This window comes from Rhagoletis zephyria, unplaced genomic scaffold, assembly GCF_001687245.7.
Source record: "Rhagoletis zephyria isolate East Lansing unplaced genomic scaffold, Rhagoletis_zephyria_1.1 Rzeph_scaffold_02624, whole genome shotgun sequence".
Lineage (NCBI taxonomy): Eukaryota > Metazoa > Arthropoda > Insecta > Diptera > Tephritidae > Rhagoletis > Rhagoletis zephyria.
In genome coordinates this window covers 1-53,413 of record NW_016159708.1, presented here as the reverse complement: position 1 = coordinate 53,413, position 53,413 = coordinate 1, and the positions used below count along the sequence as shown (strand labels likewise).

General features: G+C 35.7%; 3 protein-coding genes and 1 long non-coding RNA gene across 4 annotated transcripts; 1 reads left to right on the top strand and 3 right to left on the bottom strand.

Annotated features, from left to right (window-relative positions):
* Positions 1 to 1,503: 1,503 nt before the first annotated feature.
* Positions 1,504 to 3,014, bottom strand: LOC108367296 (uncharacterized). Its single transcript, XM_017621881.1, has 3 exons — positions 2,928 to 3,014; positions 2,621 to 2,866; positions 1,504 to 2,534 (listed from the first exon to the last, which is right to left on the bottom strand). Exons 1-3 carry the CDS (start codon positions 2,950 to 2,952, stop codon positions 1,504 to 1,506), a joined length of 1,302 nt encoding a protein of 433 aa, XP_017477370.1. The 5' UTR covers positions 2,953 to 3,014.
* Positions 3,015 to 7,364: 4,350 nt separating this feature from the next.
* Hs3st-B (Heparan sulfate 3-O sulfotransferase-B) lies at positions 7,365 to 12,650 on the top strand. Its single transcript, XM_017621882.1, has 3 exons — positions 7,365 to 7,767; positions 7,898 to 8,487; positions 11,366 to 12,650. The coding sequence occupies exons 1-3, from the start codon at positions 7,630 to 7,632 to the stop codon at positions 11,871 to 11,873; spliced, it is 1,236 nt and encodes a 411-aa protein (XP_017477371.1). The 5' UTR covers positions 7,365 to 7,629; the 3' UTR covers positions 11,874 to 12,650.
* Positions 12,651 to 23,290: 10,640 nt separating this feature from the next.
* Positions 23,291 to 24,739, bottom strand: LOC108367297 (uncharacterized). Its single transcript, XR_001848233.1, has 2 exons — positions 24,399 to 24,739; positions 23,291 to 23,987 (listed from the first exon to the last, which is right to left on the bottom strand). It is a non-coding gene; the product is annotated as an uncharacterized LOC108367297 (long non-coding RNA).
* Positions 24,740 to 27,571: 2,832 nt separating this feature from the next.
* On the bottom strand, positions 27,572 to 42,002 carry rictor (rapamycin-insensitive companion of Tor; the record flags this gene model as incomplete). The annotated part of the gene is made up of 18 exons (XM_017621880.1): positions 27,572 to 30,772; positions 30,999 to 31,096; positions 31,161 to 31,511; positions 31,598 to 32,168; positions 32,246 to 32,419; positions 32,772 to 32,776; positions 33,698 to 33,861; positions 33,928 to 34,222; positions 34,984 to 35,192; positions 35,594 to 35,770; positions 35,832 to 36,193; positions 36,269 to 36,472; positions 36,574 to 36,778; positions 37,904 to 38,008; positions 38,101 to 38,254; positions 38,335 to 38,693; positions 38,765 to 38,951; positions 41,774 to 42,002. Coding segments are annotated over 18 exons (6,347 nt in total), but the record flags the coding sequence as incomplete, so codon positions are not given.
* Between the last annotated feature and the right edge of the window lie 11,411 nt (positions 42,003 to 53,413).

Genomic DNA, 53,413 nt, shown 5'->3' with positions numbered 1-53,413 from the left:
TTAGTGCTTTTTCCTGCGGATGCTAGCTTTTTTGGTACACATCCGTAGGAAAAGGAAATTGTTGTGGTTTTAAGAGGATTTTCCTGTGTTCATATAGTACGGGTATTAATTACTTTGTTTTTGTTATTTTATGACCTTATAAAAATTATATTCAACAATTTTTATTGAGCTTGAGGCCATTTTTAATGAAAAACTTATTGTGGAAAAGCAACAATAATTTGAAAAAATGGTAGAAGTGATAGCTTTTTCGGAAATCACAATCACCACATTTCCTCATCAGACTTCTTTCAGTAGATTCGAACCGACGATCCCACTGACTCATCCAGTTGCCTACGCACTGTGCTAAGTTCGCCTTGTGAATTCTTGTTGCTTTTTCCACTATTTCATTTGTTAAGCCAACTACAATTAAGCGCAGCTATTCCGATGCAATAAATGAAAGTTTATGCAATTTCGATTTACAGGACAGCAGAACCGCTTACAAAGTTGTTGTGTTTTTTTTTAGTAAATTAACACCCGGTGGATTTAATAAAACTCGGAATAAACTGCAGCTACTAAAAAATACGTCTACTCTGCTGACATATCTTCTCGTCTTCCTTATTAATTAATATTAATTAATTATTAATTTATTATTTATTTATTTATTTATTTATCTATTTATTTATTTATTATTTATTTATTTATTTATTTATTATTTATTTATTTATTATTTATTATTTAATTAATTAATTAATTAATTTATACATTATTTATTTATTTACATCTAATGAAAATATTCGACCTCTTTTGAAGCATCAGTGTTATTCAACGGACTATTTTCGACTCGGATTTCGGCCAAGCACAATGCTGTGAATAGCATCCGGAACGAGCTGAAGGGATCCAAATTTTTATACCCGAGCGCACTTGTGCACAAGGGTATTATAACTTTGTTCACATAACGGTTGTTTGTAACAGGCAAAACGAATCGAGATAGATATAGACAAATGTATACATAAATGATCAGAATGAAAAGAGAAATCGATTAAGCGGTGACTGTCTGTCCGTCCGTCCGTCCGTCTGTCCCTCTGTGCTCACGATAACTCGAGTAAAAATTGAGATATCTTAACGAAACTTGGTACGTGAACTTCTTTTGGGCGTAGGACGGATGGTATTGAAAATGGGCGAAATCGGACCACGCCTACCTCCCATATAACGGTAATTTTAAGAAATACGAAAACTGCGATATTTTAGTAACTACTGAAGATAATTCACTCAAAATTGATACTTACAATGAGTTTCAGACGGAAAACATGAAAATTATAAATTTTTGGAAAATGGGCGTAGCCACGCCCACTTATGGTTACATGTGTATATCTTGGTAACCGCTGCACCAATTTCTTCCAAACTTGGCACAATTGTTGGTCCTGGTACAGCATACCAAATGGCCGAAAATTTCTAAAATCGGACAATAACTACACCCACATCCCATATAACGGTAATTTCGAGAAATACAAAATCTTCGATAAATCAGTAAATATTGAAGCTAATTGGTCCGATATGCGGCGGCGACACTGGCTTTTTCTTCTTTATACCCATCAGCTTATTCCGCATGTCGATGAGACCGCAAGAGCGTGGCATGAATATTAGCACCAGAACTATACTCACTGCAGTCAATAGTATAATGAAAATACCCATACCGAGTAGCTCATGCCATACATCATCGGTCTTCGTTTCATACTTTAGCACCTCCAGTACAAGCAACTCAATGGAGTAGCCAACAGCCAAAGCCAGTTCCGTATAAAGCAATGGCGTACATTCGAGTACAAGCTGTAGGCCTACGCTGGAATACACGCCAATACAAGTGTAATAGAAACACAAAAAGTAGAAACAATGTTCTGTCGAAGTATCCACATAAACACCCAATATCGCGGAGAGTGCAGTGATCTTAATTACGCCGAACATTAAATAAACTAATTTTGGCTGGTAACGTGCCATCAAGACACAACCTATAGCACAGCCGAACGCGTATAGCAGAAATGGACCATACAGGTGCTGGGTTACCCAGTAGGCAAAGGTTGAGCTCCAAGCTAGCTGCAGGTATGACGAAGAGTAGATGAGCGCACGCTCCAACACCAGCACCGCTGCTATACCCACAACCAGCCATTGGCGATTTCGTGTCACATAAAAGTCATCCCGGCCCACAAATAGCGCACAGATCGACTTATTCGACAGAAATACTAATTTTTCCTCATTTAGCAAGTTGAATGCAAGATCATAGGACACTTTGTAATTGTATACGCCAAAATATTGGAGCACTTCATTGACCACCACGCCAGAGAGCATAAACAATGTAATGCACAAGTAGATCCATCCGCAGTAGTTTGCCTCGAATTCATTGAATATGCTGAAACCCACCGAGACGCCGCTGAAATAGAAGGTGTTGCCCAAAGCTATGCGCGCTGGTCGAGTTCCGCGCGACGAGCTGCGTATGCTGATGTAACTATAGCAGGGAATGAGCGTGCTACCAACGCCGATGAAGCCGAAATAGAAGCAGATATCTGTATGAGAATATTCAAAGTATATATGTGCAACCGCTTGCTCTTCAATACATAAATATGTACATATGTACTTACTATGTACATACCTAAGTTATTTGTTAACATGAAGCAAGCGCTGATAACGAAGCATATCAATCCGTAGAAGATGACGTAGAAGTGATCATAACTATACTGTCGCTGCATATATTTCCTTAATGTTAGGGCGCCAGCCAAGGCCACAGCTACAATCACACCAACCATTGCATACCAATGCGTCCATAGATTGTCGTAAACGTAGGCGTATTTGCAGTAATAGCCAAAGAAGCAGCCACTGCCAAATAGACACAGGTAGACTGATCGAAAAACTACTTAGTAAGATTCGATAGAAATCAGCTACTATTTTTTAATACCTACCCAAAATATCTGGAGTGTAATGCATTTCTGCGTATGCCAGTTTTCACAACTGCTCTTACGAAAGGTTCCAAATTGATTGATTCACTTTACTATTACCAAATTCTTGCATTGATCATACAGTAATCATTTATGTAGCTACGCTTTGAGATAAAAGAATGGCATGTAGCGCACGTTATCTTTCACTGTAGAGATGATGTCATTGGTGAGCTTATGGGAGAGAGTGGCGGCCGCCGTGGTGTAGTGGTTAGCAGTGCGCGCTACCACTCCGTTGGCCCTGGGTTCAAACCCGGTTCAACCCAACTTCAAAAAATAAAAAACAAACAAAAATGTTTTTCTTATAGCAGTCGCCCCTCGGCAGGCAATGGCAAACCTCCGAGTGTATTTCTGCCACGAAAAACAGCTTCTCATAAAAATAAAATCGCTGTGGAAGCGCCAATCTATTATTATTATTACATATGTATGTGAGAGTTTTATTTTGCACAAAACAAGCACTTGCACTAGTGAAAATTTATTTTCTTCTTTTATACTTTCTGAAATGGATACCTTGCTGAATCTAAAACTACTTCTGATATTTTTGGCAAAATGTTTACTTTAAGCGAATAACAGAGCAATTCTTAGGCCTATTTCATAAACGCGACAGGGGTGACAATTGTCGATTTTTCTATAAAATTTCAGAGCCAGAATTGTTGACTACATTTTTTCTGTTTCATATACGCTTGTAGGTGACTGTGATTTTTTTCAGAAAGCAACAGTGACAATACTGGAATATTGTCGACAATGGTGCTGACAATTGTCACTCTGACAAAATTGTCACGACTAACTAAATAGCTCCGTCGGAATGTTTTCACAGGATTTGTTTATATGGTAATTGCGCACATTTCATCAGTTTTCAATAATTTGAATATTACATATGAATTACATAAAAATTTCTTATGACTGGCGACAATTTTGTCAACGACAATTTTAAAACCTGACAATGATAATTTGTCACTTTTTCAATGGAGTTTCTCATGGAATTGAAGCGGTGGTGACAATTGTTTTTATGAAGCAAAACAACCACCAAACTGTAGAATTGTCAATGACAATACGAAAAATGCCTGTCGTTACAAAATTATCCCTGCCACTTTATGAAGAAGGCCCCTGGTATTTTGTAAGACAATTGAAAGACAGGTCGCAATCGAGAGAATCATTAGGCAGTGGAATTTTTTCTTTTATTTAGATAATTTTTTTTCTATTCTTTTATTTTTTAGATTTTATTGTTTTACAAAGAAAAGTATGTGTTTTTTAATTTTTAGAAATTTATTTTATTTTTATTTTGTTATGTAATTTTTGTCCTTTTTTAATTTAATTTTCTTTTAATTTTTAAAGTTTATTGTTTTAATTAAACATTTTTAAATTATTTAATGTTATTTTATTTTTATTTTTTAGATGTTATTGTTAAAAAAATAAGGTTTTTACTTTTAGACGTTATTGGTTTAAAAAGAAAAATGTGTTTTTGTTTTTAAATTCATTTAAGTTTTACAAACTTAATTTATTTACTCTTTCTTGTTTGAATATTTTTTTTTATTAAATTTTAGTTCTAATATTTTTAAAAGAAAAAAAATATATTTTTTTACTTAATTTAATTTTTAGAAATGTTTTTGCCAAAAACAGGACCTCCACGTTAGCAGATTTTTTGAATTGGTCTTTCGAAAGACAAAAAGAGCTTTCAGAAAAATTGCCACAATTTCCCTGTAAACATCGCAATGGTACAGTTGACGCGAGGCTGAATTCTCCGTCCACTTCAAATTTAAGTTTCAAAATTTCTGCGGTTTGTTTTAAACAGAGATTGCCGCTATCAAAGAGAGAGACTCCGTTAAGTGAGATCAAGGTCACAGTAACTAGCAGCAAGCTGCATGGTTAGTGAGTTGACAAGGCTGGCTATTGTCCGAGATCTTATAGGGGTTTCTTTTAAAAGTCCGCGCCCGAAAAATAAACTTTAACAAAATCGTAAAAAAAAATTTAAAAATCCCGTTAAAATTAATCCGCTTATTTAACGGGTCGTAATAAAACGAAAATTCTTGGACTTACTGTTTCTTCCCAAGCTTTGGAAACTAGTTATAGAAAAAAATAGTAAGCAATATGATTATGTGCGTGTTGATCTTGTCACGCACATGAAGGAACCTAAAGTTCCAGGCCGCCTCCGAATGGTAAATGGCTTTATTAGAAGCGATTTCATGGCAGAAGTACACTTGGAGGATTGAAAATGCGACGACCGCGGAACGAGAGTTACGTAGAGCAATATTTCCTGGAACCTTATACAGCATCTGGATGAAAGTCTTCTTTAAATAAAATTCAAAAATTTAATGAAATGGTAAATCTTCCGGCTATTAATTTTTGAGGAAAATTATCCTTTTTGACTATTTTAAATAATCAAAAAATTAAACAAAACGAAGAAAAATTTCACATTTTAAAAGGCAGGAAAAAATTAATAATTTTTACTTAAATTTAAGCAAAGCGCCAACGCTGGTTTCAGGTACACTGAGAAAAAAATCAATCAAAAATTTGTAATAACCAAACTCAAATTTGAAGAGGAATCAAAGAGATTTGTGTTTAATATTAACAATGTCATGGTTGATATTTTTAACAATGATTTGGTAATATCAACTAAACTTTTCATTACATTAAACAAATTTTTGCATGCCGATTTTTTCGGCATAATATGCAAAATAACAAAAATTACATATCGCCTCTGACAGCATTCGAGCCCGCACTTACTGGAAACGAACGAATAACGACAAGCATCTCGGTTTATACTGACGCACGAACGGCATTAACAAAAAAACCAATTAGATAAATATTTTCAACAGATTTCCTAGCCCCACCCCTGCAAAGACTCGTACCGAGTTTGGTGAGTATTGGTGAAGCGGCTACTGAGATACACCATTTCATCATAAGTGCGCGGGGTCAAGCTCATTTTCCAAAAATTTCATAATAATATCCTTTACCACAATTCTATTCCACATACTCATTTTCAACAATTTGGATCCAATATTTACTGAAATAACGTAGTTCCTGCATTTTTCGTAAATACTGCTCTATGGGAAGTGGGCGTGGTTACAGTCCGATTTCACCCATTTTCAAGACCAATCTACCTTGGATAAGGGGCAACCTTCCTACCATTGAGATATCTCAATTTTTGCTCTAGTTATCGTGTCGCGGACAGACGGACACACAGCCAGACATGGCTTAATCGACTTCTCTATTCATTCTGAGCATGTACATATGTATGTATACATTTTCCTATAACTATCTCGATTCGTTTTGGCTGTTACAAACAACCGCTTTGTGAACAAATTTAATATACCTTTGAGCACAAGCGCGCTCGGGTATAAAAATATTGTAAATATTAGAAAAAAATTCAGCATGTGAACACTTATTTGAGTCACTGTATGTAATGAGCAAATCATCTCTCTATCTGTGAACCGACACTCAACATCGCACGCAACTCATACGCACCGTTCACCCACTGAGCCAGCATCAACACTACTTACTACCTACCTTACGCTTTTGATTTGAGCGGGATACCAACTGCGCAAGTACAAATAACTCGGCTAATATCGCGGTGATTTTCATGAATGAATTTGCCGGGCACAAGAGGGCTGCTTGTCGTTTTTCACCCTTCAATATCCGGCGCACTTGTTTATTTACCATAACAAACCGCTATAGCCGCCATTGGCGCTCAGGAAGAGAACACTTCTGAATACTTGGTATAACGACGAGTGCAAGTGACTGACTGATTGTACGAAGAATCGAAGCAATCGTCAACCGCACTGTTCGGTTATATGCAACTAGGAATAAACCATACTTACATATACATATGTATATACATATGTAGTATATGTCAAACAGTTTGTAGCATTAAGGACTTCGTCTTTCATTTTGTGTAGATACATATTTTTTTGGGGCCGACCAAACAGTCAGCTTCATCAACTTTATATGTACTACAGTCAGTTATGCTTTTTGGCTCTTGCTTTTGAGTTGGTTTTGTTGCGGCTTCTGCTTCCTTTTCAAATTCTGTTGCGTTTTGTGTTTTGGGCTGTCATTCGCCTCAAGCGTTTGGTGGGGTTGTAAGGCAAATTGTGGCAGCTTTGACGCTAGATGTGGTCGCTGATAGTATTCAATAAGAGAACTGTGTGAGGTGAAGTACGAAGAAACAACATTGCTCGCTATTTTCATGGCGGATATTTGACATCTATCGCGCCCGCAATAGCACACATACATATATATACTTGATACATATACATATACGATAAATGCTTTGCTTGATTTCATATATGTTTGTATGTATGTACGAGTATGTTTACACAAACATACATATCAATCGGCCTGATTGGCACAAACACTCAATCGCTTACTAACGGGGTAATATTACTTGTATGTAAGCAAACCAACCCTTTGCGATGGGAAATCGTTGCAGGATATTTTGGAAATTTTCCTCTTCAGCAAATCAGTGCAGTTGTGCAATTACCTTTGCAACAAGCTAGTTGAGTGCAGAAAAATAGTGAGATTGAAAAAATGTAGCTGCAAAAGTGAAGTTTTTTTTTGTAATAAGAATACCTACACATATTCGAAAAGCATTTAATATAGTCAAATTGGCAAAAAAGAAAAACGAAATTGTGCTTCTAATGTGAATTGATGGAGCAAGTCAAAGGAGGCCAGAATGTTTGTAATGAACTGGTACAACAATCTCAGTAATCGCAGCTTGGCGATAACGTTGCTCATTTGCATATCCTTAATATATGTATCATATACATTTAATTCGTGCCTATTGACGAGCATCAGTCGTACATTTCAAAAGGTGTGCACTTTTATAATAACTCCATTTTCTAAAAAAAAAACTACATTCGCATACACTTAAGTAGATATACACTTTTTGTGCTCAAACTTACTAAGAAACAAATTTTTCTACACCACTTTTTTTGTCACAGAATCCGCTACGCAGCCTATTATTTTCTGCAGATGCTTTAGCTGACGCCTCGATTGCTGCAAGCGCTGCTAAACTTCACGCGCCCAACGAGATGGGCAGCGCCACCGCAAGCGCTAATGCCAGCTTGTCAACGAAGCACACGCCGGAAGCGTTAAACTTAATAAATCGCAGCTCTTCCGCTGTGCGGCGTATTGTGCCACTAAGTGGCGCAAGCAGCAGCAGTAGTAGCAACAACAGCGCCAACAACATAGCCGGCACTGCACCGCGGGAGGCTGCTGATGGTTCGCCCAAATATCGTTTCCTACGCCAACAAGGCCTACATCCGTCGCGTCATCTACCCGACACGCTCATCATTGGCGTTAAGAAGAGCGGCACTCGCGCGCTACTCGAATTCATACGCCTACATCCGGATGTGCGCGCCGCCGGCTGTGAGGTGCACTTCTTTGACCGCCATTATCAGCGTGGATTGCGTTGGTATCGTCACCATATGCCGTACACCATTGAGGGTCAAATAACAATGGAGAAGACACCAAGCTATTTTGTGACGAAAGAAGTACCGCAGCGAGTGCATCAAATGAACGCTGCAACAAAGTGAGTAGACGAGAAAAAGGAGGGCAAAAGTAAAATATTTATGGTTTTCTAGAGGACGAGTACATTGGGTCGACTTGCTATACAAAAGTATTCGGACGGCATTCAAAAAGTTTACTTTGTTAAACAAAAGAAAAGCAACACCCTCGCCGTCCTTCAGTCGCACCTTCCACTAGACTACATTGCCCCCGCCGTTGCATTCCAAATCAATTATGTACACTTCATCAAAAGCTGGACTACATATTTACATACATACATTAATTTCATGTTGTGATATGTCAAAAATTTCCCTGGAAGTAGAATTCTTCGCACCTACACATATGGTTGTCAGCCTAGTGGATTTTGGACCTGTTTCTGTAAAACTTCAACTAACGAAGATCTTAGTTTAAAAATCTAAGACTTTTTCTATTACCGAACTCCTTTACTAGAGAAACAAATAACTTACTTATTGAGCTTATTTTTCTTAAGAATCAATTTGATCGGTTCACTCTGGGAAAGCTTCACCACACTAAGATCCAAGCACTCATGTCCAACAAGTCATACTCATTTAAACTGAGGCTTACTGGAGTGCTCTAAGAGTTCCGAATCTAAGCAGCGTGAAAAGTAGAGATTCATTCTCAACTATATTACAGGCGAAAATTTTCGCCACAATAAATCGTGTGAAGGCTAGTAGATAGTTGCCAAAGTGTACTGAATACGCTAGGAACCCGATAAAGGTTATCATGTGGTAGATTCCTTGTCATGAGGTCCGCCAGCCTTTCTGTGATCTATCCAAAGGGTACACGGCAGAACTGATAAGAAGGTGGGGTAGAGAGTTTAAGAACTATAACAGGATACCTGACATGAAAATGCAAGCTAAGGTAAAGTAAGACTTTCTGGTGGGATTAACTGCTGACTCTGTACTCGGCTGGTAGAGTAAATGGCAGAGCATATACTTTGCGATTGCCCACGTATAAGTACAGCTTGGAGAACGACTATTGCCTTCATCCAAAATCTAGAACATAACAACCTTCAAAGTACTAAACTTCGTAAGTAACCTAAGGTACCTCTTCTATGCCAACTGACGCCAATTGGAAATGCCAAGCGAAGCCAAGTCCTTCTCCTCCTGGCCTTTCCAACGCAGAGAAAGCCTTCCTGTTTTTCGTGAATACTTTCAGCTGCAGCGTCTCTGTCCATTCGTATGGCCAAGCCAACGTAGCCGCTGTATTTCAATCCGTCGTACTATTTCTATATCGTAGTAAAGCACATAAAGCTTTTTATATGCAGTGTTCTAAAAAGAATGTCTTATGTATCTTATAAAAGTTGTGGTTGACTGGCTACAATATGCTCATTCGTTTTCGATTCGAGGAGTTCCAGTACTGGCTTCCGAAAACCATGATTCTGTCTCAGTAAAAGACTTGCCCCAAATTCCTGACTCAGAACATTGGGTTGCTTTGTAGTAGCGTTGCCTGAGTATTGGCCCAGAAGCTAATTAGCGATGTAAGCACTATTTTGATATGTTTTCTCTCCTTTGATACTATCTGGTTTCAGGATTCGTTGGAATTTTCAAACCACTCTTAGTAATGCAGTATTTAGGAACTTCGTTTGTCGCACTACTTTTTTCGAGATTACAACTACTGCGCCGAAGTACAGCAGGGCATTTTAGCTACATATTCAGCAAGGGACGAGTGGCCCGTGATATCTATTCTTGAACTGTTGTAAAGCACTTCCGGTCTTGATTGTCATTGTGTGCCCATACATACATATTTCTAGCAGTTTTGTAGGTTTGGAGGTTGTTCCATCGTGATCTAGCCATTCGTGCGAATGGCAAGTTCTCTTTGATTACCCTGAGTGGAGAGTTTATTGTCTGGGCTGCGGATTTATTAAGAGATGCTCCAGCCTTAGTCAATTCGTAGCCGTGTACATTCCAAAAGCTGGGGACTCAGACACGTGGAGATGCTGGCAAACTGAGTTAGTCGGAAAGAGAGACAGACGTCCAGCATTTCAGAGAATATCGCCGCACCCACACGGCAATCCATTTTTTCCTTGATTTGTTGAGCCTAATTGCAGCGCTCGCTGCAATTTTGGTTAGGGGAGTTCTATGAGAAGTTGAAGCAGAATCAAATCAAACACATCCGTTTCCAGTGCTGACCACCATACTAACGCACCGTAAGTTAATATTAGCCTTGCAATAGCAACACACATCCATACACAGGCCAACCTTTGGCTTTAGTATCCAGTTTCTTCTGAAGATCCCTTTGCGGGTTTAATAGACTTTAAATGCTTCTGGTACGCGTCTATCGATATTTGTCTTCCACCTGAGTTTGGTGTCTAATGAAACGATCAGGTATTTCACGTCGAAAACAATGTGAGATGCGTTGATTTTAAGGAAGGGAGTCTGAATAGCGTTCTATTCGTTTTCTTCGTGAACAGCGTCAGTCCGTTTTACTCGGATTGGCACTAAGACCAGTTTTAAATGCTCACGAGTGAAACCTGAACACAGCTCCCTCTAACATTTCACTAATCGCTGAGGGTATAAAACCTGATATTGTCACCAATATTTCAGCTGCATCATCCCCTCTGTCGAGTTCTAACAAAATATCGTTCAGGCCACCAACGAAACGTAGTCTTTGTGGGGTTCAAACGAATGAGTAAAATTCTCCTATGCAGAGCGGAAACCATGACTGAACGTAACACATCATTACCACGATAAAACGAGACTGTGTTGGAGTGGCCATCTATAACATAGACCCAAATCTACATAATTTCAAGTGTCTTAATGTAAAGATGTTAGACAGGCTCCGTCCTCATTGTCCGGTTATTCAAATTGCCATACTTGTGTTCCATCTGCATTCAATCACTTTAAATTATAATTACTTTATATTGATTTTCCTCACTTCAGACTGCTCATTGTGGTGCGTGATCCTGTTACACGAGCCATATCCGACTACACGCAAGCGGCCAGCAAGAAATCGGATATGAAACGTTTTGAAGACTTAGCCTTCGTCAATGGCTCATTTGCTGTGGTTGACACCGCCTGGGGACCGGTTAAAATTGGAGTTTATTCTCGTTATCTGGAAAAATGGTTGAAATATTTTCCCCTCTCACAACTTCTATTCATCAGCGGCGAACGTCTTATCATGGATCCGGCGTACGAGATTGGACGTGTACAAGATTTTTTAGGTCTCAAACGTGTAGTGACTGAGAAACATTTTTACTTTAATGCCACCAAAGGTTTTCCATGTCTATTCAAATCGGAAGCGCGTTCAACGCCACATTGTTTGGGCAAAACGAAAGGACGCAATCATCCACATATCGAAGAAGCTGCCATTGAACGTTTACGTGAGTTTTATCGACCGTTCAACAATAAATTTTATCAAATGACTGGCATAAATTTTGCATGGCCCTAAGGGTAGTAAGTACACAAATATGTATGGATGGATGTATGAGCATAAGTAACTATTTAAGGAAATAAGAAGTTTTGTTGAAGCTTTAAAAGCTTAACAAAAAATCAAATTTACGATAATCGGAAATCTACGATATATGTATTGCATATTTATGTACTGTAACAGCTGAAGTTGTTACATATGTATATGTATGTATGTAAATGCATGGTTACAGAAGTGGTAAAGCGCTAGATTTAGCGTGCGCCTGGAAAACGCACAATTTTTTTTGCTTCGAAACTTTATAAACGAACTTTGCAATATCCTAGTTTACAATTACGATATACAAACATAAATGCATAAAGGCATATAAATAGATAAGTTACTTAATACTTAAGTGTTTGATACGCGCTGAAACATCAGTAATTTCCATATACTCGAAGATAAATACATACATACACACATGCGTAAATACATATATTAAATACTACATAACGCGCACAACTGTTGTGTATAAGGAGTTATTACTGTTATTTAGGTTCATTAACTGTACAAATATCTGCAACATGTTATTGGGGCGGTGATAAAGTAATGCAAAATAAGTAGAAGAAATCAATAGACAAATCCCGAATATTTAGAAATTAGCATGAAACTTTTATCTGTATCGTATTGCAAGTATGCATGTATGTATGTTGACCAACACGTCTGCATTCAAATCGATCTAACATTACATTTCATTCGAAATATGTACACCCCGCTTCACTTAAATAGCTCCTTTTTTCTTTAAAACCCGAGCTTATTTACAGCCGCACTTGTAGGCATCGGAGATGCCTGATTTAATCTCATTTGCTTGTTTTTTGGTTCACTAGAAATTGGTTGATGGGTATACCATAGAACTGAGCAGAAAGTATTTCTTACCAAGAAGTAACTGAACTTTGCTAAATTCAATTTAAAAAAAAAAATCGTCTTGAAAATAGCGCACGTAGACGTCGGTCGATACCAGAGGCTCTGCCTGCTTCCTTTATTTTTAAATAGGCTGATATGAAACAAAACATATTCTCTATCCAAAAATTGTTCAAAGAACTTTGAACAGCAAGCGTTTCCACAGCAGAGCTCCACGCAGGAATTCAATTATCTTGCAAGTGAATAAACCGCAAGTTTTGTCTAGAATTTTCTTAGTAGCAAATGTTGGGGTAATTGATTTATGTATGTAAGGAAGTCTTGTTTAGAGGTAAATTCAACTCCATGAAACATCATTGGAAACGACGTTGGATTGTCTTACTTTACAGGAATATATTTTAAGTGTTTACTTTGCACTGTCGATTCTGAAGGCTTACTTATATGATAATTCAAGAGCGCATCCTGAGTCTTTTGAACTTTATGTGGATACAGAATCCTCTATGATCTTATTGCTAGCTCTTTTGTCAACTTTTTGAGATGTTTTTTGGAGTTTTACCAGACAAAATTTCACAAATTTTCTTTTAAACCTTTTATTCCTTAAAAAATAAAAGCTAATCCAGCTCTATAAGTTCTGATACAAATTCGCTTCTTAAAAAATAATTCCGTCATTCAAGTGAGACGAGGTGTATGGCTGAACTGTGGTTGTATTTTAAGAACTTTATACTTTTTTCAGATACAAGAATCTGACTGCCGTTATTTAAAAACAACCCATAAATATCAATTATATAATCTTTTACATGTGATTTTTATCAAGCCTCGAGAAATATCTATCTACATTAGGGTGGTTAAAAAAAATGCAAAAAGTAAAATCGTAATTTTTATGCTCTCACCCCCTAGGATTGTTCTATACCGAAAAAATATACCCCTGTTTTTTATTTTGAAATCAAAAAATATTTGGAGGTCGCTCAAAGCGCTAAAAATTTTTCATGTATGTAGAGAATTCTTGAAAATCAATATTTTTCGATCGGAACACTCTGTTTCTCTTCAGAAGACTCCCAATAATAATACCCAATTATTTATTTAGCAATTGTTTCATAGTAACTATATTTTATAGGTCAGGCAAGACCCCTAGAAATGCCAGAAAATGCAGATCAAAAAATCTTTGGTATTAAAAAATGGTTAAATAAAAAATTGGGTATTGATTGCTATTGGAAGTCTCCTGAAGAGAGAAGTTGTTGTTTCCCCATATAAAGTACATAGAAAACTTTGAGCGCTTTGAGCGACCTCGAAATATTTTTTGATTTCAAAATAAAAAACAGGGGTATATTTTTTCGATATAGAACCATCCTAGGAGGTGAGAGCATTAAGATTCAGAATTTACATATTTCGGACCACCCTCGGGTACATACAAATGTAGATATAGTATAGGGAATTCACGAAGTGTCATAACAGTCATATTGCCATAAAGTGATAAATTTCAAAATGTTAGCCCTTTAGGATTTTTTCCTTAAATTCGTGATAAGGACCCCTGAGGTACATATTACTTTTAAGTTCAATTGTAGATCAACTGGTGAAAACTAGTGCAAGCATACATTTAAAAAAAAAAACACACACACACACAAAAGTCGCACACTTTTTAAGACAATTTTTGTGGTATAGTTTCAATCCGACAAAATAATTTAAAACGTTCGATATAAGAACAAAGATTATGTTTGTATCATTTCTGTTTCAGAGTCATGAAAATGTTATTATCATTGATTTATCTAGTCCGCTCACCAAACCTTTGAAGACAATCAGAATTCCTTTGACGACAATGACAATAATATTGCAAATACTGAATTTAAGCCTAAAGTTTAAAGTTTCGCTCGATTTAGAGCTAGATGAACATGAATTCAATGTACACAAACTTTGAAAGAAGGGTTACTCTATCCCAATCCCATGAAATCATCGTCAATGATAGTCAATCCAAAAGCATTCACGGGCTTCCGTTCTTCCTCTTTCTATCGTGCCCCGTAAGCACCAAAATACAACCTTGCGCTAAGGAGTCGTAGAAACGAGCTTTTATTATAGCGTCATGGTATGACACTATGACAATATGGCAGGTTACGATAGCTTGTGAATCACCCAATTGAATTAAAAGTATTATTCCTCTACTTAATGCACAACCAACTTACAGCCACTGAATATAAATATGTAGTATGTATTAATGAACTTTTCGCAAACAATTGTAGAAAAAAAGATATGAAAAAATATAGTATAAAACAATGTAGCTTTATTCTTGCACACTATTCATCATGCATCATAGTTCCTTTTTGCTCTCTGCATTTAAAAAAATATATACTACCGATATAGATAGCCTGTATACATACATATGCACAAACAGTACGAATAGAAACATTTGTATTAACAAAGCCATACGAAATCAACAAAGCCATTGCAATAAAGAAGACAAAACAAAGACTTTTGTAGTAAATCACACAACAGAACAGTTAATACATCGATTTTTTATGAAAATAAACTTTTGAATATTTATTATTTTGCTTGCAAAAACATTAGTTAAATCAGAGCTTGTATACACGCAAATAAATACTTATGGTGATTTCGTTTCTACCAAAAAATGTCACATTTTGATTGCCCCTTTTTCTCTTTTCGTGTTCGAATCTAAATTAAAGGCAAAGGGTGAGACAACTTTTTGTTCATTTCTTAAAATGCCACACTCTTGTAAGGCAAAAAAGTCCACCTTTTCTGCCCTTTGAAGCTTTGTCAGGGGAGATGGTTGCTTAAAACGACAATATGATGAAATGCGTGAGCTGGACAAGGACAAGAAGGGGAAAAACATGCCTTCTCAAAGGGTCGAGTGTAACATCCAAACACATTTTGCACCGAGCAAGGGCAACAACTTTTGGTAGAAACGAAATCACCATTACATACATACACACATAAATGCTAGTGATGTAACTGTTTTCGTCGAAAATATTTATTAAAACGTATTGCTTAAATATTTTTCAAAAAAGAATAAAATATTTAATTACATTAAAAAAAAATTAGATAAATCAAATGACTAAGCGATCTTCCATAATTTTACTTGCACTCTTATATAAAAAAAAGGCTGGCAAGCCTATAGATTTAAATACATATACATTTAAGACAAGCATATACAAAAAAAACTTAGAGAGACTGTAGCCAAAGTCCATTTAGAATTTATAAATATTATATTTTCTGTAAGAACAAACTTTCTCAATCTATATACTATTACAACGCACATGTACAACACTTGTCACGAGTACTATGTACACATCTACATATGTGTGTTTAGGTCTGGTAGAACTGCATATGATTTTCATAAAGAAAATACTTATATTTAAACTGAATATAAATACGTATGAATACTTATTTTATGTTATACGAAAGAACTCATTTTGATTTTTGTAAAAACAAAATAACTTTAATAACTATAGAGAAATTTAATGTAGTGAAGAGAGTAGCGGCATTTTTTGTGTCGTCTTACAAATGTATTTGATCTCATAAAAATAACTTTAATATGCATAAAGTTCTGAACACATTGAAAACGACGAGCTACAGACCACAGCTTCCAATTTGTTATCTTCATTATCTAAACGCTTTGTCGATGGCGACATGATTTCTTTGAACGCGGCAGCGACATCATGAATTTGTATGAGTTTGACATTAAAGAAGAGGAAGAACCTTATCTGTCGCCAGAAAAATAGAAATAGATCTAATCTGGCCACAACCACAGCCGTCGCGTAGCCCGGTCGTCGCCAAAATAATTATCTACATAAGAGTACGTGTTAAAATAATTTGACAGCTGTGGTTTGTAGCTCGTCGTTTTCATTGTGTTCGGGCTATAAGTAACCTTTTTTTTAAACACACAAACATGAGTTGTAAGACATGACTCATGATACACGAAAAAAAAAAATTTTGAAAAATATCGCGCATGATTTGGCAAGAAATCAGTTCAGCAAATACATATGTACGTATATGCAGCTTTTTTGAAATCTCGTTTTTTTTATTATCGAATAAACCGCATTTTTTATCGAATAAATCGGACTTTTCATTTCATTCAAATCTTAACCTCTCAAAAAAAGTTTCGAGTTTTTCGATGTTTTCAAGGTTTTTCCTGTTTAAGAGAAACCTTTAAATAGTTTTAAAATTATTATATCCTAGGTTATTTGAGGATGAACAGTATAGCATATTTGATTCCAATCAAAGAATCTTTGGTGCTTAAACGTTTTCTAAAGGTTTGGCCGACTTTCTCCTCAAGTTCGTATTCCGCTTCCTGATGTTATGATACTCCTATTCCGAAGAAGCTTTTCTATGGCAGAACTGCACTCGGAGGTCTGCCATTTTCTGCCGAGAGGCGACCGCTATTTCAAAAAAAAAAAAACAGTTTTTTGATGTTTCCGGGGCCAAAAATTTAACCCTGGACCTCTCGAGTGGCAGTAGGCATCTCTTGGCACGCGGCTGCGGCGGCAACAGCTCTATTCAAATCCGATAGAAGTCAGAAAAAATTTAATAAAGTATTAAAAAGTTAAAAAAAATAAGCCCAAATATGATTTTTTCACAAATTAAAAACTAATTTCATTTAATTTTATTCAGTTTATCGGGACCGTGCACGATTTTTTCACAACCACTTCAGAAATAGTTCGGAACTATTTCATGATTATTTCGTGATTAGTATCGAACTACCCCGACATGATCCCGAACTAGTTCCAAAATTTACCTGAACTAGTGCTGAAATATGGGAGTACTTCTGTCTTAAAAAACTTGTGAAGTCTGGAAAATAGACGGATCATTTGAATACCAGCGATTCATATAAAATCCCTGTTGCAACTCTACGTCCCATTTTGGAGCTATCGATGTACAGATTATGTATCCAGGCGGAAGTTCTCAAAATTCCCCATCTCAACGGGGAAGGATCCCGAAGGGACTGCATAATTCTATTTTAGATCGCCCGTAATCAGCGTCCAGTCTTATCTTGTACAGCAGTCGAAAGATTATACTGCTCAGGGATGCCAACTCATTTTATCTTTCTCCCCGTTGGCCACCGCGAGATTCCCCGATTTTCGGTGTAATTCCCCGCACTGGTATAATTCCATTAAAAAAATCTAATTTTTGAATTCAATTGCTTGTATTTATTAATGTATGTACATACAATATACAAACTCCCCGCAAATCTGGGAATTCCCCGCAAGTTGGCATCGCTGATACTGCTATGCACAATCTTTTCATATGTATACTCTGTTCTCTGAGTCTTACAGCAGCAAAACGGGTACACTATGTGAAAGTCTATCGGAAATGACATCCAGCACGTGCGAAGGGTTATTTAACACAAATTAATTAGATGAGCCAAAAAACTTTCATCAAACAACCTAAAAATCCCTTAATAAAAATTACAGAGAATAAGGGTTAAAGAAATTTTTCTAAAAGCATTTTTTTCTTGAGATTCTGATTTTTACCAGCGCGCAACAATATCAAAAACTTTACAAACATACATACATATGTAGGAAAGTAAAAATACTGTGCATTTCGAAACTCGTACATAAAAAGCTCAAAAACGCATATTTCTACTATTGTAGGATATGATTTTTCTAATACATTTATGTAAAAGTTAATTAGAGCACTGTAGTGAAATTTTTTTTATTATCATTAAGAAAGTGATACGATCGATCGGTAAAGTTGCATTACTGCATCAGTTATTTTGCATATTGCAAAAGCTAGAAGGTTAAATAGATTTTGTTAAGTAATTTAATCAATAAAATTGTACTGATTAAAGAAGGACACTCGCTTACGGGTAGTCCAATTATATTATAATACATATGAATAATAATTAATGATAATCGCTTATACAAAACAAAAAATTGTGTAAAGACATTGTTTCCAAAATAGTATCGTAATAAAATAAATAACTAAATAAAAATAAGAAATGCATTTATTTACTCCGAATGGCAAATGGATTTTATGTTTCGCTTTTTCGTGGCAGAAATACACTTGGAGGTTTACCATTGTCTATCGAGGCGAGCACAATTAGAAAAAAGATAATTTTATTGTTTTTTTTTTATTGTATTGCTGGACCCAAGCAGCCTTTAGTTGGCTTCAGACACATTTCCTTACCAACATTAAAAAATATAGCTAAAAATATTTTTTTTTGCATCTTCCCATTTTTCTTTACAAAGTTATTTACCCAATAGGCAAAGCAGGATCTCTATCGTGGATTTCGCAAAGTTCACTGAAATTCAAATCTGTGGTAAAGTGTGTACATTAGAGTGATCCGAAAAAAGTAAAGTAGGGGTCGCTCAAAGCTCTCAAAGTTGTCGATGTATTTTATATGAGAAAAAAATATTTTTTTGTAGAAATGTTATAGAATTCTTGACAATCAATATTTTTTGATCGGAAAACTTTATTTTTCTTCAGGAGGCTTTTTATAATACCCAATTGTTTATTTATTCGATATCAATTATTTTTATAGGTCCCTAAAAACCTCCAAAAATGCAATGGGGGGGTCCAATAAAAAAATCGGTAGTATAAAAAAAATGGTAAAATGAACAATTGGGTACTGTTACTCGAAGTCTCCTGAAGAGAATAAGAGTTTTCCGGCAGAAAAAATTTTGATTTGCAAGAACTCTAGACCATTTCCACGAAACATGATTTTTCCCCATATAAAATACATGGGAAACTTTGAGCGCTTTGTGTGACCTCTAAATATTTTTGATTTTAAAATAAAATAAAAAACAGGGGTATACTTTTTTCCGATTTAGCAATCATCAGCAAATCCACATAAATTTTTTTTTTTTAACACCCTAATGTATGTATGTACATATTCAGTTGGCATATGCGCTCAACCTGCTCTTCACTAATTTTGTTCCAACAAACCATGTTGTGATAAACGGAAGACAAGGACGTACGTAAGCTCTAAGAACCAGTCGTAGCGCAGTACATGCCACTGCAATTGTGTAGAGAATTTCTTCCTCTGCAATGTAGTGTTTTTATCTTTTTGATTTGACGCAATCAAAGTTCTTGGCGTTCAGTTGGACAAAATTTAATTTAATATACATACATATTTATTCAAGACATTTTTCTGAATCGCTTGGCATATTTTTCTGGGCCGTTCGATTTTTTGGAATGTCCACATCACGGCAGTTTGACTAGACTAAAAATTAAACACAAATTTTCTTGAATATTTCTTTGCAATTATGCTTTTTATTTTACTTATATCTACGCAATTACTTTTTTCCTTTTTTTTTTTATTTTACCGTATCATCTAAACTTTATTAAGTTTAGTTGTTAAATAATAAATAAGGATTGATTTTTTAGCGCAATGATACTTATGTATATGTTTTTCTGTATGCATTATACATACGTATACTTATGTGTTTGCTTTTATACAAATACAGTTCTACGATTTACATAGCTACATATTAGGATATCTCTGTAACATTTGTGTCAGTGCGGCCTTGCTGGCGTTCATGTTGGGCACAATATTTACATAGATATTATAGATTCATACATATATGATTTAGATTCGGTCAATCGTGTGAATTTGCGTTTTTTTTTTTAGTTTTTGTTTTTGGGTATATTCGTTTCTTTATATTTTTTTTTTTGTATTTTTTTTTGTAGAATAGTTGTGTGTATGTTCAACTAATTAAAAACGCATTGATTAAGAAAGTAGGTTTAGTATGTTTTTTTTTTTTTAATTGTGTTTTTTTACGCTTAGGCTAGAACTTAAATTACGTTAACTTAATACTACTTTCATAATCAGCTCAACATGAATCTATATTTTAAGCGAAAATATTTTTCGATTTAAAAATTTATACAAAAATCCACGTACGTAGAATAAAGAAAATGCCAGACTCTGAAACGCATTTGAGTTTCTATAAAATCGCACTTTTTTTAATATGCAAAGAACATATGCAGGCGTTGTTTGTTTTGTAATATACATATATAAGTAGGCGTATTTAGTATTTGTGTATGCAGCTAAGAGGAGAAAGAACATAACTTATCGCTTAATAGAAAAATTATCCCGCTATACAAGGCTACCTAAGAACTTAATTTACAATGTATCTTTCAATTTTAAACTAGTGTGTACGGTAATTGTATGAAAAACTCCGTGTAGACTAAGATGTGCATACATACTAACTAATAAACATACAAAAACAAAATTCGAATAATCTATATGTATTTTGCTTTCATTTAGCTATTACATAAGTAAACTATTTCAATTTGTATTTAGGTTTTGAGTTTTGTAGCTGTAATAGGAAACAAAAACGCAGTTACATTGGTTATTTATTAATTTGTATTTGTTGGTGTTTTCCTCTTCATCTTACATAAATACGTTTTATAATTTATCCCGTAAAAGGAGAAAAAATTGGATTTACATGTGTCGGTGTTTTTATATTTGTATGTGTTTTGCTGGAAGGAACTTAAATGTGAAAAAGCAAGATTTGTACATTTTCAATAACAGTCAGGGAAAAATAAAATATGTATATAAAAACAAAAATACAAAATTTGTAAGAAATAAATGTTTTTACCCTTGCGCTGCACTATTTTTAGGAGATGAGTACGAATATACGGCTCATTTCTATAATCATTTGCAAATTTTGCTTATAAAGAAGTTTAGGCAGAAGAGAAATAAAAAACATTTTTTGTTTGTCTTTTGGAAAGTACATAATTGCAAAATATTCAAAATAGCTCAAAGTGTTGCTAATATTTTAAGGTTATTCATTTTCATGATGGCAGTTATGAGTTTTTGGTGTTTACTTTTTAATTATTTCATTGTTTTATTTCACCTATGTAGGTATTTATTGTAATTTACTGTGTTCACATAAACTGTTTGGTTCAGTATACAGTGGTGGAGATATAATTAGGGACACTCACTTCTTAACAAGTTTTGAGCTTTTTTAATTTGACAAAAATATAGTTTATACCACAACGAATAAGATTTATGTATAAAAATTCGTCAAAATCCAACAAAATTTCAAACTTTTTAATCAGAACCTCTAGAAAAAATTCGGGTTTGTATGTAGTTTTTTTTAACCCATTAATATTTAGTATAATTGTGCAAAATTCAAGCAGCAAAAGAGTTCGCATTGATTTTTGAGATTCTTTTTGCTGACGGTGGTACGCACTTTCTTCCATACACAGTATGGTCGAAAATGAGCAACGTCGTCATTATTAAAATCCTATCTTTACCCGCTTGAAACTTGCATTGCATAACCGAATTTATGCTAGAAATTCTGATTAAAAAGTGTGGCATAAAATACATTTTTGTAAAAAAATTAATTAATAATAAATAAAGAAAAAACTAAATGGTCAAAACGTGTAAAGAAGTAGTATCCCTAATTACGTGGCAACAACAAATGTAATTCAGTTGATTGTAATACCATGTTAATTGTTTTATTTTTTTTCCTTTTTGTGTTTTCCCTTTATTTGCTTTTGTACCGTATCTATTTTTTGGTAGCGCAGTTTCTTTAACTGCTAGTTTAATACATTAGGGTTGTGTTCGAGCTAAGCAATAATTGCATTAATGTTACAGCCATGTTTCACATAGATAAATACACACATCAGCTGCATACTTTAAATTTTCAAATGACCCTAAAAATCTGGAATTTTGACCAAAAACCTGGTCTTGTCATAATCTCATTTTGGTTGTTGATGTGTCCGTCCGACAGGGTTTGTTTTCAAAGAAGTAAAAAAAATTTAAATTCATGCGAGTCTAGGCTATGTCTTTTGCTTTTTGATTTGTGACCACTAGGGGAAATTGAGAAAGCAAAAAAAAAACAGTTCGCTTGGAAAAATTTAAACTTGCAACAATTTGCCAGTAAGAAAAACTGGGTGCATTCCAAAACGTCAAAATGCAAAGCATCAGCCTCTTTTATTTCCAAACCGCACTAGAAAAATAAGTCTAACATGCGTGGACGCGCACATTTGGCATTACAAGCTGCTGAGGTTTTAGAAATAAAAGAGACTAATGCTTTGTAATATGACGTTTTGGAATGCAGCCACTCTTAATGGCTTGCTGCTGGGTGCAATTGACACTAATAAACGCATTGTTTGCGCGACTTTTATACCAGGTAAAAATTGATAAAATAAGTACTTTTAAGTACACTACCGGACAAAAGTATTGACACAGAGAATTTTCCGCAATTCATGGAAAGTTTTTTTACTCTAATTTCTTTTCGCAAATTTTTTATAAAAATATAGTTCATAAATACTACAAGAAAAAATATAAAAATAACTCATTCAATAAATTTGCATACTAATTTGCAACTTTTCAATGAGATTTTGTAGAAAAATACTCAGAATTCGGTTTTATAGCCCATTCAATTTCAGTACCAAATAGTGCAAGTTTCAAGTTGCTAAAAATTCGCGTTGATTTTTTGGCAATTTTTTTTAACGCAGTTTCTTCCATATTAAAATCAACGCGATTTTTTAGCCGCTTAAAACTTGCGCTTAGACTAAAATTGGATGGGCTATAAAACCACATACCCAAAAATATTCTAAAGAAAATTCGCTATTTTTTTTTTTTATATGGAGAAAATTCATTGGTAGGTCCTAGCTACATACCTCAGACTTGCACTTTATTGTACTAAAATTGAATAGGCTAAAAAAAACTGCATACCCAATATTTTTCTAAAGAGTGTAATTAAAAAGTGCAATATTTTATTTAAATTTGGCAGAACTGTCTTTAATTGTGCACAAGGTTTTAAACTCTGATTTTTGGTGTTTTTGTTTTAGAACTAAAAATTATTTATAAAGGCTTATAATGAATGGTTTATCCATAACTCATCCCAGCTTACAAAAAGTGTATTCGTGAAAGAAATGGGGATGGATTTCCAACTATGATGACGGCTTTGAACGCAACTATAAACAAACCGTCAGCTGTTGTAAAGTTTTTAGGTCTGTTCATGTAAAAATTGTCGAGTAAGTTACCAGCAAAATAATTTCCGAGAATTCGCTCTTACAGAGAAAAACATCCAGAAAAGTACGTGAACGCAAAACCCGTAACAATATGCAAGTTTCATGAACAACTGATAATTTGTTGTTTATTCGCAGAAATTACCTCATAGAATAGTATTTCATGCTGGCAAATTTTTGCAAGTTAACCCTCTACTGCCAGCAAAATAACCCAAACACGGTGTCACAAATTTGGCAATTTTTTCTCACCTAACGAGTGGCTTAAAAATATATGTGTTAAACTAATGTTAAATGCATTGAGAAGTTAAGCTGATGCCAGATAAAACTTTGTAGCTTTGCGTGACATTTATAACTTTGCCAGCAAAGCGCCAGACGCAAAAGGTATGCCACAATGAACGCCAAGAAAACAATGTTGTACCGCTTTTTTACTCATCAAAGTTGCTGTGGATTTTAATTATTTTGATTTAAAATTATCAGCAATGTAATTAAGTTTTATGTTTCTGCATGAAAACCCGAATTTGGACGAAACAAAATAAATATTAAACCGGCTGATTGTCAAAGCGCGCAAAAAGATGGGAGTTGACCATCTTTTCGCTTCGCGCTGCCGCTTCAACGATTTATGTGGCATGCTTTGTGCATTTTCATACAATTCATCTTATCTGTCAAAGCGAATCTGTCACGTAAAGCGAAGCAAAAGTTTTATGTGACATCAGCTTTAACTACGAATAACGGAACTTAATTGGTTTGCCTATGGTTAGATGGCACTTGAATATAACCCCACCTTTGTGTGCGTGGTCGAAATAGAAAATAAACGTTCTATTCGTATGCGCGGAACTCAACTGCAAAAAAGAAGAACCAATGAAAAATGCAAGTTGTTCTTGTAAAACAAAAAATATTTTCTTAATTCACACATCCTCTTTGTGCCAATCAATAATTGTTTTACCGCTATCAAACTATTTTCTATTCTTCTCATACAATTTTCCATGTCGTCACCTGAAATGCAAAAAGACGTAACAACAACGCAACAGAAATAGAAAGTCGTGACTAATACTTTTATTTTATTTTTTTATAAAATGATGTGGGGAGTTGTAATTCGATGAAATCCATCATATAAATCAAAAAGTTATAACTGCATTTCAGCGATGATGTTTGTTACGTCTTTTGCATTTCAGGTGACGATATATTTCTTTGCAAAATAAAATTTAAAATAAATGACTTGGAGAAGTTTTTTTCTCGATATAGGTTTATTAATACGGAAATAATGGTTGTTCAGAGTTAAAACTTTTTTATGCATCTCCTTCATAATTCATGCAGTAGAGGGTTAACACTTTGCGTTCACGTACTTTTTGGAAATTTTTCCCAATGACAGCAAATTCTTAGAAATTAAGTTACTGGAGAGTTGCTGGCAAGTTACTGGATAATTTTTACATGAACAAACCCAAGCACCTAACAAGAACTCCGCCAAAAGACCTTCTATGGTACATACGTCCAACAAAAGCTCTACTGGAAGCTCTTCTATGGGCAGGAAGTTTTCAAGTTGCGCTCCACTCCATAGAAAGGAGATTCTCAGGAAGACCTATAAAAAAAAAGCTTTTAGCTTCTGAAAATTCTGCATGCTCTAACCTACAAAAACCATTTTCGTGACAAAAGTCAATTTTTTGAGGGTCATTTGAAAATTCTAATAAAGATTTTTTTTTTAGTTTGCCTTAACCGACAGTTTGATGTATGTATGCCTCGCGAAAATTATATTTTTCCTGTGACATACATAGTGTAATCTGCTGAAATATTATAACAATAGCGCAGCAGAAAGAAACTAAATTTATATATCCTTTATATTCTTGTGATGAGCAAACGCACGATATTGCCTGAGTCGCCAAAAGCTTCCGGCTATGTGGAAGATTCCCTTTCATAAAAAGTAACACTGCCACAATTATTGAAACGCGAACTAACTTCTCATCTGTATTTATTTAAGAATTGCTGTGATTTGTTATATTCGGTTAGTTTTTTTGTTCTGTTGTTGTCTTTTGTCTTTTGTGGTAATAATTTCACTACGTAGTAAATTCGTATTTATAAATATTTTAACAAAATGGTAACTATCTATATATGTATTGTATGGAAATGCAATTTTCATTGAACCATAATGTTCAAGTAAAAATATTTGGGTTAAGGTCTCGTTAATGCATACTTGCATATCTGTGGATTTATGGCGAAACAATCCAATTTCATTTATGGCTTGCCAATACAAAAGACACTAAATGATAATTCGAAATTTCATAGCAGAAGCAAATTACTTGTTAAGATGCTTTCAGAACTTTAGCATTAAAAATACATAAATAAACACATATTTAAAGAAAAGATGATGATGAGAAGATTTTTGGAAATTTCAGATTACTAATTTTCGACTCTAAGCTCACTGTACGACAACGTATTTAAAAAAAAGAAGAGTTATTTACAGTTACTGGCAGGTTAATAATGTCATGCTTCAAAGAAAATATTAGGTGTTTTAGCATTTAGCACACGAAAAATGCCAAAACTCCAATTTTAACGCACGCGTGGCCAAGGATGTGTATTGTAAAGCCAAACCTCTACAGATATGCAGTCTTCTATTGCTTTGAAATATAATATTGAGGAACAACTGTTGTACAATAGAATTAAATGAGAGAAGTTAAAATTATACCTAGATTCGACTGTAGATGAATCAGTAGTTACACAAGAAAAATAAAATATGAATTGTAAGAAAACAAATTTGGTCTGAATTTTGGCAACATAAAACAAACCAATATATTAAACAAGAAAGTACACATAAAAAACAAATTATCATTTAAGTTTATATTACTTTTAAAATGTGTATAAAACAAATTTAATTTATTTCTTTTTAAGAAAATTTGTTTGTATTGCAATTTGAGCGCAGTTAGAAAATTACACATAGAGAATGAATTATAATGCCGGATTTCCATCGGGCATTAAATGACAAATTTGAGCATTAAAAGCAGTTAAAAATAGGTCATTAAGTCCGTTCCTATTTGCCATTTGTGGAAATTCGGCAGTATTTATTCCCAGTAAACAAGAAACGATTCTTGTTTCATGCTTGCATATCTTCTCTACTATCGTTAACTCTGTATCCTTCCAAACCGAGCTAATTAATAAAGTAGTTGATTTAAAATTTCGAAAAAGAGAAGGAAAGAAAAACCACATAAGGCGTGCGCACAAGAAGATTGACGTTCTTTCTTTTTACTAGAAATTTGTGGACCTCGACGGCTAAATTTTTTTCAGTTATTTTTTCCATCAAAGTATTATAGGTTCTAAATATGAACCATATCGGACCATAAATACGGGTTTTCTCAAATATTCCGACATCTGCACCACCCTACGGATTAATTAATCGTTCATGTTGCATTGTTATCGAGCTCTGAGCCATGTTTGAAGTTAAAAGTATCTAGCTCATCGTGAAGTTGTTTAAAAATTTATAGGAAGATTTTATTACACACAGGTGAAACTTAATAAAAGCTTGTAATAAAACAAAGGTAACATAATTTTTAGAAAAAAAACCTACTTTTTTCAAATAAATTTTCGTTGTGCACACTCCTTTCCCCAAATTTACGTTTGTTTAACCCTAGTATTCATTTTTACTTTAAAAGTACTTAAACATACATATTTCAAATTATTATCAAATGCGTTTCCCTGCTTTTACTTATGTTAATTGTATGTAAGTCTGGGTGAATGCAGAATACACAAAGAACAAACAAGTTTTTTGTAATCTCCGTATATCCTACGCTGGCCTGACTTTCTTTATGCGTTTTTACCCCGTGATTTAGTTTTGGGTCTCCTTTTTCATTGCTTCAAATACATTTTTTATACAAATACATATGTTTATACAAATACTATATTTTAGAATTTTGGGTTGCAACACAAGTAACAAATTGAATTAAAGTTTTTTTCTTGATATATGTATGTAGCAGCATGTTTGCCGGCAAAGCCCTATTAAAAACGCTTTCGAAGTACAAGGCGAGCAGATTGTAATTTAATGTTTTAGTTCAAATAGAACTTTAAATATTTTTTGAAAAAGGAAAAGCATGTTTTTTTAAATACATAAGGTATAATATATATAATTTTATTTGCATATTTTTATATTCAATTTTAGATAGTCTATAAAAAACTTTCAACTCAAAAGAAAATAACGCCAATCTCAAAACCTAATATTAAAAAAAAATTAAAATTTAATAGTTCAGAAGTATTTTAATAATATATGTAGACGCTTGTTTGATATTACTTACTTTCCTCCTAGCACTAACGCTAGCAGTATTTAGTTTCCCCAAAACTCGGCAACGTTCACTAAACACCTATACTAGCCCGCCTTGATAAAGAAAATTACTCTTTTTTTTATCACAGACTGTACTTACTCGCACGCTTCACAGAACTTAATTTCAATTGAAAATGACATAAACCCAAACGAATACCTATTTTATGTTATAATAAACTGACAAATAGTAAACAAATAAAAGAGTGTATACGAAAACGAAACCAAAAAAAAAAACTAAGTGTTGATTTTGGTTTAATATTCGCTACTTTTACCACGGCAATATAGAACCTAAACATTTAGGTGTCAGTTGCTTTGGTTTCCATTTTGAGAGCCTGCAATCGCTTTTCACAGTACAAACTGCCGATAGGCTTCGCCAAAGACGCCGCCAGGCTTTTTGTTATTGTTAGCGTTGTATTGCTGGTGGTTGTATTTGATGGCTGGTTACTGGTAGGAGCATTATTCTCAACCGTTACCGGGTTAAGCGCAACTTCGCTGTCAGGTATTACACCAGTATTGCTGTTATTGGCTATGGCACTGCCACAACCACTGTCATCTATGTTGGTGTATTGCATTTGTGGCATTATGCCCGCTGTATACGATTGCCGCATGATTGGCAATCTATAATGGAAGTTCGTTTTGGTGATTGCCGTCGTCGTGGATGTAGCTGTGAGTGAGTTTTCTGTTTGCCTCGAAGCTGGTCCCGTCGCTGATGCGCTTTCCGTTGGCTTCCCTCTACATCCTCCGACATCTTCCGCCCGGCCACCACGCCGCAAAAGCACACTTGTTGTTGTTGTTACGGCTGCAGATGACGCGGGCATTCTCGTAGCAGCAGCAGCAGCAGCAGCGACAGTACTTTCCGTTTGCCAATTCGTACTATTGCGGCTACGATCTGTAATGGGAAATTTATTTTTCGTACAACTCAAGTCCAATTCAAGCGTATAAAAACGTCCGCGTGTATACTTTTTGTTTTGGTTCTCTAGTATGACCGTGCCACCGGTTTTGCTGTCATCACTGCCGACTCCGCCACCGACAACGCACCCGCCCGTGCTGATGCTGCCGCTGCTCAAACTCGTGGTTATGTTCGCATTCAAGTTCGTGCTACTACTGCTGGTGTTCACATTGGCATTTGTGTTGTTGTTGTTATTTGTAGTGGTACGTTGCACGTTGATGTCCGCGAATCCACTGACCATCGTTGGCTGTCGACTTACTGTACAAATACTGCTGCGATTACTGCTGTTTGTCGTTTGTTCACTGCTGCAATTGCTGCTGCTAATCGTCGGCTGACTGGAGGCTGTGCTTGTGCATGTTGTATTGCAAGAGAAGGCTGCAGTCGTCGAGGAGGCGGGGGTAATGGAGCAACGTTGAATGGCAACGCCGTCAACTTCATCAAAGTCTTCATTCGCTAACACCAATGGTGCTGCTATCCACTGTGTGGAACGATTGGTATCTTCGTAATCGCTTTCATCACTGTCGGAGGTTATGCGCAGTTCGTTTCTAAAATCACGCCCTAACGATGAAGCAACACTCACCGACGCTGATGTGTTGCCCAGGCCTCTAGCCTTCGATCGCGCAGCTATTTTATCCGCTTGCGTATTATCACCTTTTAATTTTGATTTTGTGCTTGCATCAAGCTTTGTTGAGCCATCTTGTAATAGATTTTCACAGCTTGCCTCATAAACACTAGCTAGTGGTTGTAATTTGCCACCGAGATGCGCTACCGTCTTATGAGTAGGCAAGTAACTTAGTCCCGCTAATGCCTGCGCCGTCAATGGCTTAAACGGACCACCGCTTGCCTCACCATGTCCACATCCAACAGCGGCACCAATTCCCATTGTAGAGGACGTGCTACTCATAACCTTCACGGAACGGATACTTACGCTCTGCTCTTGTGCTCTTTCGGCTTCTATTCGTTCCGATAACGCCCCAAAGTCCTTATCCTTATTTAATAGTATATCTGCCGGTTCTACGTAAAACGAGTCGAAATTTAAATCAAGGAACAGTTCTTGTAAAAAACGACGTGCATTCATCCTATAACTGCTGCGTCCCAATGATTTGCACACCTCTGAATAGAGGCAAATATCTTGAAAAGATGCCGGGTGCTTCTGTTTCAGCTCTAATAACGCCATTTTGGACTGTTTTGCACTGACAGGATTCGCTAAACGTTGCACGTGGAATAGAATATTAGCCGTCAGACGATCTGGCATACTCTCTTCGCTGAGTATACTTTCGGGTGAGTTGAATGAGATGTCAGATAGCTGTATAGTTGAAGAGCTTTGTGCATTTTGCTGTGCTGGCTGTGACCTCTGCAATTGCTGTTGTGTGCCTGGCAATTGCTGAGCGGTTAGCGATTGTTTATTCGCCCTGCGTGCAGAGTGCGACGCCGTTGTTGCCCCAACCAACGTACCGCTGCTTGTATATAGTTCACCACCTGTCGCTAGTGCAGCTCCGGCTGCTGACGTCACTGCAGCTGCTGATATGGCTGCATCACTATCAAGACGTTGCGCATGAGTACGATTGCGTCGAACACGCGAACAATGAAGACAATTATTGCGTCCGTGTTTTGCGCCTAACCACTTTGACCGCTTACTCACAGACGAGACATCAGAGAGCGACGAAATAACTGAAGACTCGTCACCACCACATTCATTGTTGAGAGAATCATTCAGGAACTGCTGGTTTGCAGTAAGCAAATTTATACCCATTAGGTCCTGATCTTGAATGTTGCGAGAGACATAAGTACGCGCGAGGTTGCGTGTGGGGAAGAGATCGAGCAGATTTTTCGGAAGACATATACCTAAAACCAGCAATTAGAATCGTTTAAAAAGGTTTAAAATATGGTTTGTTTGGATAATATATGGATGTCTCTAAAAATATCGGCAATAAAACCAGTATTTTTTGTCGACACAAAATTTGAATATATCTTTCGTATCTATAACTATAACAGCACAGAAGCGTTCAATTGCTAGGATCATGTAGAATTTCAATCTCGTAAAATATCTATATTTTTTTGGGTACACTACCTGCATAGCAAGGACCTTTCGAGTCGTTTTGTGCTAGAAACTTTGGTGCGGCTAATGTCGGCAGTGGCACTTGTTGCAACTCTTCGAAATCCAATCTCCTGAAAAGAATGCATCAATTCAAAGTTCTTTATATACATACATATAAAAATATTAATAGCTTACGGCATGCGCAACGAAGACTGTCTATCCAAACTACGCACTTTTATACGACGCTGTGATTCACCGAAAGAAGATTTTCGAGGTCGCATCACTGATGAACCAAGTGACAAAAATTCAATACGATCGATGATATCGTAAACATCTGTCGCCGATTCGGAGACCATCGGTCGACAGTACTTTCGCAATGAACGCAGCTGTGCGTAACCCTTTATGTCAGCCGGACTGAGAGAGGTATGAAGATATGAAGCACCAACTAAGGAGGTACCACGCAATAAGAGACTTCTTTGTGGCGGCACGTCGATAACTAGATTCGACATACTCGGTATAGGACTCAAGGGGAATTGTTGAAAATCACTGCAAAATTAATTCAAATTCAATAGAGTTTTGCAATGTTAAAAGTCTTATTACGAACGCAAAACAATATGCAAACAAGTGCTCACCCCACAGGCGGTATTCGCATTGTCACCGACTCACAACTACTCACGCCCGATGTATTCGAATCGGTGCACGAGTTGTAACGTACGCGATGCGAGGGATAATGTACCCCCATCGCTCCAATGGCTGTGCCACTAATTAGGCTAATCACATCTGTAGTTTTTGATTCGGACAACGAACGCTGATGTTTACCATGACGCATATATGTACCTTCCGGTAAGGTTTTTGACTTTGCGGCAACCGCTTGCTGTTGCGGCGGTTGGTGTTGCAGTACTTTCGTTGTGCCAACATCATCCCCTGTTTTACTACTTTCCGCAGTAGTATTCGCAGCGTCTGGTGGCTCTGAGCTGGCACTAGCTGCACCGCCATCATGACCAGTTGTGCTACTGCTACTCAATAGTAAATTCCAATAGCTGCCTGTATAGGAACCATCGATTTGATCATCAATGCCCGTGTAATTGTATGGGGGCATGTCCTCGTAATGATGCCGTACCGGTGTGTAAATATTGGACATCCAATCTTCAGGTTGGTGCACTGGCCACACTGTATTGCGATCATGGCGAACACTCAACCAATCTAGATAGATTGAAAAAGAAATATTAGCGAGTAAGTGAAAGAAGAATATGACGTTGAATGGAATAAAAGCAACTTACTTAGTTTGTAAAGTATATTTGCACCATCATTTGTACCGCCAATCAAACCCAATACACTGAAACAGGTGGCACGTATAGAGTACACAACACATTTTGTTGCTAGTATTACCAATTTTTCGTAAATTCTAAAAAGAAAGGCAAAGGAAATCATAAGTACGCAAATAAATATGTATACTGCAAAACAAATACGGCGGAACAAGTTGATCTGCTTGATCTGCTTGAAAAAAATAAAATAAAAATCATCAGATAACTGCAATCGAAATTAAAGACAAATGTTAGTAAAACAGTTGGCGCTAACACTTTTGCAAAGTGCTTGGCCGAGGTGTGTGTCTTTATTTGTAAAAGAGTTTTACACCGCCATCGAACGGCAAATGGATTTTATGAGCTTTGGCAAGGCAGAAATACATACAATCGGAGATTTGCCACAGCCTACCGCGGGGCGACCGGTGTTAGAACAAACTTTTTCTAATGTATGGCATTTTCCTTTCTACCGAAGAATGTGGCCTTCTCAGTGCCCTCTACGGACAAATTCTAAGAAGAGAGCAATAGAGAGCCAACATATTTTTAGGAAAGAAAGCATCATTAGATGTTTCTCGAACCAAGGATAGAGCCCAGGTCCAGTGGTAGTACGCACCTCTAACCACTCGGCTACAGCAGCCGTCATTCACTCCAATACGGTTTTGTTTGAGAAAATATTTTTTATGGACTTTTGTTGGGAATTAAATGAAATGAACACATCAAATGTAAACATGAAAAAAGTTTTTTATTTAATCAACTTCAATAAAAATAAATGCAAAAATACGGGCTCCACATTACAGTTTGTATAGAAAAAATTCACCTCATTCGTTACGAGATAAAAAGCGGAATAAACACGAAAATAAACAAAGTAGTTACTTTCTTTCAATTTTTACCACTTTTCTTCATGATTCTACAAAAATATATTAAAAAGAGGCATCTCAGATGACAAGTGAAGATATAAGTAAAAGAAAAGAAAATGTGTCTGTTCAAGTGAACTGGGGTCTACATTGATCAGATGAAAAAAAGGTTACAAAAATATGCCGATGATCGAGCTTAAACATCAAATCCCCGACTGGCTATGTAATCTATATATATAAAAATTAAGCCGAAAAAAAGTGTGCCGTTGTCCGCGGTAATCTCAGCAACGCGTGTAAGGAACACAATGAAAGTTTCACACATTGTTGGTGTTGCTTTGGCAAAGGTTTCTGTGAAGTTTGGTTGAAATCCGATAACGCGTGTGTGTGCGGTGCGTCGGTTAAGTGAGTGTGTTTTTGCTATTTGCCGCACGTATTTTTTGTACCGCACATAGCATTCATTAGAATTGAATACATTTTGGTCGTGTGTGTCTGGGCCGATTATTATGAAATTTGGTATATATATATATTTTTCCACGGAGAAGGTTAGTATAATATGCTTATTNGTTTCCCTGCTTACCGCTTATTGTAGCCATTCTTCCAGTACTCAATCTCATCCTGTTTCCGCGATTTTATATGATTCAAACCCCGTGAAAGAGAGTAGTAACGTGCCATTAGTAAACGCCCAACATCGCCGAGTGACTTAAGATTCGGCCATGAGCTAACAATCTCTTCAAGATAATACTTGAGGAATAGAAAACACAACATTTTAACACTACGTTCTCAAAGCAACGCCTTTCGTTTAAGTACCTTTTCATGACAAGCCTCTTCGAGCACATCCAATGCTGCTAGCACCACACTACGGTCTGGATCTTTTGTTTGCTGTATTATCAACGGTATACCCCAGACTTCGAAATTGTGTAGACGTGCACGTAATAGCACCGTTAAAAATTGTGTGGCATATAAGCGACCACTACGCGTTTTTGCTGAAGTTAAAGCTTTCGCCAGCACTTTCCGTGTCACCGATTCTAAAGAGTAGTCTAGACCGGAGACGGTTAACTTCACATAGCAGACATAATCTGTGTTGCGAACTAAATTGATTAAGCTGCGAATGGGGTATTTAAAATAAAATGTCGATGTGAATATTGAAATACTCAAAATATCAACAGTTTTGGAAACTTACTGTTCAAATACAGCTGTGTCAGTTAATATTCGAATGCCCTTTTGTGCGCGACACATGCGGCCAATGTATAAAAAATACTGCTGACACATTGTATCCTTCATGTGTTGTGGACTAAATAGGCAATCGTGCACACGATTAGATGTGCTCACCGCTAGTAGTTGTTTGCTAATGTCCGAAAAATAGTCTGTGAGTATGCGTATGCTTTCCATCTGTAAATAAAAGATGGAATATTTTCAAATTTGTTTAAAATATCCAAAAACTTGTATAGGATAGCTAAACCTTAATTTAAAAAAATAAGAGTATAGGCAGATAAATGCGCTATTCATCCGCCAATAGTTTTATTGTGAATTTGTGTTATCAAATAAAAACCTTTATTGATTCTCTTTTACATTGGCATAGTATTTTATCAATTTAATCGGCACTTATTATATAAACTTTACAGTATGTAACGAACAAGGAAAGATGCAAAAGCAGTTTCACTGCCGTAATGTGGACCTGGCGCATTCATTTTTTAACTTTGAATTCCGATTAGAGCTCTAACTGGAAATTCCTTTGGTTTTCATCTCACAAAACTTTCGATGTATAAGGATTTTTTTTTATTATAACATACCATCNTACTTACTGCTCAAATACAGCTGTGTCAGTTAATATTCGAATGCCCTTTTGTGCGCGACANAACTTACTGTTCAAATACAGCTGTGTCAGTTAATATTCGAATGCCCTTTTGTGCGCGACACATGCGGCCAATGTATAAAAAATACTGCTGACACATTGTATCCTTCATGTGTTGTGGACTAAATAGGCAATCGTGCACACGATTAGATGTGCTCACCGCTAGTAGTTGTTTGCTAATGTCCGAAAAATAGTCTGTGAGTATGCGTATGCTTTCCATCTGTAAATAAAAGATGGAATATTTTCAAATTTGTTTAAAATATCCAAAAACTTGTATAGGATAGCTAAACCTTAATTTAAAAAAATAAGAGTATAGGCAGATAAATGCGCTATTCATCCGCCAATAGTTTTATTGTGAATTTGTGTTATCAAATAAAAGCCTTTATTGATTCTCTTTTACATTGGCATAGTATTTTATCAATTCAATCGGCACGTATTATATAAACTTTACAGTATGTAACGAACAAGGAAAGATGCAAAAGCAGTTTCACTGCCGTAATGTGGACCTGGCGCATTCATTTTTTAACTTTGAATTCCGATTAGAGCTCTAACTGGAAATTCCTTTGGTTTTCATCTCACAAAACTTTCGATGTATAAGGATTTTTTTTTATTATAACATACCATCGGGCTGGCCAAAAGCCAATCAATGAAATCCAGTCCCGCCACCACGAATGCTGGTATTGATCTTCCATGTACCAAATGCTGATGTGAAAAACGGTTTTTGCTCGGTTTGTAATAGTCCAAAAGAGATTTCAAAAAATTATTGACCGTGTCATCAACGCGACGCATTAAATTTGACTGTAAAAGATTAAGTATTAATGTAGAATCTCATTTTACCAATAATTTAGTAGCTACTTACGCGCAATATAGTGATCACAATTTCCCAATCCCAACCATTGCCATCAGGCGAGGCCAATACATTCGAGTCGCGTATTAATTTTGCCACCCGCTGGTTTTCAAAGAAAGGTAACAGTTTTCGCTTAAACCGAAAGCTTGAACGTCGCGATGAAGATGGCTGCGTGTTCGACTCATCACTCGAAGACACCGAGTCCAGGCGCTGTCGATCGACTGTGAAGAGACCACCGCCAGCAGCGATGCCCAGTGTACCACCGCTGGTAAGTTGACCGGGCAGTGCAGATGATTGTAATGCATTGCCACTGAACGAACGCGCATGATCTTGCGCGTTGATTTCACGGCGAAACAGTCGGGTCTGTATTAACGCTAAAATTGAGAATGGATATGTTGCATTAGATTGTAATCCTAATGTGTATCATCAGATTATGATGGTCGACTTACAGCCCCCTTGTATAATACTATCCAAAAATAAACTACATGAAGCAGGACGATTACGTAGCATTTTTTGGTAATTTTGTAAAGCTGATATTGCGGCGGTTGCATTTTGATTACCCTGAGTTGCATGTGAAATTAGTGTAGGTAATGCCGGGCTGGTACTACAAATATCAGCCGGCAAATGTGTATGCATTAAATGCAAAATTTTACCTACAAACAATTGAAGGAAAGTGTAATTAGATGGTAGACAAGGAAAACGATACTACTATTTTCAAAGCGGATGTATACATACAACAACAACAACAACATACCAATTAAAACAGTTGCTCGCACTGACAGATGTGTATCGCTCGACCTAATCACCTCGACGAGGGCATTTAACAGTCCAGTCTCTAGAAAACAGTATAGCAATAAAGACAAATGTTGTTCGCAAACATTTGGCGCACGTGATGCTAAACTTGGAAGTATAAAACGGCCCTCCATGGCAACAAATCCATTTTCAAGCAACCATGCATCCTGAAAATGAGAAAATTTTATAAGTTTATATGTGTGTATGTACGTAAATAAAAATCATTCTACACATTTACGCTTGGAATAAAATCGCCTGAAAAGGTTGGACCCATTCGGTTGATTCTTTTTTTATTGTAATTATGAGGAAAGGTTTTCAGGATCCGATTTAATTGGTATTCAAAAACGGAAGATAAACATTTTATAAACGAATTTACCTGGCAGGTGTCGCTTATATCGAATTATTTACCTTTCGATAAAAAGTACACAGTTTAGAGCGGGCGGTAATCGGAGAAAAAGTTTTCTCACCTGAACTGCCACTAATGAATTCTATTCGGCAGCAAGAAGTCTCGATCAAAGATCAGCCAGGCAGCTCTTAAAGCTTTACCCTCACAAAAACAAATAAAAAATCTGAGGGTAATTGCGAAACTGCAATTGCAAGGAAAGGAGATATGAACGGAGAACTATGCCCTTAAGTGTAAACAGAAATGAAGAAGAGGCTAGGTGTGGGAAGAAAATGTGCCACTGACCAGATTTAAGTAGAAGACGATTACGCATACATGCAAACAATTTTTGCAAACCTTTGCAGACATCTGAAGTAAGGAAATAATAGCATCGGCAAGGTTCAAAGGGTAAACAAATTGATAATGAGATCATCCAAAGAAATTGGGGTACCTTTAGATGGTAACACAACTGGCCTTTTTTGACCTACACACGTGTGGAGGGGCGTTCGCTCTCCAATGAATTCAACCTAGCCTTAGGCTATTTACTTTACAAAACTTTTTGGCTTTTCAACGCCATTTCAAATGCTTAAGAAGCGTCGCTAAGCACGTTGGGTATTTGCTAGTTATACATATCTATGTTCGTATGTAAAAGTAGCTTATGTCGGGAAGCTGGCTTTAGTATAATGCACCATTCCCTTTATTCTTAAAACGGCGACAAGGAATTTTTTGATGAGACTTATTAAGAATATTGACTGGCTAGTATCGGAACTGTTTCTTGCATGTTGCACAAAAGTTTTTCAACGGCTCGGCGCCAGTGAGTCATTCGCAAGTGTAAAGCCAGCCTTCAGACATAAGCTACTATTCCATACGAAGACAGATATATGTAAGTATTTTCTCATTTATGGATTACCTGAAAATTGGATGGATCGACAGTTTGCAGCGCTATCGTATAATCATCCGTCCAGGGTAGTTGTGGAACATTTAAAAGCTCATAAAGCAAGTCCATTATTGCTTTCTGAAAAGTAAATAAAACCACACATTAAATTGCATGACAGAAATCACAATTAAAAACTAACTAGTACGTAAATATCAGAATGTTGTACTTACTCTAACTTCTGTTTGATTCAGATACAACGTATCCACTATTGCTTTCAAACCTGACGGCTTGCTGGGATTACAGAACTCAATAGTACCTGTCCAGCTACGCAGTACCGACAACAGCGCTAGCCGGCAACTGGTATAACGCAGCTCGCGGGCATCTCTAGAGAAGCGAAATAACAAAAGGAAATAATTAGTGAACACTTTTGTTCTAACTTATGTAAACCAAGCTATTATGCTTACTTATTTTTATCCATGATACCCAAACGGTATGTAAAATCGCAATATGGAGCCGCGAGGCAATCCAGACGCACACCCGATATATTGCGCGTCTGTGGCCATTCCAGCAAGTAGAGTAGAACGCCACACAAACTCTCGGCAATACGTGGATTGTGGCATTCCAGAACATTGCGCGTGATAGCTGTGACGCCGCCGCAAACGATCAGTAAAGTAGGATTCAGCACCGCAAATTCGCATAGAGTTGCCAAACAGGCGCGCAACATATTATCACCATCTTCGATGCCGCTATCGGCGAGTGACACCAAACAACGCACCAGCACCGGATTGATATCAGCCGGAGAAATGGCAAGCATTTTGCGAATCTATGAGAATTGGATGGAAAGATTAAAAAAAAACAATCAAATTTGTCTGCTTTTCTAGCATTTTTACTTACCAATTTTAATGCTTGCACACGTTCATCGTCATTTTTCAGTAGCACATCGATAGAGCGGCATATCAGATGTTGCAGTTGCATCGAATTAAAGATTTTAACATCGCGCGGTGTCACCAGCGCATAACGAATGGCGCGCAAAGCGGCAGCGCGCACTTGCGTAAATGTGTGAATTAGTGAGGCGCTCAGTCTTAAAAATTTTAGAAAAAATGTTAATGTATCAATTGTTAAGGATTGGAATAAAGAAAAATATTTATGCATTAACACGATTGGGATACGATTTGCACCAAATTTTAGGCAAATGCCCAATCGTGTGACACTGCTTTTAGGTTGAATGTAAATAAATTAAAGTGAAACAAAGAACTAAGTTCGATAAAGATTTATTTAATTAGAAGAAGGAATCATTTATTTCTTCAGGTAGTCCTAAAAAACGATCTAAAAGTTTTTAATGCCGCGAAGTCTTATAGCATAGACAGACTTAATTCGGATTAACGGAGCAGGTGATCTGATCAAAATAGTACCCTGAGAGTATTGCGGATTAAGCGTGCCGCGATGTCGTGAGTTCGAATCCCACGATGAAAAATTTTTTCAATAATTTTTTTAGATCCTTCAATTATTACTTTTAATTTCTTTAAATGTAATTAAAGTTGTTTTTTTTTAATAAATAATAATAAAATCAAATAAAAAAAATAGTTTGTTCTGCTACCACGGACAGCAAACTCGCGTGCTTTGCTTGCTTACATGTATGCCCAGAGGGCGTAGAATACAGGGAACATGCAAAACTAGCCTGGACATCTACATATGTAGTATCTACGTCGTCGTCGGCAAGCACACACCATACTAATTCAAATAAGTTCTTATTCAATTTCAATTGAATTCAAGTCTGAATTAGTATGGTGACAGCATTTAGCCCAGTCAAGTTGGCTCAATGAATAGGGGTAAGCTTACACAATAATTCGGTATGAGTATTGCGAACACCATTATGAATGAAATGTCAAAAGTCCCCATCGATCCCACGTCTGCAAAAAAATGTATGCAAGGTTAAAGGTTACATAAATTGCTTTTTTGCATTTTTCAGCCAAATGGTACGGTTTATCATAAAAATAGGTGAGACGAAAGTGTAGATCATACAATTGTCTATAAAAAGTGTTATAGCATTTTCCTTGCTAAGGATTACCATTTCTGAGATATAGCGCTTAAAAATTATAGTAAAAGGTGTATACTCCATAATATGCAAATCATAAATTTGTATAGAAACTTTTTGTATGTATATCCACTTAAGTGCTCATAACTGCTACATTTATTATTCAATTTCGATTAGCAGGGTCTTATTGTATTTATGAAAGATCATGCTTCACTATTTTAGATTCGAAAGCTATAAAAAAAAATTATATGCAATTAAGTGAGTCCACTCTTTTACATCTCAAAAAACCAAAACTTGGGTATATTTCAAAAACTATTATAGTTTACGATATTTTGCCTTCATATTTAGATTCAGTGCAATTTACAATTAGATGAATNTTATATGCAATTAAGTGAGTCCACTCTTTTACATCTCAAAAAACCAAAACTTGGGTATATTTCAAAAACTATTGTAGTTTATGATATTTTGCCTTCATATTTAGATTCAGTGCAATTTACAATTAGATGAATAGTTTTCTCTAATTATTTTTAATTCATATGGCTTTCATCACTTCCAGTGGTACTATTTTTATTGCATGCAATATTATTTAGTTAAACAGTCGTGGAGTAGGCCTACCGGGGAAGAAACGCTAAAAAAAAACACCACTTAAAACACTACCCCACAAGTACAGTGAAAATTGCGCATATTATGGAGAACACCATTTTTTGAATCGCTATATCTCAGGAATGGTAATACTTAGGAAGAAAAATGTTACAACAGTTTTTATAGATAATTGCACAATCTACACTTTTGTCTATGCTATACGGGTAAGGATGGTGTATATCTTAAGTAATGGATGAGCAAAATGATGGTTTGCCAATAATTGCATACAGTTCGCTGGTTTATTGGAAAGCCATGGAGACTAACTTTGACCATACAACGTTTTCCAGAGTACAAAGATCAGCCTGCATTGCAATTATAATGTAGAACGGAAGCCTTAAACATCAGCCATCATATGCTACTGGTTGAGTTATTTGTTAATCATTCTAGTACTTTTGTAGAGTGCCTGAGGTTGAGGGAACACGGTTTATGGAAAGACCTTACGTACGAGCACGGACAAAAATTGAATATCTCCACATCGAAAAATCGATTCGACCACCTAATTTGGTCAGTAGTTTTTCTGGCTGAAGGCTTTACTATCAGGGAGTCGTGTGAAACAGTTCTAGTCTCAAAACAAACCAGAACAAGCATTGTATCACCTCTAGCCTAACAACACAGACGCCTGTCTGGCTGACTCAAGAGCTCAAATATTGCTAAATATTATTGAGGAATTAAAGGCTTTTAAGGTCGTAAAAATAAGTTAGGTGCTTCCAGATCTGGGTGACGGTGCCGCATCTCTCAGCACTGGGAAAATATGACAGACGTTTTCTTGGCCTACCGTTAGGAGTTTGACGACAACGATTTATAGACGATAAGAAGTGTAGTTGGTGACCCACCTACTGCGTAAGACCGACTTCAGTGTTATTATCAAATTGGACATGGATTTGTCTCCAGCAAATCCCGTTTCATCAGCACACTGGGCGTATTTTGAGCGATATCCCGATAGTTATTTGGGAGCCTCTTCGACGGTTAGACGCAACCGACAAAGCAGACAGAAATTAAATTAAATGGTTCTTTATATTTTGCTTACGGCACTACTAAGAATCCAACCAAAGGTGACAAATAAAAAAAAAAATTATATTAATAGCCAAACAAGAATAGCCTAACAAGCGTTGGCGTGTCCAAAATATATTTTGCTAAACTTTACGTTATTTATTTTAAATAATTTGATCCAACTACAATGCAAGGTAAAAGGCAATAAAAAAAGGAAAAGGCAATAAAAAACTTACCCATAAAGCAACTCTTCCGTGTTAAACCCTAAATTGCTTTTCGCAGTCTGCTGCTCCGATTGGTGGTGCTGCTGCTGCTGCTGGCAAAGTGTGGCCAACCTATTAAGCAAAACGAGGCGCTTCGTGTCGCGTGTGTCACGGCAACATAGCGCCGTATAGATATCATAGGCATTCTCTGCATTGGATTTCTTTGGATCCAGCCGATAATCATCGTCGGGATCTTGTGGATCTGCAAAGGGAAAGAAATAAGAAAGAAATATGGCATTAGAAATATAATTTATTCTTCATGCGGCGCTACAAGTTTGTAGTGAACCTTAAAATCATGTACACTCATAAATTTATAGTAATTAAAAATACAAATAATAAAATATGAATGGAAATTACGGGAAATGCTCTTAATAAAAAGTAAACCATAAAATAGATTAAAAAATTGCATATAAAATATAAAATAATGGCCAATCGAATTTGTAAGAAAAACTAAATTAAATTAGTTTTCTTTTATCCAATTCTTTCCGCGGGAATCTTTTGTCAATAAGTGTAGTGCTACAGCCTTGTAAAAATAAAGCTGGAATGCCAGACAAATTTTTGGCGGATTCAGCAAAACACAAATAGAAACTTTTCCCATAACAAAATAAACTTTTTCCATAACAAAAGTTTATGGAAAATATAAGTAGTTTAACTTAGCTTGGCAAGAGACCACTCAGTGGTCACCACTGAACTGAAGAAGTGTGATGTTTTCTAATTTCAATAAAAAATAAAAAATAAAAATAAATAAAATCAATTGAAGAACATTGTTGGTAAAGTTTAAGACAGTTTCGGGGCTTTTTTTGTTTAATAGCATAGGTTAGATTAGGCTGGCTCCACAGAGATCATTAAAATTTTGACCAATTTTCAAAAGCTATTCTCTGGAAACCGGTTGCAATTTTGACGAATATCGTAGTGGAGCACTTGTTGTATCCTATTTTGGCAGCTGCCTCAAGAGACTAATCTGTAATCTGCTAAAGGTCCGACACTGTGCCTGCTGGTTCTGTGCAGATCATGCTTCCGGTTGATTGCATGAGTCTGTCGGCCTCCCCGTTGCCCGTAATGCCAGTAGGATGGACGCGTTATTATTTGTGCTTTAAGCACAGCAGCAGTTTTGAGCGCTATATGTATTTTTGGCCGATAGGTTCGCCGTTTTTCTGCTTCACAGCTGCCTACCAAACCAGTAGCCCAGGGAACAATATTGTCCTGCCAATCGCCGTGAAGGGAGCATCCGAAGAAATAATCCTACTCGGCCAAATTCGACGGCGAAATATCCAATACATGTTCGGGTCGTGAACGCTACTCTAACGACCTCAACCACCTCTTTACTTTTTTTAAGCGGTGGTAAGGTTTGCCTGGCCACAAGTGTACATATGTATGTACATATTTCCAAGCAGTAAAAAAAATCTAAGATATTGAATGACCACAAAAGTGTTGGGAATCCAAAAGCACTTCGAGGTGTGAAAGTTAATAAAAACAAAGAAATAACTTAACTTAAATTTCATTGGGGCATTGAACGTACATAGAAATTTAATACGGCACTAACCTACGACACAGATGACGCCCTTCCTTACCACATTCTATGTATGTATGTATGTATGTATGTATGAATACTGTATAAGGCTTGAGTTAAGCACAAGCGTTCAATACAAATGTACATAAATGCATGTACGCATCAAGAAGGGTTGGAAAGAAGTGCGTCCCTTCAACGCTCACGCATTTCCCGGCAACGACAATGCTTAACTTAACACGCACAAACACAGATAGCGCAAAAAATGCATTCATGGCAGCTTGTATGTATGCATGTAGGTGTGTGTGTGTGTGTGTGTGTGTGAAGAATGCATCCATTTATGTAGGTTGATTGTCTGAACCCAGACAGCAATTTATTCAAGAAATACGCACTGCAATACGGTTTGTCTACGCACTTGCTTGCTATACAAAAGCAGAAAGGCAACAAAAAAATTGCTGCATTTTTATACTTAATACACCGGAGAAATAGTGTGAATCCATATTGAGGACAACTGAAGTTGAGAAGGCGCACATGTCTACCGCATGCCTTTAATTCAATACTTGAGCTCTTAAATAGCGGTTGAGTATAAAATTTCATTTTCTGAATGGATATCGAGGATGTCACTGAAATGCGAGAAGGATATACATATGTATGTACATATGCACGAACATGTACCCCAATATATACATAAGTCTTTATTCATGGTATGGCCATAAACATAAACCACATACAATAATGGATTGATGAACGCTTAAGTTTAATTAACAGCTATGCCTCAAGTGTTGATGAAATAATTTCACACCTATGCACAGGAGTACAAAAACAATACGTACTAAGTTACAAAGTTTAATAAAAATGTGGTTCGTAGATCGTTAAGGGAGCTCATGAAATAGGCGAGCTTTTAAAAAATTCGCTCTCGAAAAGGCTTTCAGAGGCATTTAAATAATTGCCTCTATCGCAGAAGTCAATAATTCGGTACGACATTTCCGTGTACAGTTGTACACAAAACAATAGGAGTGCGATATTTAGTTATACAACAAACACCATATAAATTCAGATTTCAAACTTTGTACAAGAATTAAAAACATTTTGCAAATTTTCACCAAATTTCAAACTTTTTAATCAGAATCTTTAGAAAAAATTTTGGTATGTAGTTTTGTAGCACATTTAATGCTCTCTTCTAATGAAGTGCAAGTTTCAAATTGCTAAAAAATTCCGTTGATTTTTGGCAATTTTTTTTTTTGCTGGCAGTGTGCTCCATATAAACGAAAATTGTCGAACATACCTTGTATGGAAAAAACGTAAAACACCTTCAACCAGAAAAATTCTCAAAAATCAAGGGGATTTTTTTATCAACTTGAAACTTGCACTTTATTTACTAGAATTATTTAAATGGGCTACAAAACTGTTCACCACAATTTTTGCTAAGGATTCTGATTAAAAAGTTTGAAATTTTTATAATTTTTGTACAAAGTTTAAAATCTGAATGTAAATATATGGTGTTCGTTGTATAGCCAGATAGACTTTTATAAAAATATAATAATAAACAAAATATACTTATCACTTTTACTATTTTCTTGGCAACTGTATATTATCGCCGATGATATCGCTATTTTCACCAAGGCGTCACGTCACGTCTTTATGATACGAAAGTGATATTGCAATCGGAAGCAATTTCGATAGGAATGAAAGGAACTTGTACGATAAAGTCGGAAGCGCTAAACAAAAATTCATCGGAACGTTAAATATTTGATGAAACATAATGGGGGAAATTTTGGGATATCATCGAGCCGCAAAGTTACTTACACCATTTTCATTATTCTCTTTTCGGCATAGATTACAAGAATTTAAGAATTTATAGTAATAGCATATTTCCACCAAAAGCTTAACTGCAGTTAAGAGGTCAGGAAGGTTGCAACAATTTTCACATGGTGTGATCGGGAGGGTTTCATTCTTAATTTTTGCTTTTTTGCATGTTATTCGAAAATTATTGCTGGCACATTAATTGAAATGGCCAACAAACTGAGAAAATAATATAAATATTTTACTTGAAAGAACTTCCAAGATGTGCTTTGTTAATTTTCAAATCCTCAAAAAGTAAAAATCGTGCGAAAACTTGTTAAGAAAATAGAAAAGCGAAACCATTTCCTTTTTTTAGGGTTGTGAGAGCAGCTACTATTCGCTTATTAATTTCCAATAGCCAAAGTAGTGGCACCGTGGCGATAGACGAGAAAATTTTCATCCAATCGCTGGCAGGATTCAAATACAAGTATGCATAATATATGCAAGGTTAACAGACAATTGGGCCACCGGTACTTTGAAATTTCTTAGGTATTTTATAGCAAGAAAATGCAGTTTTTTTGTAGAAATGATATAAAATCGTTAAAAAAAAAATATAAATATTTTTTTATCGAATAATATTTCCCTTCAGAAATCTTATAAAAATAATATTTTGGTGCATATTAAAAAAGTACAATAAAATAAAAAATAAACATCGCCATTGAGCTGTTCGTGTGTGATGTGGTTACGAATACGTAAGATACTTAACAATTTTTTTTTTTATAAAGATGTAAGATTATCGGTTATTTATTGTGAAAGTAATATTCTTATTTGACCAAAAATATTTATTTTTTTTTTACAATTTAATAGCAATTCTACGAAAAATGTATTTTCCCCATGTAAAACACATAGAAAACTTCTTCCAAAACCCTTTTTTTTCATTTTCAATACATCTGTGTTGGGCGGCAGAAAAATTCCAAAACACAGAAATATTTTTTGTCCGTTTTTTTGGATCACCCTAATGTATAAGTATGCACCTCTAGCTTAATACGATTAGATCACAAAAGTGTGAAATTGGAGGTGTAAAATGTGGTAGCAAAAGATGAAATGAAAGCAGATCCAACCAAAAAATAAAGCAATTAAGATCGCCACAGCTGAACCGAGTACGTGTGCAATGAAACCACAATGCAGCTACTACATACATATGTTTGTATGTATGCATGTACATTATATAAACATATGCCCCACATAAATATGTACATATATATGTATGTAGAACGGCTTTTATAATTCCCCGATTATTCGACTGTTCGGTTAACCGATTAATCCATGTAGGTACTAGTTCTCGTGTGCAAGCTATTGACAGATGTGACAACGAAATTTAAAAGAAACTACAAAAAATTTAACAAATATTTTTGATTATTTAACCACACACATTTTGGAGTGCTTTGAAGCTCTGGTGTAATGTGGACAGTTAGCCGAATGATCGACAGCATTTGAGTCCTCGAATAGCGTCAACTAATTAATAGTAGTCGAATAATCAGCCTCATTGTGTAAGTCGCAAATTAGGCTAAATTGTACGACTCGACAACATTGGCATTGTCTACTGTCGTGCTGAAATAAATAAACGACGAAAATTGTCGAAAATTGTACAGTGCTGCCAAGTTTTTCCGTTTTTATACACTAGTCGAGTGGAAATTTTAGGCAATGACGTGAAATTTTCGATACGATTCGACTCTCGAAAAACGACTTGCATTCGACACGACTCGCGCAATGAGGGTGAATGTCAGCGGAATAACTCGTTTATCCATGTATGTGGGTATCAATTTCGTATTTTTTTAAACGCTAATGTCATTCTTACACTTATTGATATTTTTAATAACAATGTTTTAATTGTTGTTGAACTCGGTCCAATAGCATAGACAGACGGCAACGTTAACGTGGTTTAACGGTGCAGTTGTTCCGATCAAAATTGTAAGACCAGCGGACGCCAAACTCCAAATAATCTATGGACCTCGTTGTTCAGGCAATTCTTTTCCAAAATGGCGCCCAGGTGGCCACGAGGAAGTCAGTCGGGAATTTGACTCTACTGAAGAAACTGGCGTGTTGAATATTTGTATAATTCATATGGCTACATGCATATGAATACAAATTTTTTACACTTAGCAAACATACGTAAAATGCCGATATATTCTCGTTTTGAGAGAGCAGTTTCTTTCGCAATTCAACAGCTTAGTAAACTCTCTGGGCTAAAATGTTGAAGAACAAACTTAAAGAGAAACGAACAAGTAAACAAATTTTGAAAATTGAGTATCAAAGGGGTGGCTGGCATCACATTACTACACAGCAGAGTACAAAAAGGCTAAAAAGGATAAATGTGTGCATTAACAAAGAAAGGCATTGCAGCCGCCAATTGAGACGCGCATACGTATGTATGTATGTTTTGTTTTGAATGCAGCAAGAACGATAGTTGTGCGCATGCATTGAAGTGCCATGTATGCACTTATGTATCGATATATATATATATGCATACATATATCCCTGATCATACACAACGGCGGACACACAAATTTTCGCACATCGACACAAAAATGCAGGGCAAAACTGCAAGCACTTTCAGCAAAACCATAAGGACAAGCAGCTAAAGCAGAAGCATTCGGATTTGTTTGTATACGGAAAAAACAACGAGTATCGGCGAACAAGGCGTATGCACAAGAAAAAAACTGTTGAGGCAGGACCAGCAGCTGCCGCCGTTGCCGTAGTTGCTTAGCGGCCGTTGTTGCATCATAGGAAATTGAAATAAAAATTGGCCATAGCAAGCTTATCAAACATTCATACATATGTAGGTACATATTTAGTTCTGTTGGTCGCAAATTTTCAAAATTTAGGGTAAAGGATAATCGATGCCGCTGATTGAATCTGAATGAATGCCGTTCTAGATTATTTTCTTAATGAACTTGTTTAAAATTAAATACAGTATTTATATGTATTTAATGCGAAGGGATTTTTGTCCCAGTTATCAGATCCGCACTAAGGTTTTACTTTTTCGGAAGTAGTGGCAAACTTTTAGAAAAATTAGTACAAATTTTTTAAAAAGTGAAATGAATTATCACAATATGGACATCAATCGAAACCGTTTTGAAAAGGCGTTATTTTTTAACTATCTGTACATATGTAGGTAATTGAAATATATGTAAGTATATCATAATATGGGTGTCAGACGAATGAAGTTTAGAGGGTTTAATTTAAAGATAATTAGATGAGGGTTGCCACCTGTTTGAAAAGTCGAATTTAACTTGAATCGCGGCAATTAGGTAATTGAAATATGTACCATATGTATGGATGCCAAACGAAAGAGCTTAAGATTAAGAAGGCAGTAGTTTGAAAATATTTTGAAGAGGGCTGCCACCCCTTTGCAAATTCGAATTCAATTTAATTCTACCCATGTTATGTATATGAAATATTTAGCCTTATCCAAAGTTTCGCCCAAAAACAAAATCGACCGAAAATTTCATCAGACGATCGTAGTGAATAAACATAAGCGAAAAGCGAAAAGTGAATGATTTCGGGCGAAAATTAAACTCATGGTAAAGCTGCCAAACAAAAGAGTTTTAAGAAATCTTTAGTTTGAACATTTAGAGTATTTTTGAGATGTTTGGACGCCGGTTAAAGAAGTTAAATTCAAATTATTTAATAAGTTAAATTAATTATTAAAAGATGGGTATTATAGTTCTGAAGTATATTTAGGAGGGTTGCCACGTGTTTAAAAAATCAAATTCAATTCAGTTAATCAGTTAATTGAAATATGTAAGTAACCCAATGCCACACGAAAGAGATTTAAGAAAATTTGTTTGTAGTTTGAAAATAATTTTGAAGAACTTCAAACTATTTAAGAAGTTAAATTAATTATTAAAAGGTGCCTATCGAAATGGGTCTTGAAAAGAATTAATTCTGACTAGAAAATTGCATTCAAATTCATTAATCATCCGTTAATTGTATCATAATTCCAAAAGGATTTTTGTTGAAAAATACTTTTAAAAAGGCTTATCACCGGTTTGAAAAATAGAATTTATTTGACTTACGTGTACACAAGTTACATAAATGAACTATTAAAATCTGAGAGTCAAACGAAAGAGTTTTAAGAACACTTTATTTGAAAGTAGATATTTTTTGATTAGGGTTGCCACCTACAGTGTGATTATAAATTTGATGTGCTTAGAAAAAAAAACACCATGCCCGACCTCTCTTCACTCAGAAACGGCTGGCCGGGGAAGTGGGTTAATGTTAGCTAGCATATTTTATTAGGCGTCACCGGATATCTTCTACAGGTTAAATACTCTTCTCGTAGAAACTACAACTGCCACACATTCGGATATGAAAATCTTTTGTAGATTAAGCAATTTTTTTCTCAGAACATTTGAACCCTTTGACCCCTACGATAAAAGCTCTTTTTGACCTTGTTTGTGAAGAAATGGCCGTTAAAAGGCTAAAAAGACAAAAATGTATGCCTATGCACTTCTCAATTGCCATATAATAAAACTTTTTTAAGTTATAATTTGATGACAATTCAAAGTATGCTCGGCATGGTCTGATGTGGACTTTACGTGGCATGCAACCATGTAGAGGTGTATCTGATGCTTAGCATTGTTCCCGTTTTTTTTTTAGAAATATTTTTTTATATAAATACATGCAAATATCCTCGTCTCCCCTCTCACTGAGTTACTCACAAGTTCTTCTTCAACTGGCCTTTCCATCTGTATGGAGGCCTCCATCTTCCTCTGATACGATCTGTGGGAAGTCGAATATAGTTGTTGAATTTAGTGGTCTCAACCTATCGATGGTCGACACTATTGATGGTAAGCGATTTAAGCATCGATATTACGATAGCAATCGATAATTATCGATAGTCTTTTAAACTTACAATTTCTTACAAAACAATTTTTATTGATCGCTTTGCTTCTATAGCCAACGTGGAAAACCACGTACGAGTCAGCCGTAAGTCGGCATAAAAAAAATTCCAGCGATTTAGTTCCGCAGCTCTACTTATCCTTTCCAACGTCAGATTAAAGAAATCACATGAAAGGGAGTCACGCTCTCTGAAACCTAGTTTCGCTCAAACGGCTCGGAGAGGTCTTCCCAACTTTCACGGAGCTGGTGGTATTGCTCTCGGTGGTCTATGGCGGATATACATACATACATAGGAGAACTAGAGCCACGCTGATAAGGCGCAATATGCTCGATAAGACCTTATAGCTTAGGTACGCACCAGTCGCTTCTTGATTCGCAAATTGCAGACTAACGTCATGTCGCAATCTACCACTCAACTGTTCCTAGCAGCCATACTTGAAAAGCTTAGTTCCAGCTTTGCTGTTTTTCTGACGTGAAATTCCTAAGCGTATCTCCTCATAGAAAAGCTAATATTCCAAGAAAATCAGAGAAAATAAATTAAAAACAAAAACTGTATATACTGGGGAAGAAGTGAGGCCCAGTACAGGTCGAGTCCCGGCGCTAGAATGGATACAGTCCAATTTACCGTAAGCAAACATATTTTTGTAAAGCCATACATATGTATGTATGTATACAAACCAATTTAATGACAATTTTTCTTAGCTTAATGCACATGTATCTATAAAACCCAACTTTGTCATTAAAATTTTTGTACATTTAATGCCTAGTGGGAATCTGGCATTATTAGAAAAATTATTACGTTTAAGCAAATCTGAACTTTCGCGTTGAGCCGATAACAAGATCCATTTACGTACATATGTATCTACATACATAGTATGTATGTATGACTATGTAGTATATGTATGTACTTAAATACAAAAAATATTCATTCATGTGAATGAAACAAAATATATGAATGAAATTAAGCTAATTTAATATGCGATTGTTGTTGATAATTTTTTACACAAACAAATGCCGGCGGCGAACTCATGCCGAACGGTGAAGTGCATATCGTAGGCAATCTGCAAAACTGTACTAACTTAAAATTCTTTAATTTTGATATTATTTAATGAAAATATTCACAATTCATAGATTGAGCGTCTAGCAAAAACAGGAGCAATATTTGGTTTTAAATCGCTTACTTAAAAAAAAAAATCACCCGTAAAATCTCTCTTCTTCTCGTACGATGAGCACATGGTCAGAAATAGTTTATTTGCGATTTCTGATAAATTGGAAAGTTTCGCGTTAATACACTTTTGAATAACGTATGCGCTATGATTGTATGTGCATAAAAAAAGGTTGATTGATTTAAGAAGCTTTTTTTGAAAATGAAAACGAGAAAACACTATTGGCACCGTGCAGTGAATGCAATATACCATACATGCTATGTATGTAAGTATATAAGCACTAACATATTCACATACATGCAGTAAAAAATAAATGACGTGTTCTCATGCGACGAAAAACGTGCGCGATCACATAACCACTTACAACGCAAAGCAAAATATGCTTAAAGAATATCGCTTTTGACAAGTAAAGGAGTAGAAGTTCTGGCGCGTACTAAAATCGGGTTTCGGCTTTTTGAAATTTGTCGTTATACGGTAAACAGGATATGATTAACATGTGCTACGAAATATTTGATTTTTACGCGAATTTGTTTGACTTGAGACTGGCGATGTGTAGATATATGTATGTACATACATTAGACTGCATCACTCCCCATAAAAAAAAAAATCGGTACTGTTTTTCCATCGGAATTATAAAATCTATTATATTTTAAGACCTTCACCGAAATATTTCGAAAAAATTTTAAGATTTACGTGAGCTGGACCGATTTTAAAATACCTCCTAAAATTAAGTTTTTTGTGAATAGATACAGCTTTTAAAGTATTTTTTCAAAAACCACGCTAGATGGTAAACCAGTTTAAGCTTAAAATATTTGTCATAAAAATATTTAAAAAAAATTTCAACGGAATCACAATAATCAGATTTTTGATGCTGTTTTTGAACTTTTTTCAAAGACTGGTTTAAAAAAACTTGAACAACTCAACCTAAACTTTACCGATTCAGATTTGCTATTTGGAAAGGAATTTCCACCCTTTTTATTTCTTTGCAAATAGGCCCATTCAAAGCATTAAAGAGAAGGTTAACAAAAAACGAGCCTCATTCCAGGCTGAATTAAGATGTGTTGGTATTTGATAATGAAAAAATTGGGACGTGAATGAGCTTTTTTGCAAAGAAATACAAAGGGTGAGAAATACTTAACCTATCCTCTGAAGTCTATATCGATATAGTTTTGGCGCAGTAATTCAAGTTTTTCTTAAACAAATCTTTGAAAAAACTTAAAAAAAAACAGCAAAAATCTCATTATTATGATTCCGTTGAAAATTGTTGAATATTTTTATGTACATTTTTAGCGCTTGAACTACTGTGTCATCTGAGGGGATTTTTTACAAACAAACAAATTTTAACAAATTTTAAACAAAGGAAAAATAGGCAAAATTTGTCCTGTCCCTATCTATTTCTCTACAACAGTATGTACATTTTTGATAATATACATATTTTACAAAAATTCAATAAAAAACGTCACATTATTTTACGATGAAAAAATGGCGCTGTTGCTTATTTTCATGCGCATAACATAAATAGCATGTAAGTACTTCATATATAGCAAAACAAATAGCACTCAGGAAATCACACTAATATTTACGAGAATAAATGCCAGTGTATTCATTCATAAAGCGGGCCAATGATGGAAATCGCTAAACTATTGAAANTAGGTCGCCAACATTTATTGTACTCGTAATTTTACATTCAATCCATAAATCTATGCTTTCAGCCAATCCGCCAATAAATTAACCCGGAAACTTCACCCTATTGCCCTGAGGCCAATTGAAACCTTATCTTCTAATCTTCTTTCCCTGTGCATATGTTCATTGATATTACACATGTATGTACATATGTATTTATGTATGCCTACACATGTTTTTGTTTTGTAATAAGTGCTAACTATATGCTTAGCACAGCTGCAAAAGGCATTAAGTACGTTCTTAGTCCAAGTTTATCAGCTAAGCCAATGATTTAGTTATTTTATACCTTTTCATTTGTCTGTGCTGCGTTTTATACTTTATGGGGTCAGTTATTTAACTTATTTGCCAAGATGAAACATTTTCCTCATTTTACAAACCCACATATACATACATACATATGTACGTATGTATATATGTATGTAGGTATATATTCTAGCTTTGCGAAATAAACTCTTTTGTCTCCGATATGCCTTCAATTATTTATCTGCGACGTTCACCCATGAATCTAGATATGTATGTACTAGGGCTGCGCGATTAATTGATTACTCAAAATTTTAATTAATCATAAAG

Bases quoted from the DNA above. Each gene is read 5' to 3' on its own strand.
- LOC108367296 (XM_017621881.1), bottom strand. From the start codon at position 2,952: ATGCATTACACTCCAGATATTTTGG. The intron at 2,867-2,927 runs GTAGGTATTAAA...TTTTTCGATCAG, and splicing joins TTACACTCCAGATATTTTGG to TCTACCTGTGTCTATTTGGC. The intron at 2,535-2,620 runs GTATGTACATAG...ATTCTCATACAG, and splicing joins CATGTTAACAAATAACTTAG to ATATCTGCTTCTATTTCGGC.
- Hs3st-B (XM_017621882.1), top strand. From the start codon at position 7,630: ATGTTTGTAATGAACTGGTACAACAATCTCAGTAATCGCAGCTTGGCG. The intron at 7,768-7,897 runs GTGTGCACTTTT...TTTTTGTCACAG, and splicing joins TCAGTCGTACATTTCAAAAG to AATCCGCTACGCAGCCTATT. The intron at 8,488-11,365 runs GTGAGTAGACGA...TCCTCACTTCAG, and splicing joins CAAATGAACGCTGCAACAAA to ACTGCTCATTGTGGTGCGTG.